This window comes from Malurus melanocephalus, unplaced genomic scaffold (assembly GCF_030028575.1).
Source record: "Malurus melanocephalus ecotype Western Australia unplaced genomic scaffold, MMel_1.1 scaffold_0, whole genome shotgun sequence".
NCBI classification, from domain to species: domain Eukaryota; kingdom Metazoa; phylum Chordata; class Aves; order Passeriformes; family Maluridae; genus Malurus; species Malurus melanocephalus.
In genome coordinates this window covers 4,548,487-4,619,454 of record NW_026623232.1, presented here as the reverse complement: position 1 = coordinate 4,619,454, position 70,968 = coordinate 4,548,487, and the positions used below count along the sequence as shown (strand labels likewise).

The 70,968-nt window shown below is 38.0% G+C and overlaps 5 protein-coding genes and 1 long non-coding RNA gene across 8 annotated transcripts in view; 3 read left to right on the top strand and 3 right to left on the bottom strand.

The window, feature by feature from the left end:
* The window catches only part of MIA2 (MIA SH3 domain ER export factor 2), a 37,071-nt gene extending 32,334 nt beyond the window's left edge, over positions 1-4,737 (bottom strand). For both annotated transcript variants that reach the window (XM_057369234.1, XM_057369317.1), the window contains exons 1-4: positions 4,435-4,737; positions 2,834-2,967; positions 1,573-1,659; positions 127-1,258 (exon numbers count right to left, since the gene is read on the bottom strand). In XM_057369234.1, coding sequence (XP_057225217.1) covers positions 127-1,258; positions 1,573-1,659; positions 2,834-2,967; positions 4,435-4,558 — 1,477 coding nt within the window. In that variant the 5' untranslated portion in view covers positions 4,559-4,737. The remainder of the gene's footprint in view (positions 1-126; positions 1,259-1,572; positions 1,660-2,833; positions 2,968-4,434) is intronic.
* A 6,722-nt stretch (positions 4,738-11,459) lies between these two features.
* PNN (pinin, desmosome associated protein) lies at positions 11,460-21,432 on the bottom strand. The gene is made up of 9 exons (XM_057369114.1): positions 21,264-21,432; positions 20,900-20,971; positions 20,092-20,160; positions 18,942-19,014; positions 18,764-18,858; positions 16,774-16,855; positions 15,075-15,230; positions 14,854-14,992; positions 11,460-13,843 (listed from the first exon to the last, which is right to left on the bottom strand). The coding sequence occupies exons 1-9, from the start codon at positions 21,374-21,376 to the stop codon at positions 12,564-12,566; spliced, it is 2,079 nt and encodes a 692-aa protein (XP_057225097.1). The 5' UTR covers positions 21,377-21,432; the 3' UTR covers positions 11,460-12,563.
* Positions 21,433-22,167: 735 nt separating this feature from the next.
* TRAPPC6B (trafficking protein particle complex subunit 6B) lies at positions 22,168-25,931 on the top strand. The gene is made up of 6 exons (XM_057368908.1): positions 22,168-22,468; positions 22,548-22,615; positions 23,659-23,776; positions 23,954-24,037; positions 25,033-25,126; positions 25,754-25,931. Exons 1-6 carry the CDS (start codon positions 22,388-22,390, stop codon positions 25,783-25,785), a joined length of 477 nt encoding a protein of 158 aa, XP_057224891.1. The 5' UTR covers positions 22,168-22,387; the 3' UTR covers positions 25,786-25,931.
* Positions 25,932-28,138: 2,207 nt separating this feature from the next.
* Positions 28,139-36,019, bottom strand: GEMIN2 (gem nuclear organelle associated protein 2). 2 transcript variants are annotated; one of them, XM_057368707.1, is made up of 10 exons: positions 35,850-36,019; positions 35,267-35,351; positions 34,009-34,098; positions 32,266-32,325; positions 31,984-32,094; positions 31,374-31,418; positions 30,596-30,664; positions 29,177-29,287; positions 28,913-28,971; positions 28,141-28,593 (listed from the first exon to the last, which is right to left on the bottom strand). In XM_057368707.1, the coding sequence occupies exons 1-10, from the start codon at positions 35,969-35,971 to the stop codon at positions 28,554-28,556; spliced, it is 792 nt and encodes a 263-aa protein (XP_057224690.1). In that variant the 5' UTR covers positions 35,972-36,019; the 3' UTR covers positions 28,141-28,553. The 2 variants fall into 2 exon arrangements, with proteins under 2 accessions (XP_057224771.1, XP_057224690.1); XM_057368788.1 differs by lacking the exon at positions 30,596-30,664 and having other exon boundaries at positions 28,139-28,593.
* A 10-nt stretch (positions 36,020-36,029) lies between these two features.
* On the top strand, positions 36,030-39,283 carry LOC130575234 (uncharacterized). The gene is made up of 4 exons (XR_008965532.1): positions 36,030-37,035; positions 37,263-37,421; positions 37,812-37,881; positions 38,626-39,283. It is a non-coding gene; the product is annotated as an uncharacterized LOC130575234 (long non-coding RNA).
* A 3,413-nt stretch (positions 39,284-42,696) lies between these two features.
* SEC23A (SEC23 homolog A, COPII coat complex component) lies at positions 42,697-67,080 on the top strand. Its single transcript, XM_057368579.1, has 19 exons — positions 42,697-42,954; positions 44,761-44,818; positions 45,039-45,125; positions 46,279-46,515; positions 46,602-46,681; positions 47,571-47,715; positions 48,037-48,195; positions 49,001-49,116; positions 51,133-51,256; positions 52,394-52,474; positions 54,179-54,268; positions 54,815-54,921; positions 56,000-56,153; positions 56,876-56,953; positions 57,947-58,108; positions 59,575-59,661; positions 61,109-61,264; positions 61,861-61,926; positions 65,274-67,080. The coding sequence occupies exons 1-19, from the start codon at positions 42,734-42,736 to the stop codon at positions 65,361-65,363; spliced, it is 2,298 nt and encodes a 765-aa protein (XP_057224562.1). The 5' UTR covers positions 42,697-42,733; the 3' UTR covers positions 65,364-67,080.
* The last annotated feature ends 3,888 nt before the right edge of the window (positions 67,081-70,968 follow it).

Genomic DNA, 70,968 nt, shown 5'->3' with positions numbered 1-70,968 from the left:
CACAGTTTGAAAGTGGGTTATGAGAAGAAGAAATCGGATCTGATGCAATTGATTCATGTCCCTGTTGATTATCATGTTTGTCCATATTATAATTAATAAAACTACTATAAATATTTGTCTACCAACCTGACTGACCACGTCTGCTTTCTGACTCCTGATTTTTCTTTCCAGCTTCAATGTTTTCCAGCAGTTGGCTTTCTGATACCAAGTCTTCTTCTGAACTGTGAGGTTCAATCTCTTTGTCACATGTCAGTATATCAAAAGATGATTCTGTGCTACTTGAGGTGTTTTTGGTGTCATTTAGAGTTTGTACACTTGCTGGCATCTCCCCAGGATTTGTCCTGTTAGTGTTTGAATCTCTTATTTCTTGTGCATAATTCTCTTCTTCATCTTTCACYACCTTAACTGTTTCCTTTGTTTCTTTGTCCATATGTAATTCTTTCTGGTCTAAACTCTGCTCTTCYTCATGCTTATTTGCTTGATCCTTTGTTTCTCTGCTTTTCTGGTCCTCTGTAGCAATTGTAGCTTCCTCAGCATGGCCAAAATTAAGAACATCACTTAAACCCAAATTAAACCAATTTGATTCAGATTCTTGGCTTTCACTTTTTTCTCCTTCTGGCAACATCCCGGTGACTGTTGTTTCCTGTTCCATATTAGAATGCTCTGGCACACCAGAAACATCATGGATTTGTGGATCAATWTTTTCTGTTGCCAAATCAACCTCTTCATTCTTTTCACCAAAATACAGAAAGTTYGTCAGTCCACCTTGAAACCAACCAGATGCTGAGGGTTCTTGTTCCTCCTTATCATTTGGCTCCTGTAAGTCATTTTCAGCTGTTACCTCTACTTTTTTGTCTTGGTGTTCATTTTCTTCAGAAGATTCAGTAACGCCTTTTAAGAGCTCTTCATCATTTTCACTTTCTGTGGCGAACCATCCTGAAATCCAACTGGACTGAGTTTGAGCAGGTTCTAGTGGGAGACTGTTTTGCATTTGTGGCTCTTCAGTATCATCTTTTCTAACCAACTTTTTGTTTACAGACTCCTGAGTGTGAGATTCCTCTGAGTCATTTTCAGAAACTGATTCAGGTCTTTCTTCATTTTGTATGGAGTCTCTTGTATATTTTAAGAGTTCATTTTCATGCAGCTTTTTTTCTGTATCAGACAATGAATATTCACTTTCTTTGTTATGACCATATAATGTGTTATCTTCATTTTCAAAAGTGTACTTATCCTCATGAAGACAAAGGAAATCAGTTTCCTAGAAGAATAATATTAACTTTTAATATGTTTTAATGTGTARTTTTCTATATCACTGTATAGTGCAGCAATAGATATCATTCTTTCTGTTATAACTTTACAGAAAGAACTGTAATAAATTATATTATTCCTAAGGATTCTAATCTTTAATTATATAGAAATTATTTTAGAGGACAATAAACACACAAATGGAGCAATAACAAAAACACATTTTGAATTATCTGAAATGMAGTGTCCATTGACGGTTGAATTTCTAACTGGATATTAGATTTTCAATTGTAAACTACATTAGAAAAGCTGGTGATGTTGGTTTACCTTAGTGAGCACTTCAACTTCTTCTTCAATTAAAACTTCCTCAAACTTCACAGCATCTCTTGGGAAATATCCAAAATCCTTTCCTTTCTGTAAAAAATATTAAACTAATGACAGCATTTAAACTTCAGCGACATATATGTTAGGTGTTTGCATATGTGCTGGAAAGGTATGGATGAACAGTAAGTTTATAGAACTGCCCCCTAACTTCTTCACTTTGTTTTGTCGAAAGATTGGTTTATTTTGCCTGCATGGAAGTATTCCCCTTAAAACTTTTCCGGCAGAAGACACTGCTGTGTGCACTGATGGTCACAGCCAGCTTGTACTAAAATTGGCTGYAAATTTCCCATTGTCTCAAAGGGGAAACAAGTCATGCCTTAATAACGAATGACCCATAATAATTTACAAGAGTAGTGTATATGAAATTCAGATACGAGGCCAGCTGCACTTCAAGAGAAAATTACAGTGAAGATGGCAACACTACAGAAAATAAGTTAATGATGGTGCCCAAAAGAATCAAGTCCCTCTGGCCAAGAAACCACCACTGGCTTTACATCAAACCATTGCAGACAGCCTTCAGTGGAGGGATACACCTTGGTAAGCAAGGAATAGTGAGGTACCTGCAAAGACACTCTTGGATGAAACAAAAAGGAAGACAGAATTTCACGGTTAAACAATAAATGTGACAGATTATTTTCAGGGGGGGAAAAAAAAAACCAACAAAAAAAGTTGACTAATGTCTTGTAGTTTTGAAGCACTCAGTTTTACTAGCAGTAAAATTTGATTTGGATCAATGCATTAATTCCTTATTAAATTTCTTCTAAATTCATTGACACTTGTTCCAAGTCATTAAATATCCATGGTAACTTTTCTGGGAGTTTTCCTTAAGCATTGAACTGTGAAGTCAGGTCCCAATACTGGATTTACCCACAGACCTGTAGGTAGAAACCTGACCCAATAGACCTGAATGCTTTCAAGGGAAGCAGACACAACCATTACAGCCAAATAATAAGATGAAGGAAACAGGAAACATATTCTGATCTTGACTTTGTTTCTCTAGGAGGGATCTTTGCCAAGGTTTTATTGTCTCTTTCCAAATAAGGATACTAACAATGACCCATCTCCCAAATACTGTATTGACCCATGACTGGTTAATATTCCAAAAGAGATAGAAGATCCTTGGAAGCAAGTAGACTGCAGTTGTTATGCTATTTTATATTATCTAAAATATTTGTGGGAAAGTATTTCAGATTGAAGTACTTACACTTCCTGCCCACAAGTTTTCATTTTCCCTTGAAAGTTTGGAGTATACCATGATCTCCTCCCCTGTTTTGAAGTTGAGATACCGGCAGTCAGGCCCTAAGTAGTCAGTAGTAGCTTGAACTCGACTCATTGCCTCTGGAATTATATGTGGAAAGAAAGAAACAAACAAACAAATACAGCATCCATTTTCTCTGAAGTCAGGTTACTGAAGAAGTCTGATACATGTCAAATACTGATGTATTAACAAACATTTTAACATATGTGCTTTGTTATTATAGTAGTCCATTTATATAATCAAGTGGAAATCAAATAATGCAAAAAGCAGACCTGTCTTGTTTTCTTTCCTATGTATTGCAGACATCAAGGAGAAAAAGCTCTTGTCCTATATGGACATTTTCCAGTGCTTGTTTAGCCAAGGTTTCAATGCTTAAATATATAGGCAGAATTAGCAAATTCAATTAATAAAGTCAGATATAAACACCTAAAAAATAATTATTGGGCATATTTATAATTTCATATTTTAGAAATTCTAAGTTAAATACAGTAATTATTTCAGGGATTTTAAAAACATTTATCTTATGACAAAGATAAGTAAATTTAAGCAATATAAACCTTAAACATGCTATTTAAACCAAAGTTTCCAATTCAATTAGAATTATTTTAAGTTTTCTTTGTCTCCACCCGTCTCCTCACAGAAACCACAACTGATGTGTTTTGGTCAGTTTGGAGCTCATTTCACATGCTGTTCCGCAGAGATAGACATCTCTGAACATCCAGAACCTACTGAAGTTGGTATGACTCCACAAGAAAATAGAAATCCGTCCACAGAGGAAATCTAAGGTCTTTTCCACCTCAGGAGAAGCTATCCACATTGAAAATACAACACTTAAGGCTGCCAAACCAATGGAAAAAGCTTAGAAACAGCTTCAACTATGATTATGACAGATTTCACAATGGTAATCAGTGAATAATAAATGGAACATTATTTTCCACTTGTGATTCAGTGGCTCTGCCTCCTGCAGAGTTATTTACTCTTTAAGAACTACCTAATTAGTTACAGCACTTCATGTTAAAGAAGGAAAAAATAAGTAAAGTGCATGTATTAACAGAGTGTTTTGTAAGAAGGATTACAAAAACATYCCAAACCGGTTTGCTTATTGTACAAAAAAATCAGAGTTTTGCAGAATGGGCTATGAATGGGYTATGAATGAATACATGATAAAGATCCTTCTTTCTCAGTTTATAGCCTAYCATTTTATTTATATTTTGTTCATTTTATTTTGTACCTGTAACAAATGAGTTGAAAGTACTTTCAAGCTATTTTTGTAGTGCCCRTTTTGGTGACACCTGAGAAAAACTAGCCATTTGAAAGTAGTGTTACTGAACTTTGATCTGTATATCCTTCCCCGGCAAGTTGGTTTTTTTTCCTCTTTCTGTTTTAAAAATTTAAGCCTATTGCTTATAAACTTAGTATATTAACAACAAACATTTGCTATGGCTACTCATTTTCAGTCTGTTTCATTGCTAATTTTGACTTTATGATTCTTAATAGCTGCATCTACACCACAGACTCCCTCTGAAAAAAAACAAATTTTTACTTACTCTCACATTCCGGATCACCACATTTCTTCCATTCCGAAAGTACCTTTGTACTCTGCACACTTGCTGAAAATGAAATTATAGAAAACAAAAGCAACAGAATTCTCTGATCCAAGATCCCTGACATTTTAAATTAAATCCAGAATGCACTGAAACTGTGGATACTGCATTGATGTGCGGTTAGCAAGAATATTCTACATTTTTCTTAGCCTAACAAAACATTGTAAGTAAACTTTCAATCCTATTTTTCTTCTGTGATCTGCTTAAACAGAAGTACACTATGCTAACCTGCTAACAATCTGCAGAGTCAGGTGTCCTGATTACACACATGCATTAATAATTAACTATGTTCTGATAGCTAGGCTGATGTTTTGAATACAAAGAAAGTAGTTCTGGTCAAGTCAAAATCTAACCTCTRTCAGAGAGATTCTTCTTTAGCGAGTTTGTAGAAGATTGTGCGGGGGGAAATTCAACAGGAATTGTACTAGGATTATTTCTGGATAATGAATATATTTTTAATCTTTCATCTGACTTTAAGATGGTGTAGGGTGATGACCAAGGAGCCCAGCAAGGGTTAAGACAGTCTACTACCTACAGCCTACACCACATTCCTTCTACACTATCTTTGCAAATGGAGTTCTGCATAGTTGTTGACGTCAAGAAAGGATGAGTGAGCCGAAGGAGGAGGCCCTGTGGAGATAGGATGGTCCTGTTTTGGCTCTAAAGAACTAAACAGAACAGAATGAAGTTATATTACTAGGACTTTGAAGGACACTATGGCCAAAAATGTAACTTTTGCCTGACTAAGGGGTGTTTAAATCACACAACCTGAGTATGTTAATAAGATTAATGAAGTACATGCTACCACATACATGATTATATTAGTCAATCCTCCACCTAGAATATGCTATGTGTAAAGGAGGAGGAGGAGGAATAAGACTGGGCTGTGTGTAAGGTGGGTAAAATTTTCAGGTACTTAGACAAAGACCCAGAAAGATCTTGGAGTCACTTGGTGAGTTACTCTCCCTCTTCACCAGCAGGGCTGCCTCCTTGGTTGGCTCCTGCATAGGATTATTATTATTACCCAGGCTAACACAATATTTTTGTTATTGTTAGAGCTCTGTCACATCTAGTGCTGTTTTTCAACAGCAATTCCAAGTCTGTGTTTCTGTTTTTTCAATAAACAAAATTATGTGTGCCATGTGTGAATCTGCRACAGTGAAGGTTCTAACTTCAAGCACAGTTTGACCTGTAGTTTTGGAGTGGTAAATTGCACTATTTGTGCTTGTGAAAGTTCTTACTGAACACATCCAAACCTATAGTGCTGAGTTGATTACAATCATAAATCAAGTCCAGCCACATCCAGACCGTCTGATCTCTAAGGACCAACTGGGGGTGTTATTTTCTGTCAAATTTCTATACCCTTATCATGATAGATGAATTATCAATTTTATGCTTATATTGATTGGCATTTATGCTAATGTAGCTACTGACAGTGTTCTAGCTATTCTTTTTTGTTTCTTTAACAAACTATTTTTTGTGTGCCTTGAGATGTTTTAGATAATTTATAGCTAGTCATTGGGAACTTAGAATAGAATTTTTTTCCGCATATTCTTTTGAAGCTGTCTCACATACTAGATGCTAAGTACAATCTATCCTTTAGCATGGGGAATAGGTACTTGGTTCCAAAGTATTTTAAAGGTACCTGGCAGTTTTCAGGCTTGTAAGACAACTAGAAAATCCATCTGCTWTCTCTGCATCATATATCACAGAACAATTAAGCAAAGCTAAGCAAATAATACATCCTGCTTTTTAAAGAATACCCTGTTTCTTAGCAACCTCTTATCCAGTATGTAGTCATAAATAATTTTCTCTCAAATATGTGTTATGCTTTGAAGTAGTAATTATGCAGGAAGATGTACAAGGTTATACAGGCATGAAGTTGTGTTGTAAATGAGAACCTGCAGAGAATCAGAATACCTGGTTGGGAGAGAACCTGGAGGTTCATATGGTCCAACTTCTCTTGGCAAAAGAATGGTCTAGACAAGATCGTCCACATGAATCTTGGCAGTGTCAAAACATTTGGGCGCCCATCACTTTCATAGGGAGATTGTTCCAGCGGCCAATTGCTCTCGTTGTGAAATATTTTTCTCTTCTGTCTGATCAGAATCTCCCCTGGATTAACTTGTAACCATTGTCCTTTACATGTGACCATTTGTAAAAAAAGAGTTTCTATATTCTTAGCTTGCATTAGAAACAAGCTTTGCTYCAAGGGACTTCACATCATTGTCCCACACTTCTTTGGTGACCTAAACACAATATATCTTACTAACCTATAAAAAAGCTTCACTTTTTCTTTCCCACTGTCCTACATGAGGAAGCCTCTTCTCTCTGCCTTCTCGATAGAGTCCCAAGAACCTGCATTCCTTCCCAATCTGATATTTGCACTCATATGGCTCCTAAGAAGCCTGCCCCTCCTTCAGTCTGGAGTATGACTCATGCAGAATTCGCTGTATTCTCTTTCCACAAACCTAAGCTGTGCCCTACTTGCAGCACAGTTTCCCCTTCCTCCTGCTCCACAACTCAAACCTGCCCAACCCTGGTGCTTAGTCTGATCTACTGAGCCAGCAAGGAAAGGGCACAAAATGAGCCAGGGTCACCTTAACCAGCAGTGGCCTGCAAACGAAATCTTCACAGAGATGATATGTGCCCCAGTTGCAATCTAACACTTTGGCCCCTTCCTTTGCCACATGACCTGATAGTCAGCCAGCCTTTCCTATGACCTGTTTCACCAGCTGTCTCTGCTGTTAGGTAATCCACCACAGAGCACCAAGGAATACACTACAGATCAGAGTGCCCTGTCACTCCCTAATTTCAATGCTGCCCAATTTTTTTTCATTCCCAAGTCTCTACAAAACAGATTGGAGAGAAGGAATATACAAGTAATTTATATTGGAAGGACCCTCTATATATTAAGTGTTGTATGAATGAAAAAAAAAAGGCATTTTTATCCAGCAGGTCAGAAGTCTTTCATAGTGTTGCACACCAACAATGGAACATGGTACAAAACTCAACAACGGGCATAGAAAAGTTAACAGTACTTTTTTGAGCCTGGCAACATAGAGCCCATGCACCTAAAAATGGAAAAGTGATGTATTCTGACACCTAAATGTACATATTTAATTAGTTTGTGGGGGAGAACATCTAGACCCACATCTTGAGGTCTGTACATTATTACTGTATTTGTGAAAAAAGCTCTGAAAATGGTTCTGACTTCAGTTTCATTTTGATATAAAGTTTAGTCCAAGTATTTACATGGAGGTAAAATAAATATCCTTGCTACTCAGATGAAACTGCATTTAAAATTTTCAAGTTATTCYGGGCACTGCTCGTTGTGTTGCTTAGTCACAACAAGCATTCTCCAAGATTTAAATGCTGATGAACATTGCTCTAATCTCCTTGTTATTTGTTCCTCTAGTAACTTCAAGAATAAATCATATTCATACCAAATATTATTTTCTTTTGGGTGTAAATCCTATACATAGCATAAGCTATACAAGCTTAACTTCTAATCACCTTTGAACTGAAGTCAAAGATTCATGGTGTTTATTACAGCTGGATTCCAAAGGACAAAGTTGAAAGCTTTATAGCAGATAGAGTGAGACTTTGGTTAATTTCTGTTCTGCAAAACTGCAGCAATGAATATGAATAGTATTGCACATGCGAAGACAAACAACAAAAATGAAAAAGTGAGAGCTGTTTCCAACAACTGTCATTAGGATGAAGCTACCTTAACTGCAACTACTGAACTAGAAAGGCAGACATCTCTTAAAGAGTACTAGAATTCAAAGAAGGATCAGAATTAAGGGCATAATGGAAATAATCCAAGTCGTATAACACACTGGATGGCTCTTTTAAGACATGGCTTTGTAGAAGTAAAGATGTTGCATTTCCTAGATTATTCAGCATCTGTATTAATAATAAAGATCAAAACAAATTAGAAGTTGGTAAAAGTTCTCCTAGTATCTATTTTATAATAAGAACAGAATATGCACCTTTGGCTATACTTTTTTGGTAGCACCAAAGGGCTCCACACAGAATGTAGAATTTCACAGCATAGAATATTGCACAGTATGTGGAAAAATATAKTCCATGGCAAAAACACTTTAACAATATAGTTCTCTTGGCTTAGKATGTTTGGATGAAAATACAGAACAACTTTTACATTGAATCAAATGTCATGCCTGAAACATTTTATTTAGTTAAACAAGTATCTTTTAAGAAACAATTCAAAGGAAGAAGAATAACTAATTCACTCTTCAAATCAGACAAATCTAAGCAGGTAACAGTCATTCACCAAACACAGGTAAACCAACTTTTTCAGTCAGGTCAACAAATAGCAAGAAAAAGCCACTATTGCTTTGCTATTACATGAACAAACACGACAACTGATGGTGTATTTCTAAAAGCATGGAAGTTATGACTTTTATTACTTTGATCCTTGAAATACATTTCCAAGCTCTGAATGCCTCACATTTTGCCACATAATAGAATACTGTCACCTAATAACAACTGCCTGAATCAGCAGAAAAATCTCCAAGACTAAAAGAGCAAAACTATATCCTCCAAAACACAGATCTCTGTATGTTACAAATACACCACTGCTGCAGCATTTGATCCCATCATTAACAAAGTCTCAGAGAAATTCTTCTTTGACCAGGCAAACTCATTAACTCTTGAACATACATGAAATTGTTTGCCCCGTTGAACCACAGTAATTGCTATAAAATCAGCAGCTGAACCTGAATCTTATAACTGTCATCTAACCATAAGACCATTACTCTACTAAGAAATAAAAGATGTTCTAGAAATTTATTTGTAAATCTTATTCTGGGCACTGCTCGTTGTGTTGCTTAGTCACAACAAGCAAGGTTTTAGAAATTGACTTTGCTGGAGAGAGGTGTTCAGTTCACTAATACTTGTCTGCAGAGAAATAATRTTAAAGTTTCCTTTGAATAAAATGTGAAAAAGCTGTTCCAAGTACAAAGACACCACCTTAAAGAGCAGGAATTTGAAGACATTTGCTTTTTATCCAAAGTCATGTTTCAGCTTATAATTAAATGAACAAACTGTGTAACATCTACTCTGACAAGAACTCCAAGTGGAGCATCATGGAAAAAAACCACATTCTTGGAGACTTCCAGCTTATCTGTGCATCAGAACTGAAGAAAAAGACAGCAAGTACTGGCATAGAATGGGCACATAGTATAAAGGTTCTAAAAAAAGCCATACCACCAACAGCCTTCTTAAATGATACTTAAAGCTAGAAGTGACCATCTGAATGAAACATTTCAGAAAACAAGCACAGAGCATACATGGTATATTCCCATCTCACAYAAAGCATCCCTATTTCATTCTTACAAAAGGGAAGCTATTGTTCCTTTGTCCACTTTACTTGAATGAAAAGAGAACCATTTTTTCCTTTATCTCCRCTCACTATTGAAGGGAAGGGAAATAAGAAAATGTTTCAATCATTTTCTACCCCTACGCTAATCTGCACTAGATGCTTAGAAAATGCAAACTGTTCCTCACATTTAGTCTTGAAGTTATCAGSTGTTTTCATGGTCTCATTCCTATCCACAGCTCTGAAATTGTTTCAGGATAAGAGGAGGGGACCTTGAGGGAAAATGTAGCAATTACTAAAAACACTACTGCTTTATGGTGCTAGTATGGTAGTACACTACTACCTTATACTGTTTCTGTAGTGGAACATTGGCTGGAATATTTAATTTTTAAAAAACTTTGATCTTACAAGGTCATAAATGTCATACACTGACATTTAWGTTACACTGAGCTGCTTAGGTCTAGGAACGCTAACAATTACTGGCACTGCTTAACCATGGTAGTTTCTTCTAACAAACATTAGAGTTACACCACCAGCTTTGTACTCAGCAACAAAGCTCCTGTATTTTCACAGTCAAAAAGACACTGCTACTGGGAACATACCTGAAACAACGTAATCAATCAATCCTTAGTTCAGCTACCAGGACCCACCATCCTGTTGTTTCCATAAACCCTGTTAATATGCTGCTCTGAAACAGTGGTCAGGAGCTTTGCATGCTGACTACAGTATGAGCCATTTAAACCTATGCAGTAAATGCACTAMAGCAGTGCATCACACAAGCTCAAAATAAGAAACATTGAAATTACTCAATGTTATGAAAAAATGTAATTAATTGATAAACTAAAACAGCTTTCAAAGACAATTTGAAACCTGAAATTAGTCAAAACATATTAATCAGTAACATTGTCCCAGCTACTCAGAGGTTTTTTKGTAGAAAACTGTTTAATATCTTCAATAAGGCATTTGAACTTTCATCTGTCGTTCAAAAAAGGTGGCACATTAAACCTCAACATTTCCTGAAGGGAATGAAATGTGGTCCGAAAGTACTGACAAGTGAACTAAAAATTACTGTTGTACAGAGGCAGAGGCAGATAGGACATTGAAGTAGCAAATGGACTGAAGAATCGGAACTCCTTGAGAAAGGGGAAGCCTGAGGAGTTTTCCAACTGTGTATATTTGTGCTGTGCTCCATTTCACCCTTTACTAGACACATTTCATGAGGTCATAACATTCAGCACTTCAGAACACATAAATCCATCACTACTCTTRAGTTCTGATGAAAACTGACACACTCCAAGCTAGAACATAGCAAGTACGTTCCAGAAAAATGGGGTGTATATGGTATTTTGTACACTTAACCAAGCTGATGTGTCCTTCCATACCRAAATCTTTCTAGGACTTCCCGGTCTGTGACTTGGCACATGAGATAATAGAATTTGCTTCCTTCAAGACAACATGGATTATAGCACAACAGTTTCATACTCAGTTAATAGGCAATTAAAGCCCTAAAGAAAAATTCTGGATACAGAGCTTGTAAGGCACAGCCACCTGCAATTACAATTCATACTGTCAGTGTAGTAAGACTAAGGTAATACACCTGTTAATAGAAAAGATCATAAGCATAGAGAGAGTAGTCTACAAAGCCACGTTTATTTGCACATGTACAGAACAAAGCAACAGATGTTATTGTTTTCCATACAAAATTCTATAAAACCAGTATTCACCTTCATAGATAACACTATACCACCTTAAGTTTTATTAAATACATTCAGAAAGCATTCTTGCACACACACAACATTAGTATTAGGTAGTCCCAGGTTACTCCAACACTGCAATGTAATTATTCCTAGTGGTATGAAGGGATCAAAGATTAGTCTGCAACTAAAATAAAAATCCTGGCTGAAAAGCAAGCTGAAATCTTTCCTCCACTGGCCACCAAAACAGGGATCACTAGTGAACAGATTAACTGTATCTAAAACACAGATGCAAATACTATCAAAGCACCTGCTAAAGGCAGGTAAGACTGGTTTTCCAGACTGACTTGAGCTATCTTGGCCAGTGTTAACATTCCCATTTCATCCCTGCTTACCTATGGATAGGGAGTTTTTATAAAACTGGAAGGAAGACAGAATTGACTAAGAGCTTGCAGTTACAGAAAACAAAAACTATAGATTCAAATCAGTTACTTTCCCTTCCTACCCAGCACTGGAGAGATTACTTGYGTGACTAAGTCTTAAAATTCCCATTCTTGCAAGAAATAGAGGGGAAAGGCAAAATTTTACATTTCCTGCAATACTGCCTTCCTACATTTGATCTAAAAAGGGAATTTTTCAACAGGACATCTCAAACAATTTATTTAAAATGCACATTTATTTCTACAAAAAAAAAGTGTATGATACAGAAGAAATGATCACATCTACTTTAAAGGTTTACCTATTAAAATATACAGAGGATCTTAATGAGTACAGGATATTTAAAAAAAATATGCAAAGGAGTGTTAATCTTTTATTTTTACATTTTCAGGAACTTCACATAATTTTGGTAAGTAACCTTTTACAAAATTATGTAAAAAGTACAAGAATGCCTGGTAAACAGTCTGCATTTTTCCAAAAGATTTTTTACAGCATGCAATTCTTAAGGCAGCCTTTTCTTCCTCCTTACAAGGAATCCTTTCACTCAAATAATCTTCTGCTGCAAAGATTAGGCTAAGGAAGCTTGGTCTCTTCTGTTAACGCCTTTTGTCTTTCCTGTCTGATTTACGGTCTCTTTCACTCCGTGAAGTTCTCTTGCCTGACCGACTACTTTCTGATATAGACCTCTTTCTGTCAGACCTTGAACTTTTATCCTTTGAGCTTTTGGTATCTCTACTACCACCACCTTTTGAGGACTTGTGACTTCTATCTACTCCTGAAGCATCCCTTCGCTTCCTGTCCGTGCTCCTTCTGCGTTTTCTATCTCTATTATGCCCTCTTCCTCGGCTTCGGCTTCTACTTTCACTACTGCTGGAGCTACTGCTGCTACTGTCCCTGCTTGTGCTTCCACTTGTAGTACTGCTGCTGGTGGAACTGCTCCGACTGGTGCTGCTGCCAGTGCTGGAACTACTTGCACTGGTAGTACTGCTGGAAGTACTACTGCTACTACTGCTGCTGCTACGGTTATGGCCAGTTTTGKTCCCCGCCCTACCCCTGCTTCTACTCCTAGTCTTACTCTTACTTTCTACATTCGGTGCCTGGTTCTGCTCTGCCTGTGCTTCAACCACCTTTACAGACACAACAGAGTTTTCATCCTTGTCTGCCTGGGGCTCTGTATCCTGAGTGGACTGAGACAACTGAGGTGACTGTGCTAGGGGCACAGACTGCGGCTGAGATAGAGCCTCAGCCACAGATTCTGTCTGAGCTTCGGGTGCTTTCTCCTGTGTTTCTTCAAGCTCAGCTTTATTATCTGTTTTAATACCTTTCTCCTTCTTGGGAGAAGGAACACTACACACTTTTTCTGGCTGAGCATCACACTCTGTTTCTGGTTCTATTTCTTTGCCATTTTCATTTTCTACACTATCTGCCTCATTCATTTCAGCTATATCCTGCTCATTATCCACTGTCTGAATATTTTCACTTTCCTCTTTTACAACTGTGACCTCCTCATGCTGACTATCCTGTTGCTTGTCATTCTCCCTCACCTCAGTAGGTTCTTCTACTTTCATCTCCACATCATGTTTCTGTTCATCCTCTTCCTGTTCTTTTTCTGCATCACTATGCCCTGAACCTGAACCTGTTTTTCCCTTTTCCTCCCCTACCTCCTCCATTTCTACATCATTGTGCTGATTACCTGTCTCCATCTCTTCCACCTGCTGAACCACCTTACCCTCTTCCTGCTCCTTGTTCTGTTCTTCCTTCTTTTCTTCATTCTGCACCTCCTGATGTTCTTTTTCCTTCACAGATTGTCTTCTGGGCCTGGCCTCCATTTTGTTAATCTGCTCTGCAAATTCATTTCTCCTGCTTTCAAAGAGTGCTAGGGAATAAATGCAAAAATAATAGTTAAGATAATCAACAGATACTGGAGTCTATGTACCCTTAAACTATGAACTAGTAAATTATCAAATTGTTCAACTTATAAATACTGCATCCTTGCTCTTACTGAAGAAGCAAGCCATTCATGCATAATGAAAAAAACAGCTAGTTACCTTAAGAAAACAAAGCAAAGGGAGAGCAGGCTCAGCTGAGTATTAGAACAGTAAAGCCCTAAATCTAAGCTAACATAAAGTTTGTGACTTCATTAAAACCAAACCAACCAACAGTATATCAAAAGAATACCTTTATTTCCTGGTATTTATCTATTAAGTTTATACTTCCTAAGGTAAACAAAAGACAGTAAGAAGCAAAAAGTTGGTTAGATATTAAGAAAGCTTAATTACTGTAGGTTATCCAGACAGGTGAGCTACCTTCACTTATTCCCCCAACCCCACAAAATGAATAAAAGCTCCTAAGAGAAAAACCAACCRACACATTCTTAATTTAATAAAAAAGAACAGTAAGACTACCATGAATTGAAGTATTTTAAATTGTTTTCCAAAAGAAAAATATAGTCATCCTGTGAAACAGAAATGAACACACATTGAAGTAAAAAAAAAATCATCACAATGCTGTGCTTAAGAAAATACTTCTCAAATGCTTTGTAAACACCTGCATTTTCTTTGGGTCATCACAGAACCTGCCTTTTCAAAAACTAAGCAGCTGCACTGGGATACATCTGGGTACTAAAGCTAATATAAAGGACTGTTTTTAACACATACCTCTGAAATCATGCATACACATCTTTTGACTTCTTGTAAGAGAATCAAATCCCATTCAATATAAAAATAAGTCACTGAAAAAGTAATGTCCACTTATGATGAAAACCCATGTAAGAATATAGTTTGTCTGAAGMATGAAATTAATGTATTTAAGCAAATTTAAAAGAAATTTGTACAAAAAACAAAGGGAGGCAAGAACAAGGGCCTTTGAATCACAAAGACCACTTACCATTCATCTTTTTCTGTGACTCTTCCATCAACTTCTGCGTAGCAGGACACATTCTGCCAGGTATGTAGAATAAATGAGGTTTCGTCTTTGTTCTTATGTATTTAATTATTTTAGCGTTATGTTCATTCCATTCTTCTTGCTGAGAAATGAAAGAAAATAACCCTGAGATACACAAGAATAGTTTAAACAAGAAAAAGATCAAGAACAAAACGAAAACTCACCAACTGAGCAAGCTCAACCTTTTGCTCCAATAACCGCAGCTCTGTCTGTTTAGCACGTCTTTCTTCAAACAGTTCTCGCCTCTCRTTTTCAACTTGCTTTCTCTCTTCCTCTGCCTGCACTTCAAGTTTTTGTTCGATTTCTTGTCGTCTCTTTTGCTAAAATAAATGAAGTACCATCTTAGGTTTTTTTTCTACATCAAGAGAAAGTGTTCTATTTGRTCCACTTAAAAATGTTGAATTATTTACACCTTCAAAGGCATTCCTAAAAACACATTAGGAAATCCCTCCTAAACTACAGGCAAAGGGAAAAAGAAGTGTCATTGTTTGCTGGCACCTAATTTTTTGTTGGTTTAACTATATAATTGTTTTTTTTTTCCCCAACAGCAGAAAAATAAATATATTTCAGGTATCAGGGAAATCAGGTAAATTTTCCATCTGGGAGAGAAAAAAGTCAGCTCCCCCAGAAACAAATGAAGGACTGCAGACTGGTGTTTGTGACCAACAAAAATTAGATTGTGAATACTTCCAGTATATTAATTATTAATTAGATATATTACTACAATCCAGGAGTGCCCTGTTTGTATGCCATAGTTTGCCATGTGCTCAGATTGTACAATAATTGTCAATAAAAAACCAGAAATTAATGCCTAGACAACAAAATAGCTGGGTCAAAAAACTCCTCAGACGTCTACTTTGATCTATAAAGTTTATATGTATGAAGAAAAAAGTCTCAATATGGATTCTCAGAAAAATTTTGCAAGGAGCAGTAACTCCTTGAAATCTATTTGTGCAAACACATACTACCATAAATTAGACAGGGACTCCATGCTTCTAGACCATCCTGATAARTAAGTTTTTTTGTTCTAAAGCAAGCAGGCAAAAGTGAACTTTGGTCATATGTTCCACACGTATCCTAAACCATTCAAATACTGAATCTGAAAGTAATCAATACCAGCACTGTGAGTCAGCTCTGCTGACACTATGAAGGAAAGGCTTTAAGTTTAAATCTTTATATCTGCTTCAACTGTACTGCTGAAGTTAGAAATTTCAAACTCTGTTTTTAATCTAAAAGTTATTAGTATTAACTGAATAACTCCTTTAGAGCAACARTAAACAAATACCATATCCTTCACAAATTAGAAGGGCATCCTAGGAATAAAGTTACCACCATCCCATACACAGGGTTTTTTTTTAGTAATCACTAAGCTATGCAAAGCCTTTGCTTCAGTACAATCACACATTCATTTATTAAAACCAGAAAATCTGGTTATCAGTACTAGAAGGGGAAAGGCATTTTTAGACAGATAGCATAACCAACCATACATTTCTGTATACTTGGCTTTAATTTAAACATCTGGAACACACCAGGGTAGGCACTGCTTCAGCAATGACACATCACCATTATTTCCAAAAGTAGCCAATGACCTCTTTAGAAATTAAGTTGCCTGATTAAATTCCATTTAATTTCGCTGTTCACTTCTACAAAGGTCAGAAWCAGTGTAACAAAGTCAGTTAGAATCTCTTTCCTGCCTCCCACCCTCATTTCCCTGAATTAAGCCAAACAAAAACCTACATGTATTCTCACCAATTTGCTGCACCTGCAACCTACATTGTAGGGAATTTTCATTTTTACTTGGAACAGCCAAACCATGCAATTTTGCTTTATTATTTACAATCTGATAGAACTTAAAATAAGTACCCTCTCAGTAGCAATAGCAACTGTGGACTCCTGTTTAAATTTTTGAAGAGTGCCCATCAACAAGCCAAATATACGTCGATTCCTGAAAAAAAACAAACCCACAACAAAAAGAAATTTGAGATTCAGTTCAAGTACTAAGATTCTTATTTGCATAAACAATCASAGAAGCTTTCCACCTCAAAGATATTTATTTTTAAATGCTCAGTATTACCCAAGGCCATCAGYAATAGAAGACATCATGACTGTGCCAACAGTCAAGGATATAATTTACAGTGACATATCATTTTGCTTAAGACACAGCTCTTATCCATAACACAGAACAGCTAGCACTGGGAAAATTGGAAGCCTGCGCATTTTTCTTCTGAAAATAATGACACTAAGGAAATACTTAAAAAAATCTTAAGGTAGAGAGTACTGAAGAAAAAATGGTCAAGTAAACACATTGTGAACTATCAACAAGGCAGCAAACTGGGCTTTCTGAAAAAATAACACTCCTCTCTTCACAATCTGCTTAGACTATTAAAGAGAAAGGAGCCACAGGGGAGTGAAAGCTTATCTATCACAGTTACCCAACAGTAAGACRCTGCACTGTGGGATGAAACCAGAACTGCTCTCATCCAATTAGGTGTTGTTTTGAGAAAAGTAAGTAAAATTCTTCAACAGATTCCCTTCTTCTGAGCAAGAAGCTGGCTACTTGACTTGGAACTTTTCTTTCTTTTCATTTAATCCCAAATTAAGTCTTTACAACAGGAGGGAGGCTCTTCTATTTGCCTTGAACTTCTAAGTGATTAAGAAAGGAAATGCTACTGTCTTCCCTAAGTATCACTCTTACAGTGGCATAAGCCTCACATGGAAAGGTAAAGGTATATCAAATAGCAGAAACAGGAATACAGAATTGAAAGCCAGAGATCACTGAAAGCGCATTTGTATACGACTGACATCCCAGAAGACACCGAGCAAAATCAGGAGTTCAGTGGGTGTTGTCCTCTTAATGAACCTCCTTCCACCACAACTCTCAGAGATGAATACTGATTTTCTCATCGCCCCAGAGACTACTGGACTGAAAAGCAGTAAAAAGACAATTCTGAGGRATCAAACTTTGAGTGCCTGAAGCTCTAGGAAACTTAGCAAGAATTTTGAAAGTCTCCCTCTAAGGGAAATTATTAGAACCTAGTTAGTGGCAGCAAGAGCAGACTATTAGTGATGTTACAACTAAAAGAACCAAGCAAAGTGCCAGTTTTCTGTGCCAGTTGATCTGTGGGGACTGATGAGAGAAGCTTTCGATAGTTCGTTATTCCAGTTCTCATTCTTCTATTTATTTGAGGTGAAATTACTATTGCACAGGTGACTTGCAGTCTGAAGTGGGTGGAGTCCAAGAGGACAGACACAGTTTAAAATCTAATTTTCCAACACCTCTTACCAATAGAACTGCATTTCAGCAAGAATTTTAATGAGTACCCCTGAGACAAATAAAATATAAGAAAAAGGAAATAGCCATAGAAGGAATCTAAAAAGCAGCAGGCAAAATGAAGGTAAAACTGTACACACARTATGAAGTCAAAGTAACAAGAGAAAAGAAACACAGGATGGAACTATTGCGTTAAAAAAAGAGGCAGAGGGAGTGAGGAACCATACCCAAAAACCTCCTTCAACCAACAAAATAAATGATGAGCCAAGACAGCTGTAATAATCCAAGACATAAAGCAACCAATGAAGCCACACATTTCTTCTTACTCAAAAGATGTTAAACAGCACTAGCAAACCTGGTCCTGTAGGTGGCCTGAGAAATAAAATTCCTGTCAATTACATGAAGTAAGTGAACAATGTACATGCTGCTGCTGTGAAGTATTTTGAGAGAATACTTTTAAAAATAAATTTTATATCATGGTATTTCTTTGATATGTAACAGCCTGTGYGTAATACCTCTAAAGCTACCTTCTGTGCTAGCACTCAAAAGTATCATGTTAGTGTAAAAGAGATTTCTGCATACCTTTGTTTTCCTTTCTCATCCATATTTTGATCTTGTATAAGGTCTCGACGTGTTCGCTCTTTGGAGGTAGCAACAACAGAAGATGGCAACGCTGGCTACAACAAAGAAAAACAAACTACTTTGTTCATCATGTTGCAGGTAAGTGTTTTCCTCCCCAGCTCCATTTACTATATATTACCTTTTTAATATCATCATCCTCTGCGTCGCTTTCTTGGCGTGATTCTCTTCTTGTCCGACGTTCTCCACCCAGCCTGAGAAAGAAAAAGTTAGTGGTCATTAGAGAACATGTATTTAGGAAAGAATCTCTTCTAGCCTAAGAAAAATACAAGTGTATCTAGCTAGAAGAACCAACACTTYCAGTAAAAGTCTCCCCCCTGCTAACAACCAGTAAATAACATTTTATTAGATAGAATCTACTGTTGGTGAAAATCAGAGAGACAAAACAGTTTAAATTTTAATACAACTTGAAAAGTAAAGAAAAACAAAAGGATCTACATAACTAGCACATTTGCCATTTAAAAATGCAATGGGAATTTATTTCTTTTCTAAAATGTTTGTGCTTTTCCMGAACCTCTGAAATGGCTACTGACATCAGGGGATCACTAAACAGATTAAAATGCATTGACATGAAAAGGTTGGTACCTATTCTCAATCAGGAAATGCTCTTTGAGTTACCTACCAGATATCTATGGCAGAAGGGCAGAGGGCTTACTACCTGAGAACATGGATCAACTAAGGCTTTAACAAAGAACAACTTAAAAGAAATAATTTAAATAAAACAAATCCTAAAATAATGTAAATAGAAGTTACTTTCAGTTTTCATTTTCAGCTTTGTGGCACAGCACTTTCCTGTTTCCCAGCTTCATTATCTGCATGTTAAGTGCCCACAACACTTAATCTCACGATTATCAGTCACATCTGATGGATTTGCATCAAGATGTGAAAGCTCAGAACGTGAGTCCATTGTCACATTGCCTGTATGCAATTTATTGAACAGGAGATCTAAGTCACAACTCAATTTGTGTCCACTGCAAACGAATTTTTCTACTAAGAAGAATGTAATATACCAGACTATACACCAAATAAGGTGAAGAATTCAAAGTATCTTTGTATTGCTATATCTTTGTATTATTACTACCATCCTTATATTGCTCTAAGACATGAAAAATATTTCACCACGGTGATTTGTTATCACCCAGATTATTTCCAACAAGTCTTGAATATGTAATTTCCAAAGAAGACAGTGAAAGTCATCAGTTATTAACAGTTATCAGTTTACTTTTACAAATTCTCATTTGGAAAAGCAAATTTGCTGATTTTGCACTCACCTACTGGATGCACCTTCAAGATCCCTCTGTTTGGCTGGGGGTCCTCCTCCACTATCAGAGAATCCACGCCTAAAAAGAAACACTTGTGATCTTAGAACAAGTTAGGTTAATCCCTGAGCCACCTAAAGTCTGCACAATTGAGCTATAATTTGGCTTTACGGTCATGATCTAAACATAAATTTTGCTCAGCTCTATCACCGTTGAGTTAGTACTGCAATGAAATGTGCAAACATACTGTTCGTGAGCCAACTAATTTCACCTTGACTTTCTGCACTYATTTAACTGAATAGCTAGACTGAAACAAGGATCCCATTACGTTGAAATGATCATATCTGCAGTGATTTGCAAGACGTAGTAAACCTTAACCAGTGGCTTAATACTGAGATTCAAAAAAATTCTGCTACATGCTCCATTAAGAACTGCTTAACAAAAAAAAAAAAGTAAAAAGTACATGTGTTTTAACATCCCTCCAGGAGCACATAACAGTTAATAAGCAAGAGACTGATCGTGAACGATTTCAGAGACAAGGTCCACACACCACACATGACTCCCTTCATTTAGATGTTTCTCCTTATTCTTTGTTCTAACAGCTGAAAAGACTGGAGAAAGCCACCTGCCTAAACTTGCTGCAACTCAAAATGAAAAGGCACTTTAAATTTAACTCCYAAAGCCCCGTAGGGTCGCTCTGGTACTCATTCAAACAGCAGTGCTGCAAGCAGCAGAGGCAAACACACAACACCCAGCGCAATTGCACGAACCACTGCCTGAGGATGGGTGTAACTCCACTGCCCGTTCTGTACCTCCTTACCTTAGCAATAAACTCCCGCGTCCTCTACCTCCACCAGGGCCTGTGAGGGCTAACAGCCTGTTTTGAGGGGGCCTGCAAGAGACGGTAGGCGCTGTCACCGGTGTCTACCCGGTCCCCGCGGCGCCGCTGCCCACCCGGCCCAACGTGCATGCGGCCGTTCCCTCCCGCGCCCCACGGCCATGTCCTCCCCCCGCCACGGGCAGAGCTCCACATCGCCGCGCCAGCGAAACGGGGACGGCCCGCAGAGCGCCGCGGGGACCCGCAGGCAGCTCCGCGCCGCCCGCCCTGCAGGCCCGACGCGCGCCCCCCCACGCCTGGCCGCTCCTCCGCGGGAGAGCGGCGGGCCCGGCGCCCTCCGCCTCACCTCACATCATTGGGGTCCCGGCCCGTGAGCTTGCGGATATTTTCGTCCACGTGCTTGAGGCTTTCCTTGGCTTTCTCCAGTTGCTCCTGGAGCGCGCGCACCGCCACCGCCATCCCGCCCGCCGCGCGGCCTGGCCGGGCCCCGCGCGAGGCACCGCTGGGAAACGGGGGGGAACAGGCCCCGCCTACTCCGCGAGCCGCGGGCAGGGGGCGCACAGCCAATCGCACCCCGGCGGCTCCTTCTGACAGCCAATCATCGGGCAGAGCACGAGCTCGGCGGGGCTCGCCGGAAGCCTTCACCAATCACAGGGCTCGGACGCACACTGGCGTCCCGGCCGCCCAATTAACGGAAGGCTCTGCCTGCCAGCTCGACGAATCGATGAGAGAGACCGCCGGAGCGACATGGCACAAAACTAAYGAGAACTCACTACGTCATTTCCTGTAGCCAAATCAGAAAACCACTTCGAGGCCGCTTTTCCCCGCCCACCTGGGCCACATCCTGCTCTCTCACTCTCAATGGGGGCGGGAAGCCGGCACGCGCGGGACCCGGGTGGGAGCCAATCACCACTGCGCTACCAACGGGGACCGTGCCCAGCGAGCCAATAGGCMGGAGCGTTACTTAACGCTGGCCGGGGTGGCGGCATTACGGGCGGCGTGTGCCGAGGCTGCTCCTGCCCTCACCATTCCTCTCAGAGCTGCACGGCTGCGAAGCTCCGTCCTGCGCGTCTGTTCTGGCGCCTGGGGCCGCGGCAGTGCTTTAAACCGCGCTGTTGCCCGGCCGCAGGTGGTGCCGCTCTGTGGCTCCCCGTGGCGGATGAGGGAGGACACAGGCGCTGTCCCGAAGGCAGTGACACACCCGCGCTCCGCCCGGCTCCCACAGTAGGGTGGGCGGGGTAGCTCCGCAGGAGCGGGGCGTTTGGTCCCCGGCCCCGGCGCCTGCTCAGGCCTCCGGGCTGGCGGCRCCGCCCGAGTTCGCGGGCTCAGCCGAGCTGTAACGCGAGAGCCCCTTTCCTAGCRCTTCCCGGCGGGAGGAATCGGCCCGGTTGGCACTGCTGGGCCGCCCCGCCTCGGTGGGGAGCTCCCGCGGGTGTCTGGGCTCGCCCGGAAGGGGCGGCGGCCCCGGCGATGGCGGACGAGGCGCTGTTCCTGCTGCTGCACAGCGAGATGGTGGCGGGGCTGTACCGCGCCGCCGAGCAGGGCGAAGGGGTGAGTGGGGCCGGGGCTGCCCCGGGGCCGCCCGGCAGCGGCCGAGGCTGACGCTGYGGCGGCGCCTTGTGTCTTGCAGGAGAACGGGCGCTGCACCACCAAGCTGGAGAGCATGGGCTTCCGCGTCGGGCAGGGGCTCATCGAGAGGTGAGTCCCCGCCGGGCCCGGGCAGCGCCCTCGTCCCTCTCCCGCAGCCGGCGKGCGCTGCTCTTTCCTCGAGGTTTTCACCTCGCCAGGCAAACACACCTGCCCGCTCGGTGCTTTGGGTGCACAGGGTTACGCTGGRGACCTGGCATCTCCTCTATACGTATCTCATTCTTGGGGGGACTTGTGTTTTTGAGTATCACAGGACAGTTTCGGAGTGTCTTGTTTTCCTAGTGCTTCCCATCATGAAAACCGAATTATACGGTTACTTTTAATGCTTATYCTCTTTAATTCTACTTTGTGTAGACTTTTGTATGTTTCCTGCTTTTGGTATGTTTCATGACTTTATTCTCTTTCTAATTTMCTGAAACATAATTTTATGATTGGCTGTTACTCTATTTTGTTTTTGTAAAACGCTCTCAGTTTTTGCCAGCTTCGCGACTGAGTAGCTCGGGTCCTTTGGGGACCAGCGATGCAACTCCAGCATCCTTGTTCCGAGGTCATGTGGAGACTTTTGAGCTTCTGAAGTCATGCTTTCGTTGAGCAAAGTGTTGCTTTAGTGGCAGTTAAATACCCTCGAGGATAAAGGGAGAGAAATCTGAAAYAAGCAAGAGAAAGAGGTCCCTTCTGAAAAACGGGAACAAGTTTTAGATTGTTTCTATGTTAGAGTGCTTATTTGGAGAACTGCTTCCAAGGAGTAGTATAGGTATAAGCATTATATTTATCTCCTATTTAGATATTTTGTTGAAAATAAAACTGATGGGAGCACTTTCCACTCTTCTGTATGTCAGTTGTGTTTAATAATTATGGAATTAGAACAATTCATTCTGTTCTCATATTGGAGATATTAAGATAGCACTGTTTTGCTCTTRAAATACTTGATGAATGCAGAGTAATGATAGAATGATACTGTACAGTGGTTGGAAAACTGATTTCTATAACTATCTCAAAAAATATAATACCATTTAAAAAAAATTACTTCTCTGTTTAATTGATCAGGTTGTGTGTACCATCATTATTGATGTATTTCTCACTTATCTCCTTAGGTTTACAAAAGACACAGCMAGGTTCAAGGATGAATTAGATATTATGAAGTTCATTTGCAAAGATTTTTGGACAACTGTMTTCAAAAAACAAATAGATAACCTAAGGACTAATCATCAGGTAATAATGCTGTAGAACAYRTTTTAACTTAGAAAACKGGTGAAAAGTTTTGAGTTGCTTGTGCATTCTTTGTTTTTCTTAGTCTAGAATTAATTACTGGATARGAAACCCAAAATTTCCATATTTGTTTTGTTACTGCACATTTAACTAAAACCCCCATTTTTTCTTTTTAAACAGGGTATTTATGTCCTTCAAGACAATAAATTTCGTCTCCTGACACAAATGTCTGCAGGAAAGCAATATTTAGAACATGCACCAAAGGTACCCTTTGATTTTRTAGTGGGGGGGTCTACTTGTTTGATTTTAATTACCTTTATCTATTAATAATAATTTTAAATTTTGTAATTGGATACAAACTCTTCAAAAGAGAGGCTAAAGAAAAGTCTTCAGAACCTGTATGCTTTTTAGAAAGGCAGCATGTTTTAGAACAGTGGATTTGATTTATAATGCAAAAAATGGTCATGGTTGCTGCTGTTACGTTTGAGTTACTTCATGGGGGAAGCTTGTCTGCCACTACTGCCACTGTGACACAAATTCTTTCTCTTTGGAAAGCATGTGTTTTCAGAAACTTTTTTAAAATTTCCAAAACACATTTGGAAGATACTATTTGTTACCTAAAACAAGTTTCTGAGATGATGTGAATGTTCAGAAAGATCTTCCACCAATTAAAAATAGTTATGAGGGCAAATGCCGAGTTACAGTAGAAGTTTAGGTAAGTAAAATCTGTGCCTCTGCAGAACCCATAATAGAGCACTTTGGTTCAGGTCGATTTAGAAACGGGACATTCAGTTCTGTTTAATGGCTTCTTGATTCTTRATCTTAGTCCTCACAGATGGCTCCTGTTCTTGGGATTTTTATTTTGGTATTTGGTGAAATGTTTCTTCTGTTTTGCAATACAAGTTTTAAATAACCGCAGGCATTTGTATTCTAAGATATGACCTGTACAAGAGTGCTTGGACGAGACAAGAAGTCTTGGACTGTTTCTCCTTCGTTGATTTTAATACCAGTTGCTAATTTTGGTCAAATCTKGGGAATAATTGTTTTAAGGATATTAAATTCCTACATGTTTAATGGAAATAGAAACAAGTGAGTCAAAGTAGTGCCTCTAATGAGAACAATCTGTATAGTGAGCTCTGCTCTACCAAATGTTGGAGCTTTCCTAACAGAGACCTGACAGTCTCTCAAGCATGGTAACATAACRAAACCCCCATTGTTTTCACTGTTGAAGCTTACTTGAAGTGTAACTTTGTATTTAGTATTTAGCATTCACCTGTGGACTAATCAGAGGAGGCCTATCGAATTTGGGAATAAAGAGTATTGTAACAGCTGAAGTTTCATCAATGCCTGCATGTAAGTACTTGAAATATTCAATTATTAGCCCACTTGGTAACTCTCCTGACTGACTTTGTTGCCACTATAAGCATTTTTCATAGTGGGATTTGTTTGAAGTTGCTGGGCCATAGGATCCATATGAACTTCAGGATATGGCTTGCCACTAAATCCTTTAGTATTTAGAAAATACTGACAGAGGAAAACCTCCCCCATGTTGAGTGGAAAGAAAACTAAGAAGTTGTATTTACATTTGGAAGCATTAAATGTTAAGGATGTGTGTCCAGAAGGTTATTTGCATAAGTGGAGATCTTTCTCTATAGGAGTCATTAAGAAAGTAAGTAAAGTCAATTGTAACTACCCTAGCTGCTCAATTAAAAGTTTTCCATAGACTTTGCAAAAATTTTAAATTTAGCTGTCAAAACTTCTGTTATGTGGGACATGGTCAACTTACAGAAAAAAAGGAAAAGGCTGTTCAGTGTGGAGTTAAAATTTAAATGCTAAATTTAAATAATGGCTCAACTGCTTACAATTAAACTGTAAGATTGAAATGTTCTTTACTATGTCTTTGAAAAAAATTATTACAAGAGAATAATGACTTGGAGAAATAACTGTAATGGTAATGGGATCTGACTRCTTTTCTTACAGGTAAATTTCAGGTGATGATACAGAAGATATAAAGCACGTTCAAATCTGGATATCTACTTTAAAAAACCTTTGTGTATGGATTCAGTATCTTGGCTCAATCTTGTATATAATGTGTAAATTATAGCAGTGTGCAGCACAATTCTAAAATATATAATAAATATTAATTGAAATAACACTATTTATTCTGTATTGGTATAATATTTATTCTATACCAAGGTTATAATGTCCACATGGTAAAACCCATCTATTCTAAAGTTTCCAGCAAAATATTTCAATTACCAGAAGAGCCTGGAAGACTAGAGGAGGGTTAGAGAACAGTGAAAAATCCTGACCAAGACTACATTGGAATAAAAAATGTGTATTGTGTTGCCCAATGTGAATGCCCAACAGCTACCTTTCCCTTCACTCCTGAGGTGCAGTGGGAGGCAGCGATTGCTTTTGTATTTCCTTGATGGATCCATTAGCACGTGAGCAGAGAGCATTCAGATGGAGCCATTAGCACATGAGCATTCATTAAAGATGTTTGGTAGTTCCTTTGTAGGAATTTGGGGCAGTAGAAGAGAACTTATTTTTACATAGTTTTAAAGTTTCTCCAAACCTCCCTAAGATTAGCAGCTGTTTCTTGTGTCAGAATGAAGGAAATTTGTTCTAGCTTGTGCACAGACTCAAAATTAATATAATTATTTTTAATTGCTAGCTATGGCTCACTTCTGTAAATAAGWGTGTGCAGGAAGATTATTAGGTCTGAAAGAAGCTATAAAGAATATCTTGAGGACACTAGGATTTACTGGATACTACTTGTTGCAGGATTTGCATAACTRTATGTATCTTGCCTTAGGTGAGCATGAAAACATCTTGTTAAAATTCCTAACCAATTTTGCTATTTTTTTTTTGTTGGCAGGCTCAGGCCTTATAATTCAAATGCATCACAACAGAAACTTATGGTGTTTATTTACAAGTGTGATAATGCCTTGTGATAGATTCAGTCTCTGTTTTTGAGACCTGTAAATAATGTGCTGAAAAATTAGAAAAACTGACGTGTTAAAATAGCACCTTTGATATAAAATTACCYTCTGTGTTGGGAGAAGTGTATGTTGTACAGTTGCGTGGTGGGCAAGAACAGTGGAAAACATTCTTCCGTAAACTTCAGAAGTCTAAAGCTTATAGTAGATCAAGCCTTTTCTAGAAAGCTGTCACAAGCTGTCAAGCTAGAGATTATAAATGTGATAACCAGGGTTTTATTATGCTTGAGCTTAAGGTGTGACTAAGTCTTCATCTTTTCAGGTACTCTGAATTATAGTTCACAGTAATTGTAGCTGAATAACTTAACAGTTCTTGGAAACATGTAGAGCAAAATATGAACCAGCCAAATGCTGTCCAACTTTTTATAGAATTAGCAGAGGTGGAAGGAACTACAGTAGTGTGGTACTCAGTGAGGATTTGCAGTTTGATTGAAAAGCCTGTATTCTTACCCTGGAAATTCAGAGGAAGATGGTGATAATAGACCTCTATGAGATTTGTTTGGAGTTGCAGGACTGGAGAAATAACTAGCTAGTATKCTTTCATAGGTTTTTCAGCTGCCAAGTCATCCGCTTTCAACATGTTGAAAATGTTACTAAAGAGACCAGAAATAATCTACACTGTATATATAATAGATGGACATTTCAGTGTCATCCCATTTAGGCATCTGCAGTGGGGTAGACACTMAGTATCAACATACACAAATCTGATACTTGCATCTCCATAATTAACACTATTACTATAATTCACTTTGATTTCTCACTTGACACCTAAGACTACCATTCCACATGCAAGAGTGCCTGTCATTCAAAGATATATTAAAGATATATCAATAACTGGTTATGGGTAATTATTTTAAATTCTGAGGGGTTTTAATTTTACAATACACAGAGAGCAGATGTCATTTAATACTATCTGCTGCTATCAGCTGAATTCATAGTTCATTCAATTGYTGAAGATCATTAGAACCAGAGGATCATATATGTACAATCAGATAGTGATCCTCCTGGCACAGCACTCTGTTAAATATATATAAATAAGCAAGGTAATGTATTTGTCAACCATAGAGAAAATAAATTTGCTCATTCTGTTAATAAATGCTTCTTTTAAGAGCTTTGAATACATGTGTGTAATTTTCACTGTTTTCTACAATTGTTTACTAAAAATAGTATTAATTCGCAGGAAGTACTAATGTTTATGTTTTTCTAAAACAAGTGTGTCAGTATTGGCTRTAGTTGAACTGCTAAGTAGTGCTACAGCTCAGGCACCAAAACTTGAAAAAACACCTTCAGCCCTAACTGTATAGACTTCTATAGTAAGGTTGCTGTTAAATAGTATAGAATGAGAAACCCCACAATGTTTAAGAACAATCTTTAAAATATTTTTATTTTATTAAAAAACGGATAAGTCTGTTAGAAAAAGRATAATAATTTGTAAYGTAACCTCAGACTTCACCTAATAGCAGTGTCCATAGGATTATTCAGATTGTAGAAATTTCTAACCAAAAAAAGTAGTTTACAAAGACAGGATCTTGAGAGCTGATGCCAGACGCTTCAATTACCAGTTTATGATGATAGTGATGATGGTATTGGAGATATTGACAATCTCAGCTAAAACTCATCTTAAGTTTTTCACAGCTGTCCCAAATGCATTACCATGAGGGTATTCTGAAGGCATTGTGTAGTGCTTCAGGTCTGAACAGTGCAGTATCTCACTGTTACCTCTGATAATGCTGTTTATACTATGGCAATGCAAAATACTGGATGTTTTCCAAAACAGCCTAGGAAGGCTCATCAGCCAGGTCACGTTGGTCGAAGTACCTACAAATGAAATGGAATAGGGTAAGAAACCTCCAGTGCTACATATTCCTTCCTTCAAGTTGTCTGACCCATTGCTTTCTAGTTCATCTTTTAGTGTTGCTGTCATGATTATGATTTATGATTCAGGGGGCGCAGCTGAGGGAAGAAATAAGCTAATTTTACTCTTAGGTTTATCTTAAGTCCTTTTAGCTAAGTATATTTGCTACATTGGCCGAGGGTACTTTTATTGACTTTCACTTTTACAAAGATCTAGGTTAGTATGAGTACTCACACATTTATGAKGGACATATATTACTAGTTTAGGTGTATGTTGCCTCACCTGCTAACTAAGCAGATTATCAAGTTCAGAGCTGATATTTGTTCTTCATTCTTGCTCTCCTGGAAAAGAGAGAAATTACAACAATTGTTTTGTTACCTGTGTCAAATGAAGAGCTGTTACATGCCCTTTCACATGTGTTTGTAGTCTTCCCTTCATTCTCCAGCAAACTTAGGACATGGAATATGAACACTAAGACTTCTGAAAAAGGATCCTACTTACCCCCTAGATTCACCAAGTCCTTTGTACAGTTATATTAAATCTTACCTCTAGTACCCTGACTTCTGAACAGCGTCTTGCCAGCTGTCGAATAAGGGAGTGAGCTTCAGGTAGCAAAGGTTTTTCAAGGCATGCCAACAGTGCATAAAGCCATCGACCCTGTGAGGATTCAAATGAGGGTTTTGATTCTGAGCATTTCCATGAAGATTCAAGCAATTCATGTTACATAGAGCAGGACTGAAGCGTAGTTTTAAAACAAAATGGCATTTGCATGCTACATGCTATAATTGAATTTTGAAAACTGAATTAGACACTGCATGGTAGAGGGGTTTGTGTCTCTAGATAAGATTCTTGTGAGCACTACTCTTGGGTTTCCTGGCATTTTTTTGATTGCTGGCCAAGATATAAATTATTACAGTTGGCACTATTACAGTCTGAAGGAAGAATTATTTTAGTAATATCTAAACATTACTATTTGGCTATTAATTTTTATCTTCACAATCTGTGAAAAAACTTTCCTGAAGAGTGAATGTATGAACTCAGATTTTTGTGGCATTAGTGGTTAGATCTGCTTTAAGATTTGCACCACTGTGAAAACATGTCCTTTGAGTTTTACATCACTGAATTCTACTGCATTCTCACAAATTCAAACTTCTATTACCAGTCTAACTTCATAATTTAATTCTAGTGTCTAATGGCCTTCATTTGGGCATTAAACTAAAAGCCAATGTGCACATTCKAACATGTTAGTTAAAAAGAAAAGTCTTATCCAGGAAAAGACAGAATATGAAAGGCCTTTAAGTGACTGAAGAAAAACAGTGACCCTATGTTAAGCATCATGTAATTTTTAATTACTCTTTTCCTTTGTGGTGCTGAAGGAGATGGGATGCATCCACCAAGGTCTTCTTTAGATATGATGCCATTACACAGCTGGYCAGTCTAGTTGTGGACAAATTCCATGCCAATGTATCCTGTCAATCCAGAGCTCTTAGTAGGTTTGATTTGTCACCACATGAATGCAGCTAAGCTTTCTGGTCTGTGCTGTGGAAAGATTAAATGTGTCTTTGCCAGCACACTGTAATGCACCTCCAAACTAAACTGAATGTATTGGTAAACAGTGTGTAGCACCCYGACCAAAGAACCGAAGCTGCTGCAGGTCTCTCTCCTCTCCTCAACATTCTCATTGAATCTTGCGGCCTAAGTTAGTGTGGGGAGTGATACAAAGGGGAGGGGGTTTGGGCAGTACTTGATGTGTCTGTATCTGTTATATTTTGTAATTTGAGCCTTCCAAAAACTACTATAAATACTCCTTTTTATATCTAATCAAGAAAGTTTTGAAAGTAACAATATGATACAACCATCTAGAGAACTCTTAAAAAATTGGAATAACTTAATACAGAAGTGCAAACATTTTATTCTTTCTTTAATGCATTCATGTGAAAATAGTTGGAATAAATTAAAAATTACCAGTTCTGGAGTAAATTTTTTCTCTCCAAACCAGCTTATCAGGTATTCTAAGACACTGGTTACTGTTGCCTTCAAAAGAGGAACAGAAAGAGACAATATAGTACCTGCAATGTCTTGTTTTGCTACCCTTCTACCTGAAGGTAGAAGGATTTTATTATATAAAATGTATTTCTACTCCACAGTGTTTATTCCAGGTTGAAGTTACGTATAAGGGTAAAGTCAGTGTTGAAGTCACCACTCCTTGAAAATAACTTTATATGAAATTATTTTCTGTGCTAATGGAAAGTTATGGATAAGTAGCTACAGATTAGGAGAGAGGCATCACACTGACTGGCTGGTTGAGTGTAATGGTGGCAAGTGCAAAATGTAGTAAAGGAAAGCGTGATTCCTCTAGCCTTGCAATGTACATAAAAATTYACAATCAAATTGAAGGACTGCACTWAAAACTAAAATTTTCTCATTTCTAAATGAGAAATTTAAAAACACTGTCAAGTACCTATTGGGGTATTCAGCAAAAATTCAAACATCAAATCTACAGAGAAATTACAACAACAAAATACTTTCAGAATTAGTCACAATAAATCTTTGCTAATAAAGTTATTTGTAGCAGAAGGTGAGATAATGAGAATGTTTTCCTTCTAAGCTTACAGTGAATAGAATTTGTAATAAATGATCGCCTACTCTAGGCAAAGAAAATAAATAAGCCTTCAGCAACAGACAGAAATGAGAAATAATGATTTAGGCAATGTCACTATATGATTCTAAGAGATAGGCTTACCTGATTCATCCTGCTTACAATACTTAGCAAGGGGGGAAAGCCCACCTGAAAAAAATCAAGTTGGAAACATCATCACAAACATTTCTGTTGTAATTTAGAACATAAAAAGATTTTAATTTGATGTTCAGACACTTGTAGTGATTTGGAAGTCTGTTCTGAGGTTTAAAATCTATTCTAAAAACTATTTTCAAGAAAATTGAAGGTCCAGGTTTGAAACCGGTATCAGAGAACCTTGCTTCTGTGGTTATTTGTTGAAAATTTGGGTTTTCAAAATGATGCAGTGAAGGGCGTGTTTGTAGGATAATAGGTACGAGGAGGGTAACCACATCACCATGCAACAAAATGCTAAGCCAGGCTACTAAGAAAGCTTCCATTCAGTTCAGTGAGAACAAGGTAGTGCACTTGAGCCATTAACAGATGAAGGAAATCTTTAGATTTTGATGGAAGAAACAGATATGTTCTTTGCTTTGCTTAGTTTCCGCTTAAAAGGAACAAAAAATGGGACTTTGTGGGCTCACCAGAACGCCTATTTTCAATTTAGCACGAAGTAATAATAAACAGTGGGATTGTTTCTGACAATTCGTGTGAAAAGTAGAAGTCCTATACTCACCTTCATGTAATCAATGCCTAAATTTTCATTATCAGATAGGTCATCTATTTCTGAGTATACTCTTTCACCCAGGCAGAACTTCTTCCAGCCTTCTTCATCCTCTGATTTTGGCTGAAGTAAATAAAAAGAGATGAAAACTGTGTAATACTGTTTTCTTGAAGACACTAGAGGAAAAACTTGGTAATACTCATAAATTGTTGCATGAAACTATAAAGCAAGATTAGTTATGGATTTAATAACTGAGAAAACAAACCACAGAGCCCTGTTATGAATTCTACTYACCATAGTAACATTGCTGTCCAAGTTTTGTGACCGCCAGTGATTCCTGTGCTTGTTCAGGCTCTRAGTAATTAAAACAAAGCCAAATAACAGTTTAACTCTTCAGTTATTTTATCCTAACCACAAGGGCTCTTCATTATTCTTAAAATGTATGAAAATTATGCTTTCTGGTTTTCTATACATCAGTAGATTTATAGCCAGCACAACTGGCTAAATATTTCCCATGCCTCTTARCAGAAATGTAATTACGATGTTCATACTGGGTAATGTTAAAGCTGGAAGAATTTTGAAGTGTATTACATAAAATTAAGCTGAGGTAGTAAGCTTCAAAGTCTTCTAGACCTTTCCTGTTAGAACAATCCTAAGAAAAGCCACAATTTGATTTAATCCATAAGCACACATAAAACCAATACCTTATTTCCACCAGTGGTCTTTATCTGTATCRAATGTCTACAGAGTTGTTTGAAAGAAGGCAAGTGTGCTTTCTTAGCATATTTCTTTTACCTCACAGGAATCCCGTGTTAGACAAAGAGGCCTGCTTGACAGTTACTAAGAAATTTGTCTCCSGCTCCAGTTGTTACTGTAACCATATAAAAGACCACTAAAAATGCTATAACAGCAGCTGATGCAGTTTAGATTCACTAAATTTTGTTTAGATTCACTAAACACTTGTCTAGATTCACTAAACAAGTGAATTCTGATGCTCTTTTTTGGTTCAAAATATTTTTTAAGATAGTCTCATASTTAACAGTATTAATTCTGGCACTGATGAGAAGACAATTGATTTGAGCATAATTCACTATACACTGAATAAGCCTTTAGATGTCAGTGTAAACGTTCAGTCTACATCACTGGAGTCACAAATGATCCCTGCGTACATCTTTATTATATTTTCCTTTTCACCTGTTTGAATTGTGCATAGAGAATAGTAGAATCATAGAAAGATTTGCACTGGAAGGGACTTTCACCCCTCTTCCATGGGCAGGAACATCTACTACATCAGGCTCAGAGCCCCATCCAACCTGACCTTTAATGTTGTGAGGGATGGGGCACCCACTCCTCTCTGGGCAACCTGTGCCAGTGTTTCATGACCCTCACTGTAAAAGAATTCTTCCTTGTATTTAATCCAAAAACAACCTTCCTTCAGTTTAAAACTTTAGTAAAGGTTACCTGAACTTCTACCTTTTACCCTTTGAGACTGCCTAATTTTCTTTTCTTGYTGTGTAATTTTGAACAGGATACAAATGTGGTAGGAAAGATTAAAGTCTGTGCTAACATCACAAACTTAAAAATATGTTTTACTCAATCAGTATTTTTCCTCATAATGGATGCCACCTCTGTGTACAAATTCCTAAATGGACTGTATGAATGAACTTTATGAATCTCCTGATGGGTTAGRATCCACTTAGTTTTTAGTTAATGTGAGYTCTGCAGAACATTTCCTGCTAACACTAGGTTTCAATATAACTACATAACATTGCAGTGGGTTTTGTCCTTCCTCTCCTACTCCATATAATTTAATCTAAATACTGACATTTTTGTTGAAGGAGAATTTCTTGAAAGTGACTCTTTAAAAGCCACAGAGTATATGCCCAGTTAACTTTCAAGGAATTAAAACACTTGCCTATGAACATGAATCCTGCTATGAAATCACAACATTTCCATACTAGATGTAAAGTTGTCCCCTGTAAAGCACAGGTATGATCTATTTAGACTGTGCAAGACTCCTCACACACTATCTTGTACCTGACGAACAGCTGAGAAATTGGCCACTTGCTGCTGCTGCCACTTGAGCGTTGGAGAGTATCCTTCAGGAGCAGGCCGACATCCGGAAATCTGAGAAAACACTGGCAATAATTATAATGTAAAGAGAGGTTTATAAGAAGAATCCTTAAAAACAAGAGAACCAGTAAATGTTTACTGTCGGGTAAACAATATCCTTTAAATTTTCATCTAAGAAGACATCTCCATCCAARACTGAATGAAGAATTTGGTTTAGACAAAATTTCTTCTGTTTGACTYGTCATATGTACATAAGAAGGAAAACTGCATCTTCAAAGTACATTGTGAAAGAATTATTTAAGGTCTTCCTTTCAGCAATTGTTCTGCTTTTCCCTGCTTACAAAAAGCAGGATGCCATTTCCTTATCTGGGCGAGATGCTATCAGTCTTAGGCATTCTACTTGTCAGGATAGTAAGCTGAGGARGATAGAAGACCACAAAAACATCTAGAAAATTGACAGTAAAGTAGATATAACCTCTTTAAAGATTGATATGAGAGAGTTATTTAAAAATTGAAATTTTTCTACAAGTGTTTAAGAATACCACTACACACAGATTAAGAGAATGGCTACAGAAGTTGCAAGGTCMTGTCAGTACTAGAAACTTTCCTTGATCAATTTAGTAGTGAAATTTCTAGTAGGGCATACCAGATTACATGGTTTTCACTGGAGGAAGGCAAACTTGGTCTCTTGAATGATTTGAAAGTAGATTAAAAATCAAGCTGGCAGGGCAATGCAACAACAGAAAAATCTGATTCAACARTAAGGAAAAGTTCCAATAAAATATTCCTTTCAAAAGGAAGAAAAARTAGTGCTAGAATTTAACTTTAGTAAAGCTTAGCTGCACTTAACTACCCTTATGCTAGATATAGACTTAAACCCAAAGACAGGTATGGAGATACCCTTCTGAGGATATCAGGTTTTATGATTAAATATTTGTAAAATTTAATGCAACATTTTATTTCTTCAGACAGTAAAACAGTCTGCTGTGTATCAAATAGTATGRATATTATCAATTTAATCAGTTATAAAGACAGCTGTTACCTAGCAGTTGAGCAGATGTTTCTTCAAACCCAGACGTTTAATTCTGTAGATGCTTTTAAAATCTAGCAATGCTATTTAGTTATGCCAATGACTCCCCAAAATTAGTACAAGCATCATTACAGTAACATATTTCCCCCTGTTTTTTTCCTTCTCAAAACATGTAAAAACTCTAAAACTTACTGAAACGTTTACTGTCTGTTTCTTTTTCAATTTTCTGGGATCTATTTGTGCCACGACGACGTCAGGACATCGAGCTGCTTCAATCCTACAAAATAGAATCAAGTGGACTACGTTGATCTTTCCTGTGATAGGTCGATATATGCCGGATGTCTCTGAAATTCTCATAAAATCATGAAGGGACCAATCARGATCATTGAGTTCAAGTCCCTGAACAGAACACCCCAGAAATCCCACCCTGTGCCTGAAAGCGCTGTCCAAACATTTCTCGAACCCTGTCAGGCTTGGTTCTGTGACCACATCYCTGRCTTTGCCTGTTCCAGTGCTCAATCACCCTCTGGGTGAAAAGCCTTTTCYTGATATCCAGTCTAAACCCGACAYGGCTTCATGTCATTCACTGGAGTCCTGTCGCTGGTCACGAGAGGGAACAGATCTGTACCTGCTCCTCCTGCAGGTGTGGAAAACACCCGACTATACCGGCCTGGGCGCCCCAACACGAAGCCCCGGCCTGGGCAGCAGTGGCGCCCGCGCCCCTCTCGCGGGAAGGTGATGGGATCGCCCCCGGCACGTCCGCCCCGGCACTCACTGGACGCGCTTCAGATACTCCTGGGGCGTCCTGGGGGGCACGGTGGGGTCAAAGTCCTCGGCCAGGTCACAGTCGCCCACGGGCAGCAGCCGCGGCATCAGCTCCTCCACGCCCGGCTCCATGGCCGCGCCGCCCCGGCGGCACAGCSCGCCCGGCTCCGCAGCTCTCGCGAGAGCGGGGCGAGGCCGCGCGGAGCCGGGCAGCGCGGCGGGGCGGGGATGGTTCCGCGGAGCCCTCAGGGCGGCCCGGCCCCGCTCCGGCCCCGCTCCGGCCCTCAGCCCCGCTGAGGGAGCCTTGGCCCTGCGCCCGGACGTGTGGAGAGCTGCTCTGCGCGTCTTGGCTGCCCTGGAATCATCCAGAGGGAAATACAAGGAAATTTGGTCAAAGAGCAGTGGCACAAAGAGGTTTGCCAATTCACTGCCCGTCAAACTAGGCCCATTTTTTTGTGTAAACCTTTAATAACTTACTTCATTACTCTGTGCCATTATTCTAATACACTGTAGATTTGCAAGGCATTCTTTAAAGCTCCCCCATTCCTATGAGCACCCAGTATTTGTAATACTCGTCCCTTCCTTGAAATGCTTTGAGATTGTGGTTGAAGTCAGTTACATAAAAGTTAATGGTTATAAATTTAGACAGAGTTCTCATTCTATAAAGGTCAACACCTGAATTCTTCCTGTATGGCTTTWTCCGAAGACTATCATGTGGGAGTACCCACATGCCAGAAAGCAAGGTAGCATTTGTACAAAGGGGCATTGTTTTTCAGGTTAGATAAAAAGTGGAAGGATGATGCTGTAATAATTTACAGTGTGTATTATGAAATTTCTGTTTCAYAAAATATCAATCCGTATATTATCTTTCCTATTAGTTCTGCATACAAAGTCGTTCTAGATCTAGTAGATCAGAGTAGTTTTAGATACTTCTGATGAGTTAAAAAAAAGCAAGTAGGTATTTTAACAGTTCTAAATAAACATCTACCTTAACTCCTCCTCTCAAATGGCTTTTGTTTGTTTTAAGGTGTTTTGAAAAGCACCTACGTGTACCAGGGTGTTTTACTTCTGAAACCCGGATCTAACGTCCTAGTTGAGTATGCAACCATRGCAGTCACCACTAGAAATAAAACCTGCTTACCTAGGACTAGTTATAACTCTGGAAAGGCTGACTGATGATCAAGACAAAAACTTTGGTGAGTACAACTATAAAAAGTTCATTTGTAATACTTCGGTAATATTCAGAACTTATTTTTCCTATTTGTTGTAAAGTCAAGAACTATGAACAGCTGTAGAATCCACAGATATAAATATACTTTAAATATAAATACACTTTAAATATACTTTCTATCTTTAGATTACTTTTTCTGGAATTTTCCATTGATAGTTTTTAAACAAAGAAACATATTTTTAATTATTACAGRTAGTCTTCCACAAGTAATAAAATTGTGCCTTACATGCCTTTCCAACAATGCTGATGCAATGGCTAGYAAATATGACTCAGTGGAGAAGGAGAAAAATGGAACTGGAAATGTATAYTCTTTCTCTTCAACTGCTTAGTTATTAATTTTCCAAAGAAAGGGTGAGCTGCATTAATGGATATGCCCTGTTGGCTGAAAAAAAAAAGTAACAGATAAATTCTGCATGAAAAATTAAATGCTTTCAGTCTACATTCTAATATAGGAAACTAATAAAATATTTTCTTAAATTGAGTATATATCTATTCTCTGTTCTACATTTTTTCTTTCTCCTTGATTTTCTCGGTGGTTTGCGCCATCGKAACAGCTTCAAGACTTTTCTTTAAGTTTAGAGCATTGGATTGAGTTATGTAATGAAATTGTGCTGAAGACCAATTAAAAACTGAGTATCTTTTATATGTAATGAATTTTCACAATAGTATACTTTCCTGTTTTCCTCTCTTGCCCTTTGAGTGTCTTTAACTATCAGTTGGCTCTTTTTCTCTTACTTACAGAGTTCATCCTGCAGTTTAGACATTAGGACTTGCCTCTTTTTAAGGTGATTTTATGAAAATGTTTCACAAGGTATTTGAATACTTTTKAAATTACAACACTGAATTGCTTTCTGTGCATCTGTTTAAAGTTTGCCACATGATGGGGTTTTGGGGTTGATCTTTTATTTTTTTCCTTTTTTTTGTGTGTTCAAAATGAGGATGCTGCATGTCATTGGCAAGCTCCTGTTTAACACTCCCACAAATGGAGTGAGATTTGTGGACAAGGAAATTTAAAATCCTTCCCATAAATTCTATTTTGTTTACCTGTTCATGTTTTTAGATTGAAAAGGACTGGTAAACCATACTGGAGATAGTAATGGCAAAGAAATTTCATCATAATCATGTTTGACATATAAGAAAAGAGGATAAATTTGATTTAGTCATTTMTATTTGGTTAGTGGTCACAGAATGTTTTCCGAATTGCAGTAAAGGAGGATATGGTAGTCAGTCAGCAGAATGTTTTTCAGTCCTCCCTCACATCCAGATTAGTTGCAGTACGATATCTCAGGAATGACAGAAGTTACCGTTCTGGCCTTTCATGACAAGTTTGTTAAAAATAATTTCTGAAACTGAAGAGTCACTGTAACTTGGGTTTGGGGATACACAGATGACCACACCAACAAAAAATACGGACAAACCCATACGGTAATGCCTATGTGATAATTATTGTGCAGATAGTAAACAAACATGTATTAAGCATTTATAAATATGAGAAAAAGGGTTGTTTCAGGCTAAAACCCACCAGGAATATAATTTCAGTATTTTTTYCCCCCAGGCACTCAGAAGAAACATAAACAATCTTCCAGGTTAAAAAGTTGCCATAAGTGCACGTGGTGGAAGATGGAAACAAGCACGGTGAGCTCAAGGTCTCCCGGAAGCCCGGCTGTCTCGGCCCCGAGAAATTCCCTGCCGGACAGCGCAGCAGCGGACAGAGCAGCGCAGCCACCGGCGGGGCGCGGGCAGCCCCGGTACCCGCGGGCACAGGCGCAGCACGGAGGAGCTGAGCGCTGCCGGGGACGAGAGAAGGCAAAAGTGTCCTCGGTGGTCGGGATGCCTTTTTTCCCGAACGGATTTGGGATCGCGATGCAGATGACCGACCTTTAGMGGAAATCTGAAAGCCGAGCAGTGCAGAGAACACAAACACACGCACACACGCGCGAGAAGGAGCCGTCAAGGCTGCGAAGCGACAGAAAGCTGTGGGATGGCTAGAACCGAGCCCCACTGCGGCCGGCGGGCTGCCCCGGGGGCGGGGGAGCGGCGGAGCTCAGCCCGCCCCCGCTCTCTGCCCCTTGACGTGGCGCGGACTCTCCCATCAGCCATGTTGATGCGTCGGCAGCGCCGGGGCGGCTGCGAGCAGGCGGGAGGGGAGAGTGAGCGCAGCGGGATCGGCGGCGGCGGCGGCCGGGACCCGGGTGAGCGGGCAGAGCAGGGCTGAGGGAGCAGCGCAGGGCGCGGGGAGGCCGAGCCGGCGGAGCCGGGAGTGCGCGGGGAGGAGAGGCGGTCGCCCCGCTCTCCGCGCTGCGGCGCACGGGGGGTACCCCGGGCCGCGGGGCCCGCACGGCTGCCGGGCCTGGAGCGAGCGTGGTGGGAGCTCCCCGCGTCCCGTCCCCACAGTGGCAGTGTGGGATCCCGGGTGCCCGAAACTGCTCTCGGAGCCCCGGCGGCCTTAGGGTCAGGGGCTGCCGCCGGCGCCGGGGCAGCACTGCCTGCGGCCTCCCGGGCCGGGGGTGCGAGCGCTCTTTCCGTGCGGCGGCGAGCGCCCGCCGGGCCGGGGCTGGGCGAGCGGCCGGCAGCAGCTCCCAGCTCAGCCGGGGCTGCCGGTGCTCGGGTAGGGCCGGCGGGTCACGGCCTTTGCACGGCCGGGGGTAAAGGGCGGTTCTCTCCGGCAGCTCTTGTCCCGGAGCTCTGCTATACCTGCTTCGCTGTGCCACTGACGGGGTACCTTGCAGTATAGATAAAGCTACACGAAATGCAGGCCCTGCTGGGTTTGAATATGTGTTTGCTTTTTAATTTAGGTGGGTTCTCACATAGCTTGGTTGTTTTTTCAAAAAAAGAAGAGTTCTCGGTGAGAGGACTGGGAAAGCATATTTGGAGGRTGACTGCATTTGAATAGTGAAAATGTCAGCTTGACAGCTTACTTTAGATAACTATTTAAACCATTCTCCTTGTATATTGTAGTTCCTCCTTGGAAGTGGAATAGATTTGTATCTGATATGTGATTTGGGCATAAAAAATTAATTAAAGGTTTATTATTAATCTCTTTCATCAGATTGTTAGTGCATAATAAATTGAAAGCATAGGTGTGTTGTAAAAAAAGTGTGCAGTGAACTGTGCTCATGTAGTGGTATTTAAACACATGGTCCTATCCGGGACTTAGATCTATCTTAAAATGCCATAGAGAGAAATGTTTAGATTTTTGTATATACTTCCAAGGATTAGGGGATATTATTTTGGGGATGTTCTGTATTGGGACACATTTACCTGTGATATTTAAATGTTTAGAGGTGTGGGTAGTTAGCCAGTGACTCTCAATGCAATTCAAATGTGCTTCTTTTGTGACACATGAGATTTAGATTGTCATGGTGCAGGGTCCCGAGRTACATTCAGCCTTAGCAGTGGGAGGGAGGAAGCAAGCCAGAAAGGTCTCCTTTAGTTTTTCTGGATATCCTAACCTGCAGCAAAGGTAAAGCCGTGACATCCTAACATGGGAACTGTTGCTCTTCAGCTGTTCTGAAAATCTCTTCTCCATGGTTTTCTAAGGTTGGCACTGTGTATTTTGTGGCATTCAGGTGTCTGAAATTTGGTGTGTAGCCTGTAATCAGAAGGGTTTGCTGTACTTGTGTAATCTGCACACCTATCCCAGAAAACGTGTCTGTGTAGCTCTGACAGTGGTACTGAATGTAACTTGTCATATAGAGAGTGTCACATTTGATGAATGATGAAATAGGTAAGCATTATTGGTTCTTGAAAAAGAAGAAAATGATAGAAGAAAAGCAGAACTTGAGTATTACCCACTTTTGCCTTCTGAATCTGAAATCCATATGGTACTAGAAAATAACAGTATTTAACTCAGTAAATCCAACAAATCGTTTATATATGTATGTCCATGTGATTAATCACTGCACACTGGTGTTTGTGCATTGTTCTTTAAGGTGCAGTAGCCGAGTGGTRGAAGTAATACACATGTACAGCCATTTCAAACATAGCTAGAGTAAAATGTGGAGAAAACACTTTGAAGTCTGGTACAGAAAGTGTGACACGTTGCAATGTTTGGAGCTGGATTTCATGGRCTCTGTAGCTGATGCCAGTGAATGGCTGAAATAGCCTTAAATTGCAAATTTCGCCATCTTCTCAGGAAATTGTTTTTAAATTGAGAGATTATTTGTTTTGTGATTATAGTGACGATAGTTGTCTCATGCAGATTCTTGCATCAGTATCCCCTTTTTCAGAGATAATGTTCCTTGAGATTTTTGCAAAACACAGATGGATTTTGGTTTGTTAGGAAAGAAATGTCTTAAATTCTATATCCTCTTCAAATGCCAGGCTGTTCTTTCCTCTCTTAGGTAACTTTTGTCTCTGATTTCTCTGTAGTAATTAGAACTTCTAAATAGTTTCTCTTTTGATCAGTTTTGTCCCCTGCACAATGACCTTGCCGCAGTTTAGATGAAAGATATGGTGGAAGTGCTCTTATGCACAAAGTCCCTCACGCTCCCTGTGTTGTAATTGCCATGACGTGTCTAGATAGGAGCAGATTTGCTCCTAATATCAGTAAGACATGCCCATTAAAATCTTGGCAGTTGATTATTTCCTAAGGATATTAACTGTGAAATGCAGCACTTCCCTTTGCTTTATATATTTTGTTAATCTGTTTTCTTAAAAATCAGGATTAGAATGAAACCATGAAGTTAGCTTGTAATTTAAAATAACYTGAAAAGTTTTTAGCTGTCATAAGAACTGAAGGTGCAATGCCATTATAATTTTGATAAATAGAGGTAGGTTTTGATAAACTGGGAGTTTCTAGGAGTCTTCTGTAGTATATGTAATGGCAGGACTAAGAATGTCAGTGTGCTTGTGAGAATTCCTGATTCAAATCCCAATTCAGGAATGTTCCAGCATTTCTAATAGCTGTTCATTAACTTTGTACAGTATAAATTGAGACATAGAAATACTCCTATTTCCTCTTAGGTGGTTCATGCAGGCTTTTACCGTAAATCCTAAATTATTAGGTAATAGGAGTTTAGATATCCTAATTTCTGAAAAAAACAGTGCTATATCTACTATAAAAGCTACTGTGTGGCATTCAGTAGATAGTCAGGAACAGTGTGTATATAGCTGAGGGGTTTGGGGCTGGGGGGAGGGAGTGYTCCTTGCTGACTTTTTCAGATGTTCACAGGTACCTGTTGAGTTTTTCAGATGTGCCTGTGCTCCCCAGTCCTTCAGCTTCTGAGTAATTATAGCAGAAAATTTTGAAAGTCTTAAGTCAATGCCCRCAATGGTAAATTTGAATTCAGAGAATTGTTGAAAAGTGCTTCTTGGTAGATAATGTAATATAATTTCTTACAAAGTTATTTCCTAGCATTGCTGTAGGAATGTACTCTTGTGGAACATCATGTTATTATTCCTTTATGTTTGCTTGTAGGCTGGATCATGAGATACTGAAAATATGGTTAGAAAACTCTTACAAAATTTTATGCAGAAGTATTTTGTTTTCCCTTAGAATTCTGCACACTGCTTTTAGGATTTATTGACTCTAACTCAGTTATAGTATTTGATTGTGTGACTGTCATTACGTGCATTCAGCATTTAGTGGTTAAAAATGTTTTCATGCCAATGTTCCCCTAACGGTCATCTTTTTGTTGTAGTGGTAAAGAACGAAGTTGACCATGACAACCTTCCTGGAATTTATCCAGCAGAATGAGGACAGAGATGGAGTTAGATTCAGCTGGAATGTGTGGCCTTCAAGTCGTCTTGAAGCTACGAGAATGGTAGTCCCAGTGGCTGCCCTCTTCACACCACTGAAGGAACGGCCAGACTTGCCTCCTATTCAGTATGAGCCAGTGCTGTGCAGTAGGACCACRTGCCGAGCTGTTCTGAATCCCTTATGGTAAACTTAATGTATATGTTGTTGCAGTATTTTGCCTTGGAAACTTGAGAACGTGGTGGTTGAACTGTGTGAAAGATCTGGCATATGGAAGTTYAAGTACTCCCCACACCATTATACAGCGCAGACTTACAGATCTTAGAAGGTTCTGCACATAGATTTGCATATGTAACATATAGACTTAAAACATACCCTTCATTTAACAAGTCATTTCTTATTATTGWTCTTAATGTTCTTATTATTGATTAGGTATGTTATTTTTCTGGAACTATGCATCTTGGGAATTAGTACACTCTTGCATTTTGCTGTAGAGAATTACTTTGGTGAAGTGTTACGATACTGTGTCTTTTGAATTGTTGGACCCTGATGTAGTTTAATTTGCAAGTGAAATAGACTACATCTACTGATCTTAGTTCGTTTGTGGGCCAAAACAGGTTAGCTGGTTAGTTTACCAAAACTGAAGGTGATAGATAACATCAGAAGTAGGCATGAAAGAGGATGGAAAGCTGTTTAAGCTTAAAGGTGATATTGGCACAAGCTCAAATGATTGTGAACTAGTCTRTTGATAAGTTTGGGTTGAAAGCAGAGGAGGTGTTTCATCTGTCATTCCTGTCATAGAAGTAYGGAAAAGATACAATGATTTCTGAGTTGGAGTTTGATCGGCATGGGAAGGGTCCTGAGTGATAGTGAGAGATCAGACATGATGTCGGAGAACTAATTTAATGTTATAAATGACTTGTCCGTGCTTGGCAGAAAAGACAGCTTCAAAGCAGATATAAAATTGTGTTTCAGTATTAAACAGTCATAGAGACTGATGATACTGGAAGTCAGACTTAGTTGAAGTTAACTTTTTCAGAAGCATTGTCTTTCATTGAGGGCTGGAAGAAAAACAATGAAAAGACAAAGTTGTAAAGGGGTAGTGAGATGCTGACATTACAGTGAACTGTGTATGTTTTTCCTGTATGGTGTGTGCAGGTCATGACTGGACCTGTTTTTTCCCTAAAGTGTTTTTGGAGACTCAATTGGGAAGACTTTTGAAGCCTCTGTGGTGCTGGGTAATTTGCAGCCCCTATAACTGGTAAAGAGATAGCATCAGAGCTGTGTTTTGTTTATAGCATGTTGGGACTTACCTGAAGATTTAATGATATTTTAAAAAGATACTTGCTCTTGTAAGACAGGGGAAGATGTTGTAGCAAGAAGTGTACATTGAGAACTATTAAGTTGGCTTTSCCTTAAGATGTGACTAGGACTTTGTTAAGACATCTCTGTGGCATGAATAGAATTTGCATTTTTTATTTTAAGTATCTGAATACTAATAAAAATATAGACAAAAGGAGGTAGATAGATCAATTGAAAACAATATTATTTTTGTTATAGAGATAGCTGCTATGTTGAAACCTGTTTTTTTTTTAGGGAATAATGTATATTAGGGTAGTCCCAGACTCTGACAGCTAATGGACAGAGGCAGAGAAAGATGAAAAATGCAGAGGTAGGGAGACTTTAAAAGAATTACTAAAACCATGGAGAAAGGCTGTAACATAGGTGCTGAATCTGTATTTTTAAATTTATTTGTATCTTTTTCCTGAAGACCATTCTTTCTCCCTAAATACTATAATTTGTCAGATATATCTGTGTAAGGCTACACTTACTTTCRATTTTTAGTGTGAGTATTTAGGAGAAGGTATATTAGAAGGAAGATTTTTTCAAAGTCAAAGTGATTTTTAAAATTTTAAAGAAATGTGTTCTAGGGACAGTGGCAGAAAATGAATTGTTAATGCTATATAAACTTTTCATATTTTATTTTTATAGCCAAGTGGATTATCGAGCAAAACTGTGGGCTTGCAACTTTTGTTACCAGAGAAACCAGGTAAGAAAATGAAACATTCAGCATATAGATATTTCAAATTAYAGTTGCAAACTGAAATTGGCAGCAAGAGCAGGAGCATGCATCTGTATCTTCAGACATTGCATTGAATTTTTTTCATAACAGCAATAGTGAACATCAGTTGCAAAGAAGTCCATATATTTTGCTTTTGTAGAAATTATAATCTTTGATTTATATTTAATTTCTGTGTTTTTATTTGCAGTTTCCTCCAACTTATGCTGGTATATCTGAAATGAATCAGCCAGCTGAACTTTTGCCTCAGTTCTCCAGCATTGAATATGTAGTACAGGTAAAATCATTAAATAAAATCTTGAACATATATTGCCTTGCAATATACAAAAAGAATACATTTATATTTTGCTTCTTCATTGTATTTTAATGACTGTGAGTATATGTGTGCTTGTTAGTAGATTGAACATTGATGCCATCAGTTGGAAAAGGAAACCATTTTATGAGAGTATTAGGATGCCTAATAAAACTGGTTTAAGAAAAAGAATAAGGGAGTTCTCTAGAGGTGGTACTTCATTTAGGTCTGTTTCTTTGCAAGGAGTTTAATTTGTRTTTGTGTTGGAGGCTGCTTACATCTGTTGCTTGCTGAAGTAATTTAAGTTAAGATTTAACTGTTGTTTCACTTCTCATTAATCATTTGAATTGAAGTTTGTATTTAAATGATGAATAATTTTAGTGCTGTCTGGTTTAGAAACAGTAGCCAATACACATTCAATTCTGGTATTTGAATTTTAATATTCATCCTTTTTCAGGGTAGAGGTTACTTGAATAGAAATAAAAAATGCACTTAAACCTCTAAATTGCAAACATTCACAATTGCAAATTTTTAGTCTCCAAATTCCATTTTTGAGGACTAAAATTTGTAAGACTTCAGTGAGGCAGATCATAATCTGAATCTTCACTGAAGTCTTATAAATTTTAGTCATAAGAAGAGCAAATACTGAGTAGAATCTGTGCTTTTTGCCAGCTCTTGTAATGCAGAGTAAATGGAATGCTTGCTCATGGTACAGCAGAATTAGTTTCGCTAGAATAAAAAGAATTACCAAATTACGAGGTGAAATGCCATGAAGTGTCATSAGGTCAGATATTTTATAATGGTGAATAGCTTTATGACTCTGATGTTCACTTGGAGCAATATATATTGTATATTAAAAGATGTATGTAATTGGCTTATGCTTCAAAACTGTCTGATATCCTGAGAAGATTTTTCCTTTTCTTCTGTAATAAGCATTTCCATTTTGTACTGAGTTCACCAAGGTAGGGTTTTTTTTCTGGATCCCGATTACTAATTGAGAGGGAGCTAAGTTAGATGGAACAATCACTGGTATGATTAAAGTGAAAACTTCTACAAGATGTGTCTTACTTGTTCATTTTTGATCCTTTAAATACTGCAAGATCAGTTTTTCATATGGTTATAATTGTGTTTCTCAAAGCGTGGTCCTCAGATGCCACTGATATTTCTTTATGTTGTGGATACATGCATGGAAGATGAAGACTTGCAAGCTCTGAAGGAATCCATGCAAATGTCCCTTAGTCTCCTGCCACCAACAGCTTTAGTAGGTCTCATTACCTTTGGCCGAATGGTGCAAGTTCATGAGCTTGGCTGTGAAGGAATTTCCAAAAGTTATGTCTTCAGAGGAACAAAGGACCTATCTGCAAAACAGCTTCAGGTAATGAAACAAACGAAATCAAGGTGCTAATAGTGGAATAGTCTGTAAACAGATTTTCTAATAGAACCTTACTTGTTTGACTACAGGAAATGCTGGGGCTTACAAAAGTAGCTGTTTCACAAGTTGGACGGGGTCCTCAAGTGCCACAGCCACCACCTTCTAATAGGTAATCTGCTTTAAACATCTTAAAACATGTACCTTGACTATACTGATGTACTGGAAAACCTAGGTTTTATACCATGAAAACAATAAACTGAGCTAAACTTCTTGGTCAGGCACAAATTTACTAGTAGACTCTTCTTTTCTACAGTTTGTACTGGGAAGAAACAACTCAATGGGTAATAATAATATTATCTGGATCATCTTTGGACGTGTTTTGAGAGGCATGTTATAGATGCACAAATAATGATGCTTCTGTTGATTGGTGTGCTGGAAAATGTTAATGGATCCTTTAGTGCCCCTTTCTCATGTAGATATCTAGTTGGGCTTTCCCTTTTTCTCCCTCTTCTATTCTTCTTCCCTCCCCTTTGGTCTCTTATATGGAGATTATAGGCTGGTGTTTAATTTTCCTGTGTATTTCACTGTGATGCAGAAGAAATTTATGAAATGATAAAAAAGAATGAGAGTTTGCTGTCCTCTGCCCTCCATAAATTAGCTGCATATGCAGACTGCCTGCAGCAGCACAAAAGAGATCTTGTATGTTAATTTTTCTCCTGATCTTTGATTTCACTACTGAAGTAGTGAAATGTGTTTCTCTTTGAGATTCATAGGTCATCATCTGCACTGTCCTTTTGACTAGGTAGGGTCCTTTCTGCATAGTGGTGGTATCTCTAAGCCTGCAAGTTTTAGTTCTGCAAGCTCTTTGCTGAACTTTTTAAGTTGAGTGTGTATGTAGTAATTCCAAACTGCTTTATTTTGATGAAGCAGAGACATTGTTCTGAATTCAGTCTAGAATCTAGAATTAGACATTTCTAACGTGTCTAATATATTGCTAGTGAGCAACTGATAACAATTTTATTTAATAATCTAAACTATTTCCATCTATTTGTTTCCAGATTTTTGCAACCAGTGCAGAAAATTGATATGAATCTTACTGATCTTTTGGGTGAACTGCAACGGGATCCTTGGCCTGTTCCACAAGGAAAACGGCCCTTACGTTCTTCTGGAGTGGCCCTTTCTATAGCTGTAGGGCTCCTTGAGGTAATAGCTTTAGCTGTGCTAAAACATAATTTTCTTGCAGAAAACTTGTCACAATCAATATGTAAAAGCCTTACTAATTGATACGTGTTAGATTTGTAGGATGTTTCTGATGGATATCATCCCTTATGTGCTTGGAATATTGTAGACATTCACACATTTTAATAAAACAAAATTGAGACTTTAAATCAATGGCAGATTTAACTTCTGGGAGTGAAAAATGTAGTTATTGTTACAATCCTATCAGTTTGATAAATACCCACATATCTATTTTTTTGTTCAGTTTGTAGCAAACCCAATGGTTTTATTTTTTATGTCCTGCAGTGCACTTTCCCTAATACTGGTGCACGTATAATGATGTTCATTGGAGGACCAGCTACGCAGGGACCTGGCATGGTTGTAGGGGATGAATTGAAGTTGCCTATAAGATCATGGCATGACATTGAAAAAGACAATGCAAAATATGTGAAAAAGGGTACTAAGGTAAGAGATGATCATGGGATTTCATGCATCCTTGAGTAGGTAAACTTCTAAATTGCTTGGCACTTTGAAATGCTGTTAATAATGGCAAATGTATAGAGAGGTGGGAATTGTGTAATTTTGTTTACCTGGCTCTGACTAGTGGATTCTCAAGAATTTTTTCAGAAATTTCAGTATATTGAATTAGGACTTGTCTAGCTCACATGAAAGTTCTTTGGAGTGTTTCTCTGGTTTAATTCAGAAATACTTTTTGGTCACTTAAATTTCATCTAGTGTTGTAAGGCTGATGATTCTAAAACAGGTGCTCAAAACCGTTTCTCTAGCTGGGGGAGGGTTAAGCTATAGAGTTTAGTTGTAGGTAATTTAATTTAAAATGTACATTTGGATTGGTGAACTGCTTCCAAAACCTGTTGAATTAATCTTGACTGATTATAATGGGAGCTTAAACAATCAGCTCAGTTGCAGGTACSTCTCATGATAGACCGCTGAGATTCGAATAGTAAATTCAGTTCTGTGCTGCATCTAGTACTAAATGCAAAGTCTAAAAAAGAAAAAGATCAAGGTAGTTTTCTAGTTTAAATAGCAAATACTGTTCTCTTTAGTGTGAGTCAGGCTCTCAGCTGATCAGAAAAAAGCCCCCAAATGTTGAAAATTTCAGTCTTAATTGTAACTTCAGGAAAAAAAAAAACAATTTACGTGAATAAAGTCTGATGTTTTARAAAAATTTTGTGAATTCAGGATTAAATATGAGGATGAGGAGAGTTCACATTGTAAATTGCTATGATCTGTATTTTCATCTTGGATTTAGCATTTTGAAGCCCTGGCTAATCGAGCTGCAACGAATGGTCATGTTATTGACATATATGCATGTGCATTGGATCAGACTGGTCTACTGGAGATGAAGTGTTGTCCCAATTACACTGGGTATGTGTTTGTTTTTAAGTAGTATATGAAGATGCAGTTTTTTAGGTTTTTTAATTGTTTAGCTGGAAGCACTTGCAAAAAATATTCTGGTATTTAAAAAAACTGCGCACACACACACACACACACACACACACAGATAAACTGTGATGGTTGCATTTTTACTGGAATTTTGGAACATCTTGGCCTCTGGCACATTTATCACCACAATTTTGGGTTTAATCAAAAGTGGGTTTGCTGTTTTTGGTTAATATGATCTATTTGAGCCTTGAGTAACATGGATATCTTTTAACAGACAAATTATGAGATGCACTGTTTCTGTTTTTCCATGTGTATTTGTGTAAGTGTAAGGTTTCAGTAAAGGTAAGGACCTGTCATTCTTGTTCTTCAGAGTGATATAAAGCCCTCTGTTATTCTTTCTGTCTTGTTTAYGCCATTCTTTTATATCTTGCTGTTTATAGGTGCAGAAAATTGATAGTGGTTTAGGTGACTATCAGGTTCAGCTCCTGATTTTTGCTCCCTCTGTCCAGATCTGCATTTCAGACATGGTCWTATATTCCTTCCAACTTGTCTTGCCATCAGTTCACTTTGGTATGAACAAAGGAAGTGCTACTCTTTCTCCTGAAACCACTCCCCTCTTGTCTGTCCCAGTGGATTAACACCATTACCCTTCCTGTTCCTCAGTTCTGCAGTCTGGTATAGCACTGGCTCTTGCTCACATGTTAAGTACCTCATTAATTTTGTAAATGCTGCCAGTTCTTCCTCCCTATTTTTTTTGAATACTATCTTTTCTTACTCTTTTTGAAAGCCTGTTCTTCACTTAAGATACTTCATCTTTTCTAGTATGGCCATCTGCTTTATGTACCACTTGAGGTTTAGGTTAGCCTTGCGTAGTCAGTCTGGGCTCTTGAGCTGGCTCATTTCTCTTGCTTGTTACTGTTAGCTTTGTCACTCTGAAGTGCAGGTAAAATTAAATGAAGCATCTCTGTCAGTTTAATAACTGTTACATCTGTGAATAACAGGCCTTCTTAGGTGCYTGTCAGTATCTTCATGTGACAGGATCCTCAGCTCATGCTACGTATCTAGGCATACTGAGGAGAACAAGAGGTGGCAGTCTGTGATGCACATGTGCCACTGAGTTTCAGGCCAGCTTGGCTAATCACTGCTCTTCAGAGCTATGTGAATAGCCTCAGTTTGGGAGCTTTCACTGTTCAGGATTTTTATGTTTAAATTTGACTTTCCTTGCATATTTGACACCTATTCCTTTTCTGCATCAAACTCAAGTTGTGTTTTTGTGTATACTGTTTTGCTCTTTCTGTCTGCTTTTGTGACTCACCCTGTTGCTACAGCCTTAATGTATAGTTTGTTTATTTATTTTACAGCTTTTCTATTTTGATTTTGGTTACATCCTACATACAGGGAAGAGTTTCTGATTCTATTCGTGTCTATTTTCTTCTATCTTTGAGTATCCACCTGAAAACTTATTTTGGGTGTAATACTTGACCTTTTGACACATTTTTCTAAGAGGATTCAATTAACATCTTTGATGGCTAAAAATAGTGTCTCCCATTACTATTTTCTAAAGTCAATGTATGATATTTCATGACAAGTGGCAACTGTTGCAGTTACATACACAGAAGACTGCTAAGCATAAAAGTAAATCGTGCTTCTTGAGCATAGATTTAACCCTGAAATAATGAGTAAACTACACAAAATACAATAGTTTGGAAAAATAAATATTAGAAGTAAATTGACTTTGCATAACAGGATCTTGAGACATCCCTGGTTTTGAAGGTTTGGTTACATAATRTARTCATAATGACCTTAAGATGCCTAGGGCAAGAAGCTCATTTAAAAATTTCATCGTTGACATTGTAGCAACATACTATTGTGATTTTTACCTTCATAAAATAGACTAATGTCTCACWATGAACTGTTTAGTTTTAGTCTTTAATAAAAATTAGCCCTATAGCTAATCYATTGTAACTCAAGGATTTTGTTTGTTTTGTTGTTGTCTAGAGGCTACATGGTAATGGGAGACTCTTTCAATACATCTTTATTCAAACAAACTTTTCAGAGAGTATTCACTAAAGATATGCAAGGACAATTTAAAATGGGCTTTGGTGGCACATTAGAAATAAAGGTAAGCGTATAAAAATGCAGTCTGTTAATGGAACAATGGAATAGGATGGCTACAAACTGTGGAATCTTTGCCGTTTTCAGGAATTTTTAGGAACATGCTACACAGATGTATTAAGATTGGCCTATACGTAGCAGTTACAGCCTAGCTGTCTTTCAGCAGTTCTGTGATTTTGTAAATGTGTGTTAGGTATAATGGKAGTTCCTTCTCACCTTGCATTCAGTGACAGATAAAAGAGAGACTAAGGTAAAATAAATGTCTGTGATAAAAACTCACAATGCTGTGTGCTTAGATTTTGAKATCAGTGGTTTCTTGGGTTTACGTAGGTCTTGGGTTTCTCTATGTCGTCCAGGCCAAATTTTCTTTTATTTTCCATCCTTACCAGAATTCACTCTGGCCCTTTAACAATGTTCTGTTTTACCTCAACCATTGTGAGAAGCTTAGAGATGAATATGCTGTAGGTTTAGGTGTTGTCTTCTATGATGTTTCTTGAAAAACACTGCAGTCCCACATTGTAGAAGAATATAAAAGTATTTTCTTTTTTGATAAAATTCTGTTCAAATTTTTACTATTAGCACAAATAGTTGAACCCTCTTTTTTTTTTTGTATACATATTCATGTGAACTTTGTTGAAAGATCCTGGAAAATGTAAAAATGGGACCCCAGTTCTAGAGGGATGTACAGATAACTTGAAACAGGAAAATGACATTGGAAGAATGTAAATAACTGTATCTTGTGAAAATATATTTAGGACATAGAGTATAAATTCCTTGTTGAGTATATGTAGGCATGTTTGACTAGTCTTCGGTTTTAGTTTTTCCTTTGAATATTTTAATAATTTTTTTTGGAAAGGAAGCTTTAGCCAATATACTTTATAGGCTCTTATGTTTATWAATGAAGCAGCGTTTCTATTTTATGTTCATGCTGTTAAGATATACTAATTGGTATAGCAAACAAACAGAATTAAGTGTAGAAACTGGGCAGATGAAAGTATCTCTAAATGTATAAAACATAATTATATGTATAACCTTTTCTAAAGGTATCAGTAACCTAATATGCATTGAAGTTTTAATTATGATAAAATGAGACTGAATTCTTTAGCGTGGCATGTTAATATATATTTTTATTTGAAATATGAAGACTTCAAGAGAAGTAAAGATTTCTGGAGCGATTGGACCCTGTGTCTCTCTCAACTCTAAGGGGCCTTGTGTCTCAGAAAATGTAAGTAATCTTTACAAAAAATGAAGGTAATAACTTACTATGGAAAAATAGAATTTAAGAATTTTGGATTTGAAGAGATGCTGAAACTTTTTCATAATGGAACAGTGTTTACTTTTTACAAATTTAAAACTAAATACAAGCTCACATTCATTACTAGGTCATATTCAATTGTATTAGACCTTGCAGATCCCTTGTTACTTTTTTAGATTTGTCCACTTGTTTACATTGTTTAGATTTGGTTGCTTTAAAATTATTATAAAGAAGTTTTATGATGATGTAGCAGAAACCAAGTAGAAAGTGAATTAGCATGCTTTGTTGTTAAAATCAGAGCTGTGTCCTTTTATSCAAAGTGAGCCATAAAAATACATTTGTTAGACTTGACAGAACAGGAGGACACGATACTTAGGAAATATCCCTTTTATCTTGACTCAGTACCTGTTTCACCAAATGTACATTTAATTGATTGTATGATCCAACTATTGCAGCCTCCCAGAGTAACACCTTTACATTAGACTTAAATCATAACATATTTTCTTATCAGATACTATTATTAACTTTTGATCACCAATAAAAAAACCAATTCCCTCAAGTAACTAAAATGTCTTACATCTGAGAAGTCTCACTTTTGTTCCTAACAATCTGCATGATAGAGGACTTCCCAGTATGAAGATGCTCACAAATGGCCTGCTTTATCCAAGTGCTGTTATTTATTAAATTTTCCTTGTATTTATGAATGCATTTATGTCAGTATAAAAATTTCAGTATAATCAGCATATTTTTTCTTGGTGATCTGGTACAGATTTTTCTTATTTCATTGCCTGAAGGAATTGTATATATTACAATAAAAGCTAAAGACCCCAAAAAGAAATTAAAGGTACATCTCCTTATTTAAGATACATATCTATTTCATAGGGGGTAGTGTGAAATTTGGTTGTGAGTTCATTTGTTGCCTTGAAATTATATCATTATTAATTTATATTCCAAACGCTTTTTTGTTGAAATTACCTGACTTAAAATTTGAATATGAATAAAATGAGAATGCCTGCAGCTCATTTCAGTGGTAACTGGACAATTCCTCTAGCCGTAATGCTTTCAAGTGAATACAAGCACAGTGACAATATTGCCACCATAGTTTTCCTTAAATGTTTTGTTTGGTTTCACTGTGTCCATTATGGATGATGRATTACTTTAATAAGCTTTACTGGATATTTATGTTGCTTTGATGCTGAAAAGGAATTGTCAGTTGAAATACATTGATATCTGTGTACAKTTATGTTAGTTGCCAAAGACTATGTAACTACATAAAATATACTGTGTAAGGCGGTTACTTGAAGTTTTACTGCTGTGCCTTAAAGGAGTCATTCCACTTACATGTGTTTTTTGCCTCTTCTTTTGAGACTGTTTAAATAAAGTCTGGTACTGTTTCCTGTTGCTGACTTGCTTTTTCAATTCTTTTCTGATGGCAGCTCCTGGTCTTTCTAATGTATTAACCATTTAAAATAACAATCTCTCAATTTTTTTTTTTTGCATTATTCCTATAGCCATTGCTTTTCAGGAGTATAGGTCTGAGAAGGTGACAGAGTGAGCCGGGAGAAAGCTTGAGACAGAGTAGTCATAAACAGTTACCTGTAATGGCTAGGTGCTGTATTTCACAMACCAGGAAAGACTTCTGGTTTATAACAGTATTACAAAATCTTTCTGCAGGAGATTGGAACAGGAGGCACTTGTCAGTGGAAGATTTGTGGTCTTAATCCTACTACAACACTTGCACTGTACTTTGAGGTGGTAAACCAGGTAATCAATATTGTCTTTTTGTCTACTAACCACAGTAATTTTATTTTATGTGACTGTTGAAGCTTGTATATTTGTGTGATTCCCTCATACACAATAGCAGAGATAAAAGTGTTGCCATTTTGTACTGTCAGAGTTTAGAGGTGGACACTAACTGCTTAATGATGGGCTAATAATCTTCTTGTATGTGATAATGAGAACCAAAGAACTCTACAAATTCAAATAGAATGTAATGAAACCAGGAACTGTCAGGCCCCTTGGAAAACATTGTCTCTGTAAGGGCATGTGGAAGAAGAGAGCTTTGGTTACTTTTTGAGGGTATCTGGTGGAGACAGCAACTGCTTGTAACATCCCATAACAATCTCAGAGTTGATTATCTATGTTTAGTAAAGGTACTCAACCTAATAAAAGCATCAGACAGTGCATTTATATTATTTGGGCTGCCTATTGCAAAGAATGTTATGATTTTCTTGTAATTAGTTGTACCTTTTCAAATTATACTGTAAAATCTTGACATTCCCTTAATTCTTTTTTTTCTTCTGTACTTAGCACAATGCTCCCATTCCTCAAGGAGGACGTGGTGCAATCCAGTTTGTGACTCAGTACCAGCATTCCAGTGGACAGAGACGTATCAGAGTGACCACAGTTGCCAGGAAGTATGTTTTACTTGTCGTGAATAATTTTTGAAAAGTCAAGATAGATATCTATATCTATATCTATATCTATATCTATATCTATATCTATATCTATATCTATATCTATATCTATATCTATATCTATATCTATATCTATATCTATGCTTTTTACTCTTTAGACTTTGTAAGCAGTCTGTTGTTTGAGACAATTGCCTCTCTTGTTCTGTGGACTCTTTCTTCTCTGAGAGGTTACAGTGGCTGTATAATGTTATTATAGGAGGACTCTGAAGAAAGCCAAATGATTTTAGATGAAGGGAAGCTTTGAGTGAAATTCTGTGACCTAAAATGAGGAGATGTTTGGAGTTAGGGAATGGCAAAAAATCACTTCATGACCTAACTTGAGAGTGCTAACTGCAGTATAGGGAGATATAAATACCTGGTGTTCCATCTATAACCTTTACCTGCAGTTTCCTTGATTCAATRTACTTCACAATTTTAGGAAATGATGTTTAATATTGTGAAGACATTTTTCAATGTCCAGTGACATTTCAATGTCCAGTGACTCTAAGATGAAGGGGATCATTGCTTGGTTAATTTGATGGAAAATTCAGTTTATTGAAAAAAGCATTGCCCTAACTGTTGATATGACTATGATGTTAACTTAATTAATTCTTTTAGTAAAATCTTGGCAACTGATAAAAGGTCTGATTTATATTTTACTCTGTAAATTAAGAACTGGCAAGGTGTGCAAGAAGGTTGCATGTGTGGGAATGGGTGATTAGATTAATGGATGCTGTTTTCTGTAACTAAACATTTCGTCATTAATTTTTAAAAAAATATGACATCTGTTCTATTAGTGACATATTTTATTTCACTGGTTACATGGTGTCTGTATAAATAAGGAAGATTTCTAATTAAAGAATATTTAACTGGGAGGCTGCTCATTTAAACTACCCAGTAGATTTTTTGAAACTTCAGCATGAGTTGGTTAAACTGCTAASTGTTAAACTTTCTTTGCCTTAATTTGGAAAAAGAATATTTTGAGATTGGATTTTTTTCCTTTCACTGTGATACAAATCCTTGTATTTTTATTTTGCAGCTGGGCAGATGCACAGACCCAGATTCAAAACATTGCTGCATCTTTTGATCAGGAAGCTGCTGCAATTCTCATGGCAAGATTGGCAGTATACAGGGCAGAGACAGAGGARGGGCCTGATGTGCTGAGGTGGCTGGACAGACAACTTATACGACTGGTAAAATGAGCTGTATTGGAAGAGTCAGACTCTTCTTGTTTGCAAACACATAGTTCTTAAGTGACTACTGTTCAATGATAGTTTCTTTTAAAACAAAAGCAAAAAGTGAACTGAATGTTTAATTTCCACATGAAGTTATACAGAATTAACTCTTTTCTATTTTAAATTTAAAAAAGAGCAGGTATGTTTTCRGTTGATTTATTGATGTTTCCTCAACAGATGATAATTGCCAGCAATTAAGAGAAATTATAGCATGAGATTAGCAGAAATCAGTTTTCTTTACTTTCTGCTGCCTATAATGATATTGTATATTAAACATGTTTAGCCAAAAAAAAGGGCAAATTATTTAGAAACCACATGGATTTTTTTTTTTAATTTCAAAAGTTCAATTTTCTCTGTTTTTTTAAATGCAATATTTTTTGGTAAGTAAGTAGTTATTAATAATTTATTTTTAAACRTGTTCTTTTGGACTGTTTAAACATCTAAATCTGCTTAGTGATTTTAGAGCGGGGAGAAAACCAAAACACAAAGTTGTTAAAGCCTCATATGCAAGAAAATAACTGCTTGTTAAAAAGAGAACTTGTGTCAGTGTTTTTGCTAGGTTTCTGTTTACAAAGTTGTAAGCACCACAAGTTATATGTCTGTTAAAACCAAACTTAGACTAATGGCATGACCAAGCAAGTATATTTCTTAATCTAGATTTTCCTTCTCATTTACTCCAGTGTCAGAAATTTGGAGAATATCACAAGGATGATCCAAGCTCTTTCAGATTTTCAGAAACATTTTCACTTTACCCACAGGTGAGTTTCTCTATAGGGAGGTTTGTTTATAGGGATAAAAAGAGAATACTCAGTGAAGAAAGAGTCCCTGTAGCACAGAATTCAAGAAGTCATACCAGGACAAACAGATTCCCTGCCTCCAGCTACTGTCTGGCCTGKGACATTAGGAAAATAATGTCCATTGTCGCTGATGCTCTGTGTCTCCTTTTGTCCTCTACTCTTACAGTTAGATGTTGTTTAATGGTGTATAGTTTTTGTTTCTCTGATAATGAAATTCTTATTTCACCTGAATTTTTAATTCATACAATGACACCTTTTTAAGCGCCATTTTAATAAAAAATTCAGAAAACATAAGAAAATAAATGGATTTGCTTTGTTATTTCTTTCCCATGTAATTTATGATACTAACCAGAAAAGAAACACTTCTCTGTGAAGTGAATTTGACCTTGACTRTATTAAACTTTGAATAGCTTCTTTGCTAACAATCCATTCTGATAAATTCCTCCATTCTGATAGCTCCAGTTACTTCACTTTTAGATTCTCCATGTSCTTCTGTGATACTTCTGTTGGAGTTACCAGCCGCTCTTGTCTCTAGGTGTTAAATGTTGTGTAGAGATTGAGTCAGCATATGGAAAATTTGTTTCAGCAATGAAATTGCATCCTTTTTCCATGTTCTAGGTACGTTTGACTTTGCTGTGGTTAATATTCCTTTTTCCATTCACAARCTATAACTTTGTTCCAGAACAGCAACCTCCCTCATAGGAACAGTAGAACTTAGAGTAAAGGAAGGATTTCAAAGCTGCTTTGTAGGTTTATCCATTCTGATACCTCTCTTACTGACATGAAAATAGTAAAAACTGGAAAAAGTGCATATGGAATTTAGAAATGTTAAAAGAGTTGGAATTCAATTTTGTTGTGAGATTGGTCTCATCTGGTTTGTGAAAAATATTTCTCTCCTTGTGCAACTGTTCTTTTTATCTGTCAGAGCTCAAATCAATGGTTCTTGTTTTGCAGTTCATGTTTCACTTGAGAAGATCTCCATTCTTACAAGTTTTTAACAACAGTCCGGATGAGAGCTCCTACTATCGTCATCATTTCATGCGTCAAGATCTAACCCAGTCTCTTATCATGGTTCAGCCAATCCTTTATGCCTACTCTTTCAACGGACCTCCAGAGGTATCAGTAAATATAACTCCATRGTGGGTTAAAGGTGCTTTGTTGAGAGAGGGTAATTGCTGTACTCTCTGTTACATGTTACAAAATGTGTTGGTTTAAAATTTATTATATGAGAAAGAACATTSATTTAAAAGAGCTGTGAACAAGGCATGTCAGCATTCTGATGTGGCAGTCATGAGAGCAAAAGTCACTTTGTAGAGAGGTTATGTTTTAAACTAAGGGATGGTACTTTGTTAGTTTCTGAGAGCTTTTTTTGGTTTTGTGGTGTGAGAATGAAAACATTAAAGAAAGGTTTTTATTTAAAAATGTAATTTCACTGTTGCCTGAAAGAAAAGTTGGGTTTTTTTTTTTAAATGTACATAATTTCCTTTATTTTAACAGCTTAATCTAAGGCTTCTGATTTTGATGTAGTTCCCATTATGTATAGATTTAGCATAGAACCTTTCAGCTGACCTTGTCGTGGCACRTTCTGTATAAACTTAAAATAAAAAGCTGATCTTCTGAGAAGGTTCTGGAAGAAGAGTCAGCAGACAGCAGAAGTAGTCTGCTAAATAAAAGAGAGGGAGGCAGTGTAAGCAAATTCAGTAGTCAAGGATTGTGGCAGGTTGTGTTTCTAACTTTTGTTAGGATTTTTTTTTTAAGACTATTCATGAGGATATAAGAGAAAAGTCTTTTAGAAGTGGAGTTTAAATGGAAGTAGTAAGGTGGTTTGTGAAGAGCAGCTTGCAAGTGTAAGATCWCTCTCCCATGTATGCAAAACAATAGTTCCACTGGTGACTGAAGGAGGAATATGATTAAGCWGGAGCTGATGTCTCAGTGTAGAATGAATAATAATTTTTTTTTCTTGATTCTTGGAGTAGTTGATATTTTTGTTATCTCTAGTAATACCGATTCAATTAAATCATATAGCACCGATAAGGTGCCACTACCCTTAAAAAGGTGACTTAAAACCTTAAATATTACATTAGATTTCATAAGTCATGAGTATTTGCTGTATATGGTATTGGTGGATTTATATGCACAGTAATAATAGCTGTGAGAACAAGACTAAAAAAAACTCCAAACCACCCACAAACCCCAAATCTTATACTTGAATAACTGCTGAATCCTTATACATTGAAATACAATTCAAATTAATGGCATTGTATGGGTAATGTATAGGTAAGTACCTAATACATAGGTACTTGAAAGACTAGAAAAGTGCATAATAATGAAAGGGGTTTCAGCTCTTGAATACATTTTTTATTACTTGCATGAAGTTTTATATATAGAATCAGGCAGGATAACTTCAGAATGAGATTGTGTAGGTTGCAGAGGTGTAACATGAAAAGGAGCAAATACGGAGCTTAAGTAAGTGATTGAAAAAGTTCTTAAGATTTAGTTACTGATTTAAAAATCTGGTAATGCCATATGATTGCTAAATTCTGCATCAATCGATAATTTTAAAATTTATTTTTAAATCTTAGCCTGTTCTGCTGGACAGCAGYAGCATTTTACCAGATCGTATTCTCCTTATGGACACCTTTTTCCAAATCCTTATTTATCATGGAGAGGTAAGAGTTGTCATTTCTTACATAAATACTATTTTTTTTGTAGGAATGGTATATTAGGGACATCACAGGAAATCAAGCTCCACTTCTAATGCAATTCAGTGCTTGATCCTCTCATCTGCATGGCTGACAGCAGAGTTKTGGTTTTTAGTTTGGTAGTTTAAGATGTTTGTATGACGATACCTGTCATTATTTGATGTTTTGTTTTTTGTTTCTTATGATGAGTTTGAGATGAATTAGCTTTAATATGCAGAGTATTTGTTTAGATCAGTATTTTTCCTATTTTAGAGAGTGTTGTACCCTGCCTCCCCCTCCTCCCCACTTTTCACTCATTTATTTTAGGCCATTGGGTTGTTTCTTCAGGGACAGGGAGTCAGAACACCAAGTTTTATAGTCACCTTTCAGCTGCACTGYACTGGAGGAATAGAACTGCTCCTGGCAGTTAGGGAGATAGACATTCTTTAGTAGTGTAAATTAAAGTGCTTGTGACTTGCTAGTGCTCTGCCTCCCTGAAGGAATTGAGCTGCTGCTTTTTRCTACTTTGCAACTGTAAATGGATCTCAGCTGAGAGTTTGAAAAATACTGTTGTGGATCATGTCGGTGTAGCTACACGGATGAAAATACTTACTAAACTTCAACACTTCTTAAATAGCGAAATGTTATCTCATTTTTGTAAGGTGCTATCAGTAAGCAGCAATGGTGAGCTGCTCCCTGAGGGAAGGGGAACAGGGAGCTGAGCATCATTTGAGGGCAAGCAGGGTCTTGAGCATCTGTCCCCACTGCACCTGAGCAAGGCAAGCAGAACAGCTGTGGGCAGTAGCCAGACTCAGCCTTCAGTCCAGATCTCCAGACAAGTTGACGGGAATGAGGCAGGTTCAAGTTTTGGCCATGAAGTCAAGTCCCTGAGCAGGGTCCAGATCAGTAGGGTATGTGGCCTGGTACTGGACCCAGGAATGACACACTCAGTTTAAAAGCAGCTGCCAAGCAGAGGAGGGAGCAACCCCTACTGAGGGTTTCCTAACAATCTCCTGTATCAGTGATCTGACCTTAGGCAGCCAGCTTTGCTCCTGGAGGGTGGGGAGATTGTGCTRCAGACTCTGAAAGATACCAGTATAAATACTCCTTTTATATTGTAGATGTGCATATTAGAGAGGTGTAAATAATATCTTTGACCGCCTCCAAACAAAATGTTGGGYATACCAAGGGTGACCAAAACAATAAGGAAATACAAGTTTAGCACAAATCGTGAAGAGTTTGAAAAAAAAAAATCTAGTGGTTTGTTGCTTGCACATCTTGGCTTCTAAAAATTAACTTGCGTATTATAGGACAGAAAGGCATGTGTGATAGAAAAGAGGGCAGCAATGGCACATTCTCCTCTGAAAAGGGCTGTGTATCTTCTAAGAAAGTTTGGTGAATCCATTCTAAACTTCTTTCTTTCCCCTGTCCCCAGACCATAGCTCAGTGGCGTAAATCAGGGTACCAAGATATGCCAGAATATGAAAATTTCCACCACTTGCTACAAGCTCCAATAGACGATGCCCAAGAAATTCTCCATTCCAGATTTCCAATGCCCAGATACATTGATACAGAGCATGGAGGAAGCCAGGTATGGTGGAGTTTATATCATATAATCTGGGAAATAATGTGTTAGTAGTGTTGTGAGATTTTATTGGTAATAAACATGCATTTCTGTGTTAAAATATACATAAATTGCAAATCAGTGTTTTGAATGTTAAAGCTTTTTACAGAGCAAGGTATTTAATAGTAGCCTTTCCCCTAATTTATGAATCCTGTTATTTATTATTATTTTAACCATACTGACATGGACTCCCACATTCTTTGTGTAAGGTGTGTAGGGCAGAAAAGACAGTACTTGTTTGGGCCTCTGAACCAATATCAGAATTATTCTTTGTATTATTTTTTTAAACCTTACTAACTAATGTCGTTTTGATACTCACATTTGCTTTGCTAGTCYTTCCTTTAAAAAGACAGAAGCTTACTTTCAGCTGCATCAGAAAGCTATCAGCAGTTCTTCATTATATCTGTAGAATCCAGAGAGTGACTTTATTTACAGAAGTGCTGTCTTTAGTATCTATATCTCCAAATAATAGAAATGGCGTATTTCATACATATGCAACTTTTTTCTGAATGCAGGAAAATCCTGTTTGAGAAGATAAATTTATTGTCTTTTTTTTTTTTAAGGCTCGTTTCCTGCTTTCAAAAGTAAATCCTTCTCAGACTCATAACAATATGTATGCATGGGGACAGGTGAGTATGAAGCTTGTATACATGATTTTTACCCCCCTCCCCCATTTCAGAAGGCGAGTGGCACTTTGTGTGCATGTAATAATGCAAAGTTTTGAAACTTAAAAAGAAATGCAGTTTTGGTCTGATGTGACCAAAATTAACAAAGTTAAGAAATACGRGCTTTATTTCTTCAGACAACAATGATCTGGTTTGCTATTTTAATCTTCTGTTAGGCTGCTTTCRTGTTTAGCCAACTTTCTTAGTGTTGCCTTAAGACGGTGGGTTTGATGTTTACTGACAGAGCCCCGCGAAGGACTTCCACTGAAACAGTGTTGCCAAGTCAAACCTAGATTGTTTATTAAGGCAACAGATACAAAGATTTGGAATAGTCAGCTGACAAATGCACTTACTGCCTTAGCACTAAATATACTAAGGCTAGACAATGATGGATTAAGCTAAGTTTACAAGTTACAATTCATTATGTTTAACTTCACCAGTAATTATTGGCTAAGTAGCAGAGATGCAAATCTTATAAATCTTATCAAAGATYGTTCCTGCTTTGGAAGGAGAGAGGAGCAGACTCATCAGGCTATCTGAGAGGTAGAATCGTGGTCTTGTCYGTACCATGGAGGACTTGCTGTAGTCAGACATGTTTGGTTCCCTGTTGCTGCTGTTAAAGAAGGTAGAAGGACAGCCACATTTTCATATTGGTGGCTGTGTTTTTCTCATATATAAATGAAARGCAATGAGGATTTTGTTAGCTTTGGTCAGGCTGAGCTGTGGGGTTTGTGGCTGAGCATGTGAGTATCTTGCTCAAGGGCAGAACAGAACTGTGACACTTCAGTATGGCTTCTTCTTTCATTAATGGCTGAGCCATTAATAAGGCTGCTTGACCTTTGCCTGGTGGCATGCTCTTAATGTTGCACCATGTATTGTTGTCTCCTTGGCCACCTGTCTCACAGAACTTTAGATCTCATCCCTATAAGTGCCTTCAAAATTCTGGAAATGAGARTACTTACCACACATGAAGACTAAAGGGCTTTTTTGCAATAGGGGAAATAAATGTTGTAGGTAGTTATAAGCAAGAGCTGGAAAATACACCAGTGCCAATGTACTGACATTTTCAGAATTCTGTGTGCTAATCAATCAAGTACTAATTATGAAATGAGAAATGTAACTTCTGGGAAAAATTTAAAACTGATTTTGATCTTGCTCTCTTTTTCTCATGACCTTTCTGGATTATTTAATCCTTTGTTTTGTGCACAATTGAAATTCCACATTGACCTGAAGAGGGCACCCACACATCACTGAAAATGTGTTTCAGGATGGGATGAATTGCCTAGTTTGGTTTTTAATATTCTAAGTTAAGATTTTCTTTAAACTTTAGCAGACAGGTGCCTTAATAGTATAGAAAGCATAACGATAAATGTTTTGTTCATCAACTATTATGTGGTTGGTATTTGAAGATGCAGTTGAAATTTTCAAAAAGGACCTGAGGATACTGATTGACAACTGCTGAACATGAGCCAGCATATGCCCAGGGGGCCAAGAAGGCTGGTGGCACTCATGCTTAGATCAGTAGTGTGGCCAGCAGGACCAGGGACCAGATTGTCCCCCTGTACTTGGCACTGGTGAGGCTGCACTTCCAGTCCTGTGTCCAGTTTTGGTCCCCTCACTGCCAGAAGGACACTGAGGTGCTGGAGCATGTCCAGAAAAGGGAAATGGATCTGTGTAAGGATCTGGAGCAGAAGTCCTGTGAGGAGCAGCTGCKGGAGCTGGGGATGTTTAGTCTGGAGAAAAGGAGGTTTAGGGGACACCTTATAACTCTCTACAACTACCTGAAAGGAGCCAGGTAGGGGTTGGTCTCTTCTCCCAGGTGACAAGCAACAGGAAGAGTGAAAATGGCCTCAAGATGCCAAAAGATGTTTAGATTGGATATTAGGAAAAATTTCTTCACAGGAAGGGCTGTCAAGCATTGGAATGGACTGCCCAGGGAAGTGATAGAGTCACCATCCCTGGAGGTATTTAAAAGATGTGTAGATATGGCACTTAGGAACATGGTTTAGCGGTGGGTTTGGCAGTGCTGGGTTCATGGTTGGACTTGATGACCTTAGAGGTCTTTTMTTCCTAAATGATCCTATGATTCTTAAATAAGAGAGCTCAGACTTAGCATTTGACAGGCTTGGAAGTAGAGTATCCTTTAATCTCATGTTGGTTGCCAGCAGATGATAACATAATTTAGTGAGCCTTTCCTGAGAGTGGCTGTGTATTGTAGTGATCCAAGAAATCTTGCTGCACTTGAATTTGTCCCTTGATCGTTAACTGACAATTGTTTCTGGCCAGTTYTCAGAAAACAGCACTAGTTCTGAGCATCCTCGTTAAGGCTTTTATGTCTGTSTTTTGGAAGACTTTGCAAGAGTTCAGATAGCTCTGGTTTGATTTGGAAATACAGATGCTTAGTACCTTTGGAAAGGTTGAATTTCTGAAATTTATAGGAATACTTCCTACATCTGTAAATGGAAATAGTGGTAGACTGGTCTCAAAAGACTTAAGGAAGTTACTGTCTAACATTTGCAGAGTTGTCAATTGCTGGTGTATTTTGACTGTAAATTTGTTCAAAAATAGTGATTAAAACAAAACCATTTTGGACTTCTTGGATTTGTGAAAATAATTCTGAGGTCAAAGAGTAAATTGCAAGAATCCACTCAAAGGATTTTTTCAGATCTTTTGTGATCTGATTTCACATGACTTTCAGATGCTTTTAGTCTTTGTCTGAGGTGGTGCAGAGCTGTAGGAGAGATTAGGTCCACCTCTCTTTGGGAAAGCCAGTTGACCTTCACTTGGTGTCAAATCAGATCCCTAGGGGATTTGATTTTTGCTTTTACCATTTTGATATGCCTAAGCTTCTGTGACAGATACTAATTTGTTGGTTCTGTCACTTGCATATTACTGTTTCTCTCCCTTTTGCCTTACTGAGGTAGGAATGATGCAGGAACAGTGCCATGGAAAGTTTATTTACATTTAAAAGTTTGTAAGTTAATGTTTGGCAGCTGTCAAAAACTTGACTTTTGTATGGCTGATGTAAAGATCTTGCTATACAGCAAGTTGATGCTTTATGCATTAATATGGAAGAGGATGTAGTTRTGGTTTATGCTTGAATTCATGTAAACATATGAAAATTTATGTAGATGTACAGTCTGCTGTGTTTTTTGTCAGAGAATTTCAGCAATGATAAATTCTGAGAAATTCAGCTTCTAAGATCTTTCTAAATTTATAAAATGTTTATTCAGTGGAACAKATTGTGCCCTCAAAATGCTTTTTCTTTACAATGAGTATAATCAGTTCTTCTTTTTTGCCTTATTTCATAGGAGTCTGGAGCACCCATTCTTACTGATGATGTCAGCTTACAAGTATTTATGGATCATCTGAAGAAACTTGCTGTCTCTAGTGCTGCCTGAGATTCTGCAGCGCATTGAAAGCACAGACAAACTGCAGCCATATTTCAGCTTTTTCTCCTTTACCCTTTTCCATGTCTCTCTTGACAGAATGCTCTGATATGCACAAGCTGCCTGACTAGATGTAATGCAGTGTTGTTTTCAAAGAAAAGCTTTTGTTATCAGCATTTGTTTTAATGTGAACTGCAGTTTGTAAAAATTACAGGGAGTAGATTAAGTTATAAGCAGAGGAAAAAGAACAGCCATTTTGATTATTGTGATACTATAATTACTTTGAGATCATTTGCCACAACTTTGAGATGTGATTTCAATTTCTTGTTTAAATGGTTGGRGTTGATTATGTTCTGCAGTAAAAAGGCCCGTTGAACAATAAAGGAAATATTTGGTGATGTCGGGCTTTCCAGACTGCCATATGATTACTTTTGCTTACTCAGTTTGAGCATGAMGTGAACAAAGCAACAACAAAAAGTGTATAAGAATAGTATGAACTCAGTCTTCTGACTTAGGCTGATGAACTTTCATTTCCTGCAGAGATACTGTTTTCATGGATTGTTTATCTTAGGGGTATTTAATTTCAARTATTTCTTCCCATTTGCCCTCTTCGAATTTTTGGGAACAGAGTTTTTCTTTTTTTTGAGCATAAAGAATTTGAACTGAAAAAGTGTWAAATCTGCTGTTGCACAAAATTTAAATCCACATGTATTTTGACCAAAGTATCTATTATCAAACACAGTAACAGGTGAATATGCTCAAAGGTTAGCACTTTCARCTTGAGCTAAGAAGTCCTACACTACCAAAATGAACTAAGAGTACAGCCTTGATTTTTGTCTTGGTGAATATACTTAAAAATAAAATTTACCTTTTYTATGGTTGCCTTAAAATGTTATTACACTAATGCATGACACTGCACATCTGCTTTTTGTTTCTGCATCTTTTTTGTTATGAATTCAACAGGCTATAGTTCTTGTTGAAACAGTATTACATAGAATATGATGTAATTAATGTGATATTTCATTCATACTTTATTTTTTTGGGGTGGATAAATTAACAGGCTTTCCCATTTACTTGTTGAAGTTTACACATAAAACAGATGTTTACATAGGTAATACAGCAATTTGACAAGCAATGATGTGAAGTGTGGAAGTGGGCAATAAAAATGGTGCCAAGTCTAAAAGAATAGAGTTTTCACGTAGGAAATTCAGTTGTTTACTGGTGTGATAAACATGAGKGTGTTTTTTTTCTGTAAATTCCTAAAACTTGATTGAATCAATTGTTCTCCATTTCTTTGTTCTAAATGAGATGAGCTCCTTTTGCCTCAATACAAATAAAATACATGTTTTTCTCTCACTTTTTATATTTATTGCACTGGTTTCTATCAGTTCTTGGAATGAAGGTAGTAGTGATAAAATTTAGAATAACTTTACCACTTTCGTTCATGTAATAATTGGTATCAAACTAGTTTAACTTCCAGAGGTACTGAACAGTTTATTCTAGTGGCAGTTTAGAAAATWATTCAGTAGCCTTTTTCCTTTTTGACTTTCTTTTGTTTTAGCTAATAAACAGCTTAAATTTTCTTGTAACACCAAATATGTCCAATTTATTGGATAGTTTGCCTAATAAATCAATTCATCACCAAGTTATTATAATGAATGGGGTTTTTTTGTGTTTCCCTTTCTACCCTTTAACCACTTCTCACCTTCTAGTAGTTTTTGTTYGATCCAATTTCTTAGCAACATTAGCTTATCAAATATTAAACATTGTCAAAGACTTTCTGGAAATCCAAATATGTCTKATGTGTTATCTTCATCATCCTGCTTGTTCTCCTCTTCCAAAGACTCTCTGATGAGTGTGACAGGATTTTCCTTCCTAAGAAGCATGCTGAATCTTTCCAAAATATCCATATCTCTCCATAGGCTTGTAAGTCTTACTACRGCTTCTACAATTTTACCAGGGATTGAGATCAGGCTCATCAGTCTGTAACTCGCAGGATTCCCTCACCACTTCTCTTTGTGGATGAGAGTGACACGGGCAGTGGTCTGCCAGTCATCTGGCACATTGACTCTCTAATGGTAGTTACAAGTGTTCACTGGCGCATCTGCTCTTCCATGTCTCACTTCCTTTAGAACTCYGTAGTGAAGGCCATCCAGTCCTGGTAACTTGGAAGATCTCATTTGTGTACTTGATYTAATACCCCTTGCACATTGCCATAGGTCAGGTGAGCTATAGTAGGGGAAGGAAGCCATTTGTTCACTGGGAATCGATCGACATTTAAAATAGTWTGTTGTAGGGTGGTGCTACAGGAGAAAGTGGTTTAAAAAACATAAATTGCTACAATTGGAAGTCCTTGCTAATGTCTGTTACTGGTGAAGAGATGCTACCAATCTGCAATATCCATGACACTCAAGGCCAATGTATTTATGATTGCTTTGAACATTTGATTTTGGCTGGAAACAGATCGGATATCAGAGGAAGAGTTGGTCAAACGTTTTTGAGAAAAAGACTTGGAAGATGCAACCTTCTGCAGAACAAAGGATAAAACAGTTGCTGACCTGTTAAGGACTGGGAAGTTAAAGACTGAAAATTGTTCATGGGAAGTCAGAGGTAGGGGAACAAGCAGTCAGATTTCTGCTTTCTCCTCATTGTTAGGCAGGCTGTGAGTTTTAGAATAGTACAAGATCTGTTCTTGATCTAAAGTTCCTTGCTGGACATTTATAGGCCTGAAGCATTGCCTATATATTGCTTATGGTCTGGAAAATACATTAGTCTTAAAGATTCAGTAAAAGTTTGCTGGGCCTTGTAAGCACGAGAGCTGCTCTTCATTCAGGAAGAGAAATAGTGGTTAATCTATTTTGAAACAAGCCATTTAGAGCAATAGTAGTCATCATTTAAAATGTGGATGATTTATTTCATATAAAAACCTTTAAACTCTGAAGTATTTATGACTGGACTACAAAACCAGAATCGCTGCCACTCACACAGATTTTTAAGTATTCTGGAAAGAAGGTCAGAACATCCTTGACAGTGCTCTGCTCTTTCTCTAGCAAGATGTCAAGCCTCTGCTGTTCGGTTTCTTGCTGACTGAGCTGTTKTGATAAATGCCCTGGCTTGACCTCTGAGCTGCTCCTGCTTCACAGGRCGGGCTGGCACAGTCACTGTGTTAAGAACCTTTGGAAATACTTGACACTAATTTAATCTATTACAATACAGCTTCAGGTTCTCTTTTTTTGGACAGTCTAGGATTGGGGTTTTCTAGCAACTCTTGGTTTCATGTTTGCTCTTTTTTTTTAAAATACCAACTGTTAATAATTTGCTTTCCTCTTCCTGTTGGAAAAGTAGTGGCTTGTTAACTGTAGACTGTCTTCTTGGGCTTGGATAGGATAACTCCCAGGTTCAGACTTAAGAAGCTCAACCAGAAGGTGAATTGCTTAAAGGCATGTGGATTTGCCTAGAAATACAAATACTGTCAAATTCCTAGAACTTCACATCTTGGTATGTGAAACTGTGACATCAGTGAGTGGCTCTATGGCTGCCATCAGTGTTAGGAAAATTGCCTTTTCCTTGGTTAAATAGAGTAGTTGATGAGCAGTGATGAGAAGCCTATCTTGTCCAACCAAATCTGAGGCAATTTACTACATTACCTCCTGTCAGATTGTGAAGCATAATAGAATTGAGCTCAGTTTAGCTTTTGGCATTTTGTGTTCATACAAAAGTTAAATGTTACATGAAAGCCAACAAGCCTGAACAGAACAGATGGAAAAATTAATGAAGCTGTTGCTCTGCCCTGAATTTAATGTAAAATCTTGTTTAAAATAGCAGATTGTTCCTAATAGAGTAAGCTTTTGTCTGAAGGAAGAACTGTGATGCTAAAAGATAAACAATTAAATCAATGTCTGTAAATTGATTTTTGGCAAAAAATAAGCAGAATGATCACTGCATACTTTAACATGGGAGGCTGTCCCCAATTCCTACAGATTGTCCATTTTGTGTGTCTTTCCATCCTCTTCTCTGACTGCCTGGAGGTATTCAGTTGTGTGGTACGCTTGCCATGAAGGGGGTAAGACTTTGCTCGCCAGCTAATATGTGTGGAACAAGCAGTAGGCTGTTCTTTGGCTTTCTTGGGGAGAAATGTGTTGTGTCATGATCTGCAGTCAGCTTAATGTATTGGAACTATGCACATTAAGGGGATATTAGGCTAGAGAATGGCCAAAGACCAGTATACTTTACTAGAAAAAGAACCTGGGTCTCATGAAGTCCTGGGATGGCAACCCTGTCATATTCTCTCTTCCTTAATGCTGGGGACAGACAGCCATTGAAGGGTTTAACCATTTTCAAAGCATGCATATAAATCAWGTGCTCAGGGTAACTGGGAACCATAATGGTTATTGGAGCCAAAATAAAATTGGGATGGCCTCTGAACTCCTTGAACATGTATTTCCTGGGTTAGAACTCATCTCTTTGTGGTTGCCAGCTTTTCAGCCTCAAGAGAGATGTCAGTGACTCATGTACCTGAGTTCATAGTCTACAGATAGCATATGGAACTGCATTGCTTTTATAGGGTTATTAGTAAAARTTTAGTGAGGGAGCATAGCCATGTGTGAAAAATAGAAGCTAAAGAGAGACCCAGAAAAGCTTAGGTGGCACTAGATTGGTTTGAAGTAGCCCTTACAGTTAGTAAGTATGAAGGAAGAGGAATTTATGCTTTTAGCATTCAGCTATAAGCTCCTTTTCAGCTGCAGATTAGGAGCTGGGTGTGCAATTCACTGTTTTCTACAGAAAACAGACATGAGTCTGTTGAGTCTTGGTCTGGGTTGTTGTGAATCTTTTAAGGCCTTATCCTGTGTTACCTGGCGCAAGTGCTTCTATGGGCGACTGATCATTTCTTCCTTTTTTATTGTGTTTCTTCCTATTGGATATGTCAGCATTACAGCATAGCTTGAATTACTAATTGAAGCATGAACAGTTTAAACTGAACTGCAGACTCCTAATCTGCAGACGTGTCACACCTGGATAATGAAGTGATTTTATGAGAATTTTATAGTATTGCTGGTCTTTATTCATCCTTGAGTGAGCTTTTGTTAGCCCTGTTTTTTAAAAGGACTTGTGTTGAATTTTTCCTAGAAAACTCATGGGAAATTTATAGGTGGGCAAAATACTACTTGCTGCGTTTTTCTGGTGTGCTGTGACACAGCCGAAAGAGCAGTAAATGACCCTCAGATTTCTTCTTGTCACCACGGTTGCTGCCTGCATGAAAGCCCAGCTATTGGCAAACCCCCGTTTGTCCAAGAGCAGATGTGAAAGACAGTCTGCAAGGGGAAGCACTGACAGCTGGCCAAGCTGGCTTTCAAGGGCCAAGCTGGGGCTATTAAATGTGGCTCATGGTTTCAGGTACTGCTGCCAGTCTAGTTAGGATCATAATGTGGCCCTCCCATACAAGTTGCTGTAGTATTTCCTCCCACTCTAGGTTTACACACTGCACTGAGGGAGAAAATAGCCCACATGGGGCATGAGCAGTGCTTGGGCAGGAGGGRATATAACTTCTCATTTCAGAACTTGCTCCCACTCATCTGCTGAGTTAGGAGCAGAGAGAAGGAGGTAAATGGAGATGATG

Excerpts from the sequence above, each read along its gene's own strand:
- GEMIN2 (XM_057368707.1), bottom strand. The coding sequence starts at position 35,971 with ATGGAGCCGGGCGTGGAGGAGCTGATGCCGCGGCTGCTGCCCGTGGGC. Across the intron at positions 35,352-35,849 it reads GAGTATCTGAAGCGCGTCCA|GATTGAAGCAGCTCGATGTC; the intron begins GTGAGTGCCGGG and ends TCTATTTTGTAG. Across the intron at positions 28,972-29,176 it reads CAGAAGTCAGGGTACTAGAG|GAGAGCAAGAATGAAGAACA; the intron begins GTAAGATTTAAT and ends TCTCTTTTCCAG.